This window comes from Euphorbia lathyris, chromosome 9 (assembly GCF_963576675.1).
Source record: "Euphorbia lathyris chromosome 9, ddEupLath1.1, whole genome shotgun sequence".
Classification (NCBI taxonomy): Eukaryota; Viridiplantae; Streptophyta; class Magnoliopsida; order Malpighiales; family Euphorbiaceae; genus Euphorbia; species Euphorbia lathyris.
The window spans coordinates 24,316,630-24,388,718 of NC_088918.1; the positions used below are offsets into that span (position 1 = coordinate 24,316,630).

General features: G+C 37.6%; 2 protein-coding genes and 1 pseudogene across 5 annotated transcripts; all 3 read right to left on the reverse strand.

Annotated features, from left to right (window-relative positions):
* Nucleotides 1-19,475: 19,475 nt before the first annotated feature.
* LOC136206398 (phytyl ester synthase 1, chloroplastic-like) lies at nucleotides 19,476-29,203 on the reverse strand. Of its 2 annotated transcripts, XM_065997429.1 has the most exons (14): nucleotides 28,716-29,203; nucleotides 27,615-28,159; nucleotides 27,364-27,415; nucleotides 26,752-26,807; nucleotides 25,922-26,080; nucleotides 25,722-25,826; nucleotides 25,443-25,549; nucleotides 24,717-24,832; nucleotides 23,715-23,823; nucleotides 23,361-23,494; nucleotides 21,398-21,767; nucleotides 20,858-20,971; nucleotides 20,215-20,300; nucleotides 19,476-19,842 (listed from the first exon to the last, which is right to left on the reverse strand). In XM_065997429.1, exons 2-14 carry the CDS (start codon nucleotides 28,066-28,068, stop codon nucleotides 19,536-19,538), a joined length of 2,169 nt encoding a protein of 722 aa, XP_065853501.1. In that variant the 5' UTR covers nucleotides 28,069-28,159; nucleotides 28,716-29,203; the 3' UTR covers nucleotides 19,476-19,535. The 2 variants fall into 2 exon arrangements, with proteins under 2 accessions (XP_065853501.1, XP_065853500.1); XM_065997428.1 differs by lacking the exon at nucleotides 28,716-29,203 and having other exon boundaries at nucleotides 27,615-28,692.
* A 4,616-nt stretch (nucleotides 29,204-33,819) lies between these two features.
* Nucleotides 33,820-42,310, reverse strand: LOC136206399 (phytyl ester synthase 1, chloroplastic-like; annotated as a pseudogene).
* Nucleotides 40,413-52,013, reverse strand: LOC136206400 (phytyl ester synthase 1, chloroplastic-like). Of its 3 annotated transcripts, none has more exons than XM_065997432.1 (13): nucleotides 51,184-52,013; nucleotides 50,351-50,402; nucleotides 49,697-49,752; nucleotides 48,322-48,480; nucleotides 48,116-48,220; nucleotides 47,467-47,573; nucleotides 46,874-46,971; nucleotides 46,053-46,161; nucleotides 45,744-45,877; nucleotides 44,754-45,123; nucleotides 43,229-43,342; nucleotides 42,449-42,534; nucleotides 40,413-42,341 (listed from the first exon to the last, which is right to left on the reverse strand). In XM_065997432.1, exons 1-13 carry the CDS (start codon nucleotides 51,629-51,631, stop codon nucleotides 42,041-42,043), a joined length of 2,139 nt encoding a protein of 712 aa, XP_065853504.1. In that variant the 5' UTR covers nucleotides 51,632-52,013; the 3' UTR covers nucleotides 40,413-42,040. The 3 variants fall into 3 exon arrangements, with proteins under 3 accessions (XP_065853504.1, XP_065853503.1, XP_065853505.1); XM_065997431.1 differs by having other exon boundaries at nucleotides 46,874-46,995; XM_065997433.1 differs by lacking the exon at nucleotides 51,184-52,013 and adding an exon at nucleotides 50,155-50,249 and having other exon boundaries at nucleotides 46,874-46,995.
* Nucleotides 52,014-72,089: the final 20,076 nt, after the last annotated feature.

Here is a 72,089-nt window from a genome sequence, read left to right on the forward strand (position 1 = left end):
TTTATCGGATCCCAAGTACCATTAACATCCAAAGCATTCATCTCTTTTATCATTGCATTACGTTAGCCAGGATGTGATAAGGCATCTGAGATGAATTTAAGAACAAAAGTAGAGTCAATGGAAGCAACAAGATAACATGAAGTCAGGGACAAGTTAGCATAAAGAAACAAAAGTAGTTGCATATTGCAATAGGAAGATCAGAGTCGTCTTGACTTGTTTCAGAAGGTGGATCTGCTGGCGAAACAAATATTAGTACTAGACCAGAAGTAATGGGATTTTGACGTCTTAAATACACCTAATAAATTGGCGGTTTAGGTGGTTGTATAGGCACAAACTGTGGAGTGTAGTGGACTTCATGCACTAACACAATATCATCGTCTAGAGTAATAGGTAAGTAAGATGTTGTGGGAAAGGAAGGAAGATGATGTGACATCATAAGATATTATATACTTATTAAGAGAGGGACAAGAACATTTAAACCCTTTCTGAAGATGAGAGTAGGCGAGAAAGACACATTTTAAGGCTTTGGATCGAGTTCAGTGACTTATGGTCGAACATCCCGAACATAGCAAGTACTCCTAAAATCCATGGTAAGATAGGAACCAATGGTTTGTTAGGAAAAAGAGTACCATAAGGAGTTTCACCTTGTAAAATCATGGAAGACATTAGATTAATAAGAAAATAGGCTGTCAAAACTGCATCATCCCAAAAGCGTTTAGGAACATATGTCTGAAGAAAAAAAGCTTTGGTTGTTTCAAGTAGATGACACCTTTTACGTTTAGCTGCACCATTATGAGATGGTGTATTGGTGAAGAATACCATTCTGGAGCATGAAAGCTTGGAATGGTCCAGAAAAGTATCCTTTAGCATTATCACTTCTTAATACGTTAAATTGAGTTTAATTTTAACACAAAAAGCAGTAAAATGAGTAAATAATTCTGAACTATTTTTCATTAAATATAACCAAGTAGTGCATAAAAAATCATCCACACATGTAACAAAATACTAAACTAAGTTTAGATACAACCGAACAATGTCCCTTACATCAAAATGAACTAATTCAAAAGGAAATTTTGACCACTTATTGACTCTTAGAAAGGAAGATAGATGATGGTGTTTAGCAAATCGACAAGACTCACAATCTAAACTAGATAAACTTTGAAACTGAAGAAAACTTCTTTAAAAAGGGAGTGTCCTATCCAACATTGCTCATCAAACGGAGTGGATACAGTGGAGCAAGCAACAAGTCTCCTAACACGAGTATCCAACACGTAGTGACCTCTAGATTCTCATCCTCTGCCAATAATCTGCATCGTCGGGAGTTCCTGAAATAAACAATGATCAGGGGAAAATAAGATAAAACAATTCAAGGAATGAGTAAGTTCACTTTCGGATATCAAGTTACAATAAAAAAACCAAGTACATTTAGGACAAATGAAAGAGAAAATGTAGGAGTGGAATAAATAGCGTCAGTGCCAATGACATAGAACCAATAACCCATTTTGAAAAGGATGAAAGGAGGCATTTATTTGTGTTACCTAACTCGACAATGGCAACGATAGACGAAGATGAATGATGTGAAGCTAATGTTTCCCGATACTTGACATACTCTTCTGCAGTAAGAGAGTATTTGAACCAAATGAGGAGGATGTAGCATCAGTAGTGGTACCATGAGCAAACTGATTCATTTGATTTTTATTTTGTAGTTTCTGACAGGTTCACGTAGTATAACTAGGCTCATGACACTAATAGCATACAACAGTCCAGCCTCCCCCTCTGAGCTTTTAACATCTTAAGTGATACCCTTAGTCAAACCCTTAGAGAAGCAGTCACATCCATTATTGTGACTAATAAAAGCACTAGAGGCGAGAGCAACATGAGGAGATGAGGTAACAAGCTGACTACGGAGAACATGAGTAGAAACCTAATAAGAGTCAGGAATGTCAGCATTAGAAAGAATTTGAGAAGTAACACCCTCATATTTTGAACCAAGTCCACATAAAAATTCGAGAACAAACATTTGTTCTAAGTTGAGTTTGTAGTACTTTGACATCAGCACTCAAGGGTGTTGGTCCCGTGTAATGTAATAGGATTAGTTCCAAGGGGGGGGGGGGGGTAGGAACTAATGAAACTTTTTCGCTTAATTATGCTGACTTAATTTGATTCTTTAAATAACTTCACTCATTTTTGGTCAGCAAGACTGAGCGTGATGTAAGACAGCTTTAGTCAAAGGCTGACTAGAACTGTTTCACTTGTGAGTTGGGAAATAACGCTTAAGGTCAGCTTCCAACTCAGCACTCTGATTACTCAGCGTCGGCTTATACAAATTATATACTGAGTAATTTAAGCAAGCAACACATACATATATATATCAAGAGAAGGGTTAGAGATTACTCAGCAGTCTTATCCTGGTTCCGCCTCACCGCCTACGTCCAGTCCCCAGAATCCTTCCGGGATTTTTCAATCCACTACTGAGCTCTTTAAAGGTAGAGCACAAACCGTTTACAAAGCAATTGAGTATGCAAGAGTACCGTCCTCTATTCGTCTACTCAACCCTACTGAGCGCTATGACCGAACACTCAGATTTTCTCTACCGCTGAGTACTAAAACCGAGTACTCAGCTTCACTCTCTCAACCTTTATAATTGATACAAATTTGTTCTTTCTAGATGAAGAACACTTTAGATGAATACAAATTCACTCTAGACTTTTACACAGAGATTGGATTTGGGTGTAAGAACTTGCTTTTTCTATTTAGACAGCTTCTATTTTGGATTTTCACTCTTGTGAAGATTTGCTTTTCTGTCTGTGCTTTCTTGTATTTCGGCAAAGGATCCAAGAGATGAACTTGTCCTTTTATAGTAAAATCTGAAGCTTCAATCATTTGAATTCGGACATATCCGTTGAATTCAAATGGTCTTCTTACGTCATTCATTGGTCAACATTCAGATTTGCAGGCCAATCCTGTCGTCTAAATTTAGCAGGCGCCAGGCTTGCCAGTTTCGTCTTCTTGCGCCAGGTTTCGTCTTCTAATGCCAGATTTGTCTTCTTGCAAAACGCCAGTTGATCCATGCGTCTCGAAAAGGTCTCTTGGCACAATTCCGAGGCTTCTGAATTGGTGCAGACCTTTGTTGGGCTTTGTCTTCTAGTCAACGGATCATTGGTGCTGTCCTGACGAACACTCAGCTTGATTTGATTGACGTTGCCTTCGATCTTTATCTTTGACAAAGCTGAGTTACGTTCTACTCAGCTTCTTCGTTCAGCTTCGGTTTCAAGCATTTGTTCTGGAGAAGACTTTTCTTCTATGATGCTGAGTTGTGTTCTACTCAGCTTCTTGTGGCTCATGCTGACTTCGTTCTGTCTTACTTTTTATTTCTGTTCTCATTTATTATTATACTCAACATTGAACAAACACATTAGTACAATTAAATCACAACACTTAAATTTAATTGTCTTAATCATGGGATTAACTTAAATAACTTTGTCAAATCAAAATCATGTGGAAAGGTGTTTCAACAAACTCCCCCATTTTGATGTTGGCAAAAGTATTTAATTTTGGAATTCAGCATTGAGGTTCCCCATGATTGATTTACCTTTTATTCTTCTGAAGTTACTCCCCCGTAAGGGTTGCATCTATTGACTTAAATTAACTCTAAACCTTCTAAGATTTAATCGAGTGAAATCAAGACATGCCTTTACTGACTTAGTTCAATTCTAGACCTTCCAAGATCTAATTCAGATGAGCCTAGATCAGCTTTCAGAAGTAGGTCAATGCTTGGAACATTTAGTTATTACTCAGTGTCGCATATAGGTATCAGAGTTGTGTGCTGAGTATATTTTACTTGTATATTCCTTATGTTCACAAGTTTAAATTTATTGTTCAATGATTAGTTAAGTATGAAAGATCAGCATATAGGCACAATAATTAAGCATCGCATATATAAAGTCAGTGTGGATAAAAGATGCTTATAATATTATATTACTCAGCTTAACAAGAACACGCCATAAAATATAAGTTACAAGCACTATAGACTATTGCTAGCACTATTTTCTAATATTGGCTTGAACTTGATTTGACTTGGGTTTGGTTTGGGCAGTTCGTTGTTGCTGAGTGTGGGTGCGCGGGTCAGCAGAAGTTGAACCAGGCTTCTATTGAGTTCCGGCAGCTGGCTTAGCTATCTCCCCCTTTTTCTGCTAAGTTCTTTCTTTCTCCCCCGTTTTGCCAGCATCATGAGATGGAGGAGAAGGAGCATAGAAGATTCCCTGTTGAACAGCACGAGTCAATTTGGATGAGTACAGTTGCAGTTGACTCGTACTCTCTCTGAGACCTTGGAAGACCTGCATACCCTCGTCCATACTTGAAGCGGGGATTTTAATGTTGGCACTGAGCATACTTAGCAGATACTCTTGAGATTTCCTGATCCAAGTTATCGATTCTGTCATCCGGGCATAGGATTGATGATACATCCTGAGCAGGGTAGTGTCGTATGCTTGACGTTGAGCATTTGTATGCCGGACTTGTGCAAGTGTGGACTGAGTGCACTGTAGAATCTCGTTGGTCTTCACTTGGTCAGTGTCCATTTCCTCTTTACTCAGGTTGAGTAGGCAAATGGCTTCACCAATCTGTTCGATGGAGCACTGAGAGGAGGAGGAGATAAGGTCATGAGCTCCAGTCAGCTCAGAGGTCAGCTGGGAAAAGTGTTGATTGACCTCAGCAGAGGTTGCATATGTTAAGTTCACAGCTGATAAGGCATTGAGTTGACCTTGGATGGAGTTCATATGGTTCACCATCATCAGCTGGAGTTCGGCCAGCTTCACGATTGACTCTTGCTTGGGCTGTTGAGAAACGAAAAATGTCATGACGCTCATCAGTTCTTTGAGACCCTTGATTTCGGTCAGAAGCTGAGTGACAGAGGAGATTTGTGTTGGCTCAACATGAACAGACCCAGCAGCATCGACGTGAGTTTGATGAATATCCTGAAGGAGAGCTTGAGCTGAGTCAATAATTTTCCTTCCAAACTCAGAGGCATTCAAGTAAGCGTAGGATTCATCAGTGTGGTGCTCAGGGACCGGAATCTTGTCAGCACCAGATAGAGGAGGTGTTTGGTGCTGGGAAGTGGAGGTGCTAGCTTGGTCAGCAGCTGCACTTTTATCTAGGTTAGCAGCAGGGGCTGACTGATTTTCATTCTGCTTTGTAGGAGTAGGAAGAGGTGGATCGGCAGAGTTATTAACCTGCTCAGTGTCAGTCTGAAGTTGAGTAGATTTTGGAGGTTGAGGCAACTCAGAACTGGCTTGAGCAGGAGTTTTATTTGCTAACCCATTGGGTTGAGTAGCATGGACTTTGAGCACTTGCTCAGTGGATGGTTGAGCAGCGGTGTCGGCAGAAGTTTGACCCATAGGAACATTGGGGTCGGCTTGTTCCTCAGCTCGAGAAACAGAGACTTGTTTTTCCTTGATTTGGTCCGGAGTAGGTTCAACGACGTTGGTGAAGAACTGGAACTGAAGTCCGGTCAGATCTGTGATTGGATCTCTGAGTGGGGAGTCATCCAACAAATCAATGAGGTTGGGCTTTTGAGCTTTGCGTTTGAAACGCTTGTCCGTACTGTCCTTAGGAGTTTTGGTTGGTGGAGAAGGATCAGCAGGAATAGACTCAAGAGACTCAGAGGAGGAGTTAAGGTCAGTATCAAGGCCTTCCACAACCTTGTCCTTCACTGGTGACTTAGCGAGGTGCTCAGCTTACTCAGCATCAACTGGTTGACTTTGCTCAACATGACCCATCACGTCAGCTTGAGGCTGATCCTCAGTGTAGCTTTGTTCTTCCTCCTGACCAGAAGGAACTTTTTCCAGATCAATCTCTTGACTCCGCACGAAGTGTGATTCCTTAGTAATCACAAAGTCAAGTGGGTCAGCTTCTATTGGCTTCAACCCGGAGGTTTTCTTCCTCTTCAGGGGCTGATCATGTGTCTTTTCACTTTCTTCCTCAGGCTCAACTTGCCTTTTCTGTTTCTCCGCTGACTTAGGTTCCCATTGAGCTTGCTCAGCAGCAGCTTTCTTCGCACTAGAGATTATCCGAAGCTTCCTCGGAGCAGTGTTAATATCTTTGGAGGAGGATTGGTCAGCTTTCCTCTTTTTATCCTGCCTAGTGCGGTCAGCGGGTTCTTTGTCACCCATCACTTTCTTCCCTTTCTTGGTCAGCGCATCCTGTGCAACTTCAACCATATTATCCCCTTCTTCATTTTCATCAGTGGGATCTTCTTCAACCATAGTCCCCTTTCCTTTCTTGGGCTTAATGGGTTGGTTGTAGGCTAAGCCAAATAGTACTGCGGCGGTGATTTCCGTACCCGAAATCTCAATCTCCTCTGCCATGCTGACCTTGTGATCCTGCAGTATCTTTGTGATGAGAGAACCCATCCTGAGTGTCCCGGTACTGTGTTGGAAGGCGCCGATGAGAAAAACGGGCATATTGAGCGGCTTGTAGGTCAGCATGTGCCAGATGAAGCACTGCTCAAAGTTCGAAGCTGAGGAGGAGGAGTTGACCTTTGGGAAGAGGAAGTTGGTCAGGATATAGTGAGCCATCTTTTGAGGCTGACCCATGCAGGTACTGGATATTTCTCCTTTGTGGTTCTTTGGTTTACAGAACTCAACTAGGTAATCAACGCGCAGATAATCATTCGTGGTCCTGAGTTCTGAACCTGCAGCCTTCACCTTTAATAGTTTAGCGAGATAGGACGGAGTGATGGTAATGTCCTTGTTTTTGACCTTGGTCACTAAGTGGTCAATATCATCTTCGGCAACCCTTAGATTTGTATAGAATTCTCTTACCAACTGCGGGTAAGTGGTACCGGGGAAAGAGAAGAGGTCGGTCCAGCCGTTTTTGGAGATCCATTCGCAGAATGGCTTCTCAGCTTCTACAAATCCCTTGGAAAACCAACGGGAACGGAAGACTTTAAAATTCTTTACGCTTTTATAGACTGGAAGGAAAACCCTTTCTTGGGGTTGCTTGTTCTTTTTCTCCTTCTTCTTTCATGACGGAGTTGCTTGGTCAGCTTTGGGGTTTTTGCTGGGAGTGTTGACCTTGGATTGGTCATGCTGACCTTGTTCTTGAGACTCAGTGGAAGTCTCTTGATAGGCCTGCTCAGCAGGAGATGAAGGGTTTAGGTCGGAGTGATTGTCGTCGTAATCCCGGCCGGAGTTGTTCTGGGAATCGTCAGACATGATGTTCTTGAGGATTCTTGAGAGAGTTTAGAGGATTTGGGATTTAAGAGAGAGAAATCGAATGCCAAAGATTTCAAGTGTAAAGAGAGTTTAGTGGGAAATCGTCCACTATTTATAGTCGTTTTGGGTTAATCTGATAGGTCGGAATGGCGGTTTCCCCTCAAGTTGATCAATCGACCGTTATCTCTGGCATTTATGACACATTCGGCGCATGTGTTTTCTATTTATTACACTTATGTCATCCTAGGTGACTACTTAATGCGCGTGCTAGCATTTATTATGCAAGTGGCTTTACTCAGTATCTAGAATACGAAACGTTTTGAGGTTCTGAGTGCACAGTTTTACATAGAAGAGATTTTAGCATGCTTAGTAACTCAGCTCATAGTAATCACCCAGTATGTATGTCTACTCAGCATAAGGTGATTTTATGTTTATTCATATTAGCTCAGCATACAATAGTTACTCATTAAGCACTAATCACTCAACATGTAATAATCACTCAAAATTCATTTAAGCGCAGAAATCTATTGAAGAGGATTAGACATACCGATAGCTTCCCTTAGTATGTTAAATTGCTCACGAGCCAAGGGCTTCGTAAAGATATCTGCAAGTTGTTCATCTGTTGGAACATAGGTCAGCTTGATCTCACCCTTGAGTATATGGTCTCTGATGAAATTATGCCTAATGCTGACATGCTTCATCCTGCTGTGTTGGATTGGATTTTTGGATAAGTCAATGGCACTCTTGTTGTTGCATTTGACTTCGATTGTTTCTGTTTGTACTCCGTAATCCTCCAGTTGTTGCTTAATCCATAGGACTTGTGCCACACAGCTTCCAGCAGCAATGTACTCAGCTTCAGTTGTTGACAGGGCCACTAACGATTGCTTCTTACTGAACCAAGACACTAGGCAGCTTCCAAGGAAGTGACATCCTCCTGAGGTGCTTTTACGCTCCAGCTTGTCTCGTCCATAGTCAGCGTCAGTGTATCCAATGAGTGTGAAGTCATTTGTGTTTGGATACCATAAACCTGCATTAACTGAGCTCTGCAAATATCTAAAAATTCTTTTGACAGCTATATAGTGAGATTCCCTGGGGTCAGCTTGATATCTCGCGCAATAACATACTGAGTACTGAATGTCAGGCCTACTAGCAGTTAGATAAAGTAGAGAGCCAGTCATACCTCGATATAACTTGTTGTCTACTGACTTACCTTTCTCGACAGCGCAAAGCACAGTGTCAGTACCCATTGGGGTAGATATGGGTTTACATTCTTCTATATCGAATTTCTTCAATATTTCTTTGGCATACTTAGACTGACTAATGAAGATGCCATTCTTCCCTTGCTTAATTTGAAGTCCAAGGAAGAAGTTGAGTTCGCCCATCATTGACATCTCGAACTCAGTTTGCATCTGTTTACTAAATTCCTTGCACATAAATTCATTAGTAGCACCAAAGATAATATCATCTACGTAAATTTGTGCCAGTAGGGTATCTTTACCCTTTTTCTTAATAAATAAGGTTGTGTCAGCTTTACCTCTGACATAGTTCCCGGTCAGCAGGAAGCTAGTCAACCTTTCGTACCAAGCATGTGGTGCTTGTTTCAGGCCGTACAGGGCCTTCTTGAGTTTATAAACGTGGTTTGGAAATTTTGGATCTTCAAACCCTGGAGGCTGACTAACATATACCTCTTCGTTTATAACTCCATTAAGAAATGCACTCTTGACATCCATTTTGAATAGTTTAAAGTTCATGAAGCTAGCATATGCACACAATATTCTTATAGCCTCTAACCTAGCTACGGGTGCAAAGGTCTCACCATAGTCAATGCCTTCTTGCTGACTATAGCCATGAGCAACCAGTCTGGCTTTGTTCCTGACTACATTACCTTGTTCATCTAGCTTATTTCGAAAGACCCATTTAGTTCATATGGTCTTTTGATTCCTAGGTTTTGGCACTAAATCCCATACCTCATTTCTCTTGAATTGATCAAGCTCTTCTTGCATCGCATTGATCCAGAATTCGTCGTGCTCAGCTTCAGTGAAGTTCTTTGGTTCATGAACTGAGACGAATGCAACATTACTGAGATATCTCCTAAGCTGATTTCTTGTCATCAGGTTGTTCTCAGCAGCATCAAGGATGGACTTCTCCGAGTGTCCTCTTGGAATTTTGATCTCTTTAGGCAGTGTTGAGTTTTCAGGTGCAGGTGTTTCAACAATCTCTGCAGTTTTAGATTGGTCAGCAAAGGTAATTTCAGGTTCGTTTTTACATTTGGTCAGCCCGTGTGGTAATGACTCAGTGGCTCCATTTTGGTCAGCGGAAGCTGAGCATGGGTCATCTTCGGCAGATTGACTTGACTTTCCTGCAGGGTCAGTTTCATCGAACTCAACATGTACAGACTCTTCTACGACCTGAGTTCGTTTATTGAACACCCTATATGCTTTACTGTTAGTTGAGTACCCTAGAAAGATCGCTTCGTCAGCCTTAGAGTCAAACTTGGCAAGATTGTCTTTCGTATTGAGTATAAAACATTTACAACCAAAGGCACGAAAATATCCAATGTTGGGTTTTCGTCCTTTCCAAAGTTCATAGGGGGTTTTCTTAAGTATAGGTCTAACTAAAGCCCTATTGAGTATATAGCACGCTGTGTTGACAGCTTCACCCCAGAAATACTTTGGAAGCCTATTCTCACTCAGCATTGTCCTGGCTATTTCGACTAACGTTCTGTTCTTCCTCTCAACTACCCCATTTTGTTGAGGAGTTCTAGGAGCAGAAAAATTGTGGTCAATGCCGCTGACTTCACAGAATTCATCAAACTGTTGGTTTTTGAATTCTTCGCCATTCACTTCGGATGTGAGCTAATTTTAAATCTTTGTCATTTTTAAGTTTTCTGATCAGTGTTGATAACATCTCAAAAGCTTCATCCTTGCTACTCAGCAAGATGACCCAAGTATATCGAGAGAAATCATCTACAATGACCAAGGAAAATCTCTTACCGCCCAAGCTGAGTGGCTGGACAGGTCCGAAAAGATCCAAGTGTAGTAATTCCAATGGACGCTTGGTTGAGACAATATTTTTACTTTGAAAAGACTTTTTGGTTTGTTTACCTTGCTGACAAGCATTGCATAATTGATCTTTCTCAAATCTAAGGTTGGGCAAACCCTCAACTAATTGCTTTCTTGCTAATTTGGCAAGGAGGTCCATGCTTACATGACCAAGTCTCCTATGCCATAGCCACGAATTATCTTCCTTCGACACTAAGTATATGTTTTTCGAAAACTTCTTTTCTAATCTCAACATGAAAACATTGTCAACACGAGGGGCGGTTAAAATTAAATCATTTGTTTTTCCCTCGAGTATCCGACACTCAGTGGCATCAAATACAACCTTTCTACCGCTGTCACACAGCTGAGCCATGCTCAATAGGTTATATTTGAGACCCCTGACTAAGGAGACTGACTCAATAGTGGGATTTCCTCCGATAGTACCTTATCCTACTATCTTACCCTTTTTATTGTCTCCAAAGCTTACATTTCCACCTCGTTTATGCACAAGTGTGATGAACTGAGTTTCATCACCAGTCATATGCCTCGAGCATGCGCTGTCAATGTACCATAGCTTTGACTTCTCCGCGCACCTCAGGCTCACCTGCAATTTAAACTATTCATATTTAGGTACCCAATTCTTTTTGGGTCCTCGTTGGTTAGCATAAACAGGTGAAGCATCATATTTTATTTTGTGACGACATACATTTATGGTGTGGCCATTTTTACCACAATAGTCACAAAAGATTACCCTTTGAGAGTATTTCCCTTTTTGGTCAGCACGATAGTGCTGAGCATACCAACACACATTAATAGTGTGTCCTCTTTTTCCACAACAGTCACACTGACTGTTCTGTTGAGTGTACTGTCTATGCTGACCAGTACCTTGATACCCAGCATTTGGATAGAACCTTTTCTTAGCCGATGTACTCAGCTGGTTCTGTATAGATGTGATGTCCTTTCTCAGCTTCTTAGAGTCTGATTGGACTTCCGAGACAAACCGATGCATGATTTTTAGATTTTCATCTTGCCTGGTGTTGTCTTGAAGCAGATGTCGGAGGTCACTCAGTTTGACCTCTTCAATCTCATCACATCGCCTGCTGAGTGCTCTTATGTCGTTCATTTCAAACAGCTCGTACAGTCTCATATGTTGATTCACCTTGGACTCCTTGACCTTGCTAGTACCTTCATAGGTCATCTCTAGCTTTTTCCATATTTCCTGTGCTGACTCACAACCTGAGATTTTGTTGTACTCTGCAGCATCTAAAGCACAATGAAGCATATTGATAGCCGAAGCATTATTCTGTAATTTCTTAAGGTCATCTTCTGACCACTCAGTTTCACTTTTAACAACTTTCTCGTTGTTTACAATTTTGTAAGGAACAAACATGCCTTGGACTATTGCAAGCCATGCACTCATGTTTGTTGCTTGAATAAAATTTTTCATCATGTTCTTCCAAAATGTATAATTAGACCCGAAGAACAATGGAGGCCGACTAATAGATAATCCCTCAGGGAGTATCTGTGTTGTTTGATTTCCTGGAAGGAAACGAGTGCTGTTCTCAGCCATTTACAGGGATCAGCTCAAGATAGTTTTATCTTTGAGTAGTGAGCTACTGTGCTCTGATACCACTTGTTGGTCCCGTGTAATGTAATAGGATTAGTTCCAAGGGAGGTGGGGGGGGGGGGGGGGGGGTTAGGAACTAATGAAACTTTTTTGCTTAATTATGCTGACTTAATTTGATTCTTTAAATAACTTCACTCAGTTTTAGTCAGCAAGACTGAGCGTGATGTAAGACAGCTTTAGTCAGAGGCTGACTAGAACTGTTTCACTTGTGAGTTGGGAAATAATGCTTAAGGTCAGCTTCCAACTCAGCACTCTGATTACTCAGCGTCGGCTTATACAAATTATATACTGAGTAATTTAAGCAAGCAACACATACATATATATATATATATATATATATATATATATATATATCAAGAGAAGGGTTAGAGATTACTCAGCAGTCTTATCCTGGTTCGGCCTCACCGCCTACGTCCAGTCCCCAGAATCCTTCCGGGCTTTTTCAATCCACTACTGAGCTCTTTAAAGGTAGAGCACAAACCGCTTACAAAGCAATTGAGTATGCAAGAGTACCGTCCTCTATTCGTCTACTCAACCCTACTGAGCGCTATGACCGAACACTCAGATTTTCTCTACCGCTGAGTACTAAAACCGAGTACTCAGCTTCACTCTCTCAACCTTTATAATTGATACAAATTTGTTCTTTCTAGATGAAGAACACTTTAGATGAATACAAATTCACTCTAGTCTTTTACACAGAGATTGGATTTGGGTGTAAGAACTTGCTTTTTCTATTTAGACAGCTTCTATTTTGGATTTTCACTCTTGTGAAGATTTGCCTTTCTGTCTGTGCTTTCTTGTATTTCGGCAAAGGATCCAAGAGATGAACTTGTCATTTTATAGTAAAATCTGAAGCTTCAATCATTTGAATTCGGACATATCCGTTGAATTCAAACGGTCTTCTTGCGTCATTCATTGGTCAACATTCAGATTTGCAGGCCAATCCTGTCGTCTAAATTTAGCAGGCGCCAGGCTTGCCAGTTTCGTCTTCTTGCGCCAGGTTTCGTCTTCTAGTGCCAGATTTGTCTTCTTGCAAAACGCCAGTTGATCCATGCGTCTCGAAAAGGTCTCTTGGCGCAATTCTGAGGCTTCTGAATTGGTGCAGACCTTTGTCAGGCTTTGTCTTCTAGTCAACGGATCATTGGTGCTGTCCTGACGAACACTCAGCTTGATTTGATTGACGTTGCCTTCGATCTTTATCTTTGACGAGGCTGAGTTACGTTCTACTCAGCTTCTTTGGTCAGCTTTGTCTTCAAGCATTTGTTCTGGAGAAGATTTTTCTTCTATGATGCTGAGTTGTGTTCTACTCAGCTTCTTGTGGCTCATGCTGACTTCGTTCTGTCTTACTTTTTATTTCTGTTCTCATTTATTGTTATACTCAACATTGAACAAATACATTAGTACAATTAAATCACATCACTTAAATTTAATTGTCTTAATCATGGGATTAACTTAAATAACTTTGTCAAATCAAAATCATGTGGAAAGGTGTTTCAACAAAGGGCACCAACTCTTTCAATTGTTCAAAAATTTGCATAAATTGCATATAATAGTTCTGAACAGATTGACCCTATCACTTAGTGGTGTAAAAAAACTTATAGATGTCATATATTCGCCAGACATTACCCTGACCAGAGTATACAAATTGCAAGAAATCCATAAGTTCTTTGACATACTCATAACGTTGAACCATACCGATAATACTCATATCAATGGAATTCTTAATATGAATGAATAAACAAGTATCATCCTCCATCCAATCTTCATCATCCGTTTTCGAAGCATCAAGACAAGTGACAACTTTTCCTAATACTACGACGATAAATCTTGACAGTTTTGAACCAATCCACAAGTCAGCCAATTTGTGTTAGTGATCTTCTAAGACACTAGAATATATTAGTAACCAAAACATTATTAGTTTCCACTTTCTTTCCATCATCCATATCGACTCAATAACAAATCGACAATTTAAGAATTCTAGAAATACAAGAGTTCAACCAACAGAATTCCTCCAAACTTTGCAAATTCAACCAAAAGAAATCACAATCCACAGACATAACCTACTGATCCAGAGACCAAATAAAATAAGAGCCGAACAGAATGACAGATTATAAAAATAAAGATAGTCAAAGCATAACACACACCTCAGAAAAGTGCGAAAACCAGAAAACTGACCGGGTATTCCAGATGTAGAGGAAGAGACGCCAAAAAATGAAATCTAACGATGAACAGTCGCCGGAAATGCCGACATGTGAGAGCCACACACTTCAGTTCTAGTGAACGGGTTTGAGCGAAAACGCTGATCAACAAGGGGGCTGTCTGCTGGAGTTGGCAATGAAGCAAGGTGAGACCCAAAAATTAAACAGAATTGCCCAATTGTCTATGCTCACTCACAGAACAGAAAGTATTGAGAGAAAAACAAAAAGGAAACCCCGAGAACCAGTGTTCACAACGACAACTCTGATACTATGTAAATAATAAATGAAAATGATGAAAGTCTTATTAACTTCATAGCTATAACAGATAACCTATACAACTATATGTACAATGAAAGAGTATGGACAGAGTATGGAGACCCATAACTCTCTCTACAGAATTATGTAAGAAACATAAATAATATTCAACAAAATTGAGATAGAAATAAGCGCCAAATTCTGTAAGCAATTGACAGCGTGGATTGACAGCACAATTGCTGTGTGATCTGTTTCAACACCCCCTCTTCACAACTGCAATTGTTCTGTAAAAAAAACTTCACTTTTTGACTTTATTTATCTGCTGTAATTGAACTATGCCCATATTCTCAATTGCTTGTAGCATCTGCTTGTAATTGAGTGACTTAGTTAACAAATCAGCAAGTTGATTCCCTGAGTCTACAAATGGAGTGCTCAACAGCCCACTTTGTATGTGTTCTCTTACTATATGACAGTCAATGTCTAGATGCTTAGTCCTTTCATGAAAGACTGGATTCTCAGCAATGTGTATTGCTGCTGTGTTGTCACAATACAAAGGTATTGGCTTTTCTACTGCTAGCTGTAATTCTTTCAGTAAGTGTGTGATCCATTTAACTTCACAAGAGGTTGTTGCCATTGCCATGTACTCTGCCTCTGGAAATGACTTACTTACAGTAGGTTGCTTCTTGGCCTTCCAAGAGATGAGAGAATCTCCCAAGAAAATACAATACCCACCCACTGATCTTCTAGTTTCCTTACATCTTGCCCAGTCAGCATCACTAAAGCCCTTCATCCTCAAATTTTCTCTTTGTATTTGATCATCATAATCATTCTTACAGAATGCCCTTAAAGCAATATTAGATTGCTTTGGATATAACAATCCCATAGCTGATGTACCTTTCAGGTAATTTAAAACGTGTAGTGCTGCATTGAAATGTACTTGTGTAGGTTTTTGTAAAAACTGACTCAATTGTTGTGTTGAATAGCTAATGTCTGGTCTAGTAAATCCCAAGTACAATAGCTTCCCTATTATTCTTCTGTATTGATCACTATTAGTGATTTGTGGACTGTCTTCCAGGAAATCCACCCCATTTGGCAAAGGACTTGCAACTGCTTCAGCATTGTGTTGTCCTGCCTCCTTGATCATATCAACTATGCATTTTTGTTGAGACAAAACAAAGCCTCTTTCTGATCTTGCTAACTCTACTCCCAAAAAGTATTTAGCAATTCCCAAATCCTTAATCGTGAATGCCTTATCCAGTGCCCTCTTCACTTCTTCAATCATTTTTGTTGAAGTTCCAGTCATAAGAACATCATCTACGTAGACAACCAGCACAATCAAGTCTTCACCAACCCTCTTAGTGAACATACAGTAGTCATGAATAGATCTATGAAAACCCATGTTCACAAGAGTATCTGTGAACATCTTGTTCCACTGTCTCCCAGCTTGTTTCAAGCCATAAATTGACTTTCTTAACCTGCAAACTTCTCATGGCTTGGCATTGTAACCTTCTGGTGGCTCCATGTAGAGTTCCTCCTCAATGTAACCATGCAAATAGCATTGTTTACATCAATCTGGTAAATTTCCCATTGAAAGTTTGCAGCTAAAGCAATAAGCATCCTTACTGTGACTACTTTTTCCACTGGTGCAAAACTGTCATGATAATCAATGCCTAACTTCTGATTGTACCCTTTTGCCACTAATCTTGCCTTGTACTTATCCAAGCTCCCATATGCTTTATACTTCACCTTTAGTACCCCACATGGAAGAAATTGCCATCTTGCCTGCTGGCAATTTGCACATACTCCATGTCTCATTCTTCTCTAATGCTTCTATCTCCATCTTCATAGCATGTACCCAGTTTGTATCTTTGCTAGCTTTAGCATATGAACTAGGTTCTGGTATCTTGGATACATTGAGCAAAAAAACAGCATGGTTGTCACTAAAATCTGGCATCTCCATCCTCTGTTTACTAGGACCAGCATTAGTAGTGATTTTGGCAACAAAATCTGATGTCCATGCTGGTGGTTTAGTGCTCCTACTGGATCTTTTCAACACTGGCTGCTGAATGTTTTCATGAACTTCCTGAGGAAGAATTACTTCATCTTTAGGTGTCTCTTCCATTGTTGGAGTTATGTTTTCTTCTTGAGGATGCACACCATTCTCCTCTCTGTATGCAAACTCCCCTGCTTCTGGTATGGGAATTAAAAATTCCTCAGCTCCAGCACTAGTATTAGTACTAGATTCATCTTTTTGTTCTTCTAAACCTGAAGACATAAAAGAAGGATTAGAAAATACAAAGTCAGTTTCAACAAAATGTACATCTCTGGATACACATAGTTTGTGTGTTTTGAGATTGTATAACTTCCACCCTTTTTGTCCTGGTGAATCTCCCAAATACACACATTTGACTGATCTGTCATCAAATTTCCCTCTTTTGGCATCTGTATCTACTGTATATGCAGTACAACCAAATACTCTCAGTTTGTTATAATCAAGCTCCTTTTGATACAACATCTCATAGGGAGTTTTCCAGTTCAAAACCTTGGTTGGATAAAGATTTATCAAACAAGTTGCATGTAGCATGGCTTCTCCCCAAAATTTCCGAGGTAACCTGCCTTGTTTCAATAGAGCTCTTGCTACTGTTGTGAGACTTCTATGTCTTCTTTCAACAACTCCATTCTGCTGTGGAGTATGAATGCAAGATTTTTGATGATTTGAACAACAACTGTGTACCTTGACAAGTGAACTTTGTCCCATTGTCACTTCTAACTGCCTTGATCCTTGTTTCAAACTGAGTTTCCACCAATTTTGTGAAATTCTCAATCAGCTTGGTAACCTGATCCTTAGACTTAAACAACACAATCCACAAAGCTCGAGAATAATCATCAACAATTGTTAACATATATCTATCACCAGTTAAAGAAACCTGCTTGTAAGGACCCCACACATCCATGTGTACTAAATCAAACAATTTTATTGATCTTGTTGGGCTGTTACAAAAAGGTTTCCTAACTGCTTTACTTCTTAAGCATATATCACAATGCTCAAAATCTAAAGCTTTATTCATATCACCATCTTGTATGAGCTTTACATGCTTCATACCACTACTAGACAAATGCCCCAATCTGTGATGCCAAACAGTTGCATCCAGTACAAAAGTAACAATCATGCTACAATTTATTTGTCTACTACATATACTATATGCCTTTATCACATCTTTATTGAAAGATTTCTTTGTGAGCACATAAAGTCCTTGTTCCATGAACCCCACAGCTAGTACTCTCTTACTTGCTTGGTCCTGCAAAATACAGAATTTAGCAAAAAAAACTAATGCTAATATTCTGATCTTGTAATAATCTTCCCACTGACAGTAAATGATAATTAAATTCAGGTATATAAAGCACATTCTTTAACATGAGATTAGCATCCAGTGCAATATCTCCTTTTTTAGACACTAGCTGTGATGCACCTGTAGGTAAAAATACCTTCCTGTGTTGTGTTGGTAGTTTTGAAACGTTACTCATCATGCTATCATTATAAGACATGCGAGTAGTAGCTCCTGAATCTATGATCGAGGTAACATCATTGTTCTTCATCACAGAACTAAGTTTAAGTGCAATACCTGCAGAACTCATTCCAGCAAAAGCAGAAAATTCATGATTCTTGCTATTCTTGCTGTCTGAGGTTCCTTTGTTCTTCAGTGCCTTCTGCACCTCTCTCTGCACCATCATTTGCATAGATTCTTCTTCTTCACTTTCAGAATCAGAATTTGTCAATGGAGTTGATGCTTCCTTGGACATATTTGCCTTTTGCTTGTAATCAGTGGTGATCTTCTTCCCCTTATACCACTCAGGATATCCAACAAGCTTGAAACAATCAGCTTTTTCATGTCCAGGCTTTCTGCAGTGTTTGCAAAACTTATCTTCTTTGTTACTGTCATTAGATTGTCCTCTATTCTGATACTTCTTTCCCCCATTCTTGTGGCTAGAATCACCAGACTTGTGAATCTGAGACTTTGATACTAAAACATTCACAAACTCCTCCTTTGCATCACTAGCAACACTCCTTTGCCTCTCAATTCTCATCAACATTAAGTAAGCTTTGTTAACTGTAGGTAAAGGCTCATGTAGCAAGATCTGTTCTCTCACATTGTCAAAATCAATGTGTAAACCTGAGAGAAATTGCATCAACTATTCTTCTTCTAGTTGATCCTGAGCTTGTTTCCTAGCTTCTCCACAAGTGCAACTCAGTAATGGCTTGATCTCAGCCAATTCATCCCATTTTCTCTTGATTTTGTTAAAATAATCCACAAGACTCAGATTTTCTTGAGATAAACTGCTAATCTCCTTCCTCAACTGATAGATCAGAGGTCCATTACTCTCACCGTACCTCTGTTCTATCTCTTTCCATAAGGAAAATGAGGATTTAGCAAACAAAAATACATCTGCTAACTCCTTAGTCAAAGAACTCCTAATCCATGAGAAAACCAGATCATCATCCCATTTCCATTTTGCATAATCATCTGATTTCTCATCTGCAGGTTTAGTGTCTTCTTGAACAAACTTTAATTTTCTCTTAGCACTTACGCCTAGCACCATAGATCTCTTCCAGGCTATGTAATTGTTGCCATTTAACAACGTACTAACTAAAATTAAACTAGGATTATCAATACTGGTTACCTGAACGGTTCCAGTTCCTGCCATTGTTGAATCCTCTGTTTGTTGATTTTCGCGATTTGAAGATCTACTGCGATCGCTTCTTGAATCCTCTATCAATTGTTGTTGATTTACGCGATTTGAAGATCTACTGCGATTGCGTCGAGTATATTGAAGTAACTCCGATCTCCGATCTACGTTTCTCTCACCACTGTCACCGGAATCCTCTGAATCAGAGTGCAACACTGAATCTCTCAATATTTCTGCATATGATCTTGATTTCGATTTCTCTGGACGCATTACTTCCAGAAATCGATCAATTGATCATCTCAGGTGATCAAACCTGCTCTGATACCATATTCAACAAAATTGAGATAGAAATAAGCGCCAAATTCTGTTAGCAATTGACAGTGTGGATTGACAGCACAATTGATGTATGATCTGTTTCAACAAATAAGAATAATAAAATAAATGACATAGGAAGTGAAAAAATAACATTAGCATAGAGTATCAATTTGCTCGAACTTTGAACATTAATGTCTCCTCAAGGATCAAATGTTGGAATATCACTCAAAATAGAATATAATACACGATATAAGGTTCTATCGAAGATATTCCTATAAGGATCTTCATCTCTCTTCTTCAATAAGTAATCTATATTGCGTCTAATTTCAGTTTGTACCTGCAAATACATCTCTTTTGCATACTCTCTATCTTTCATTAACTTTTCTTCTTTTCCCTTTGTTTCTATTGGTTTTCCGAACAGAGTATAAATACGCCCTGGTGGTACCTTTGGCGAAAGCGCTGGCAAATATATTTCTTCATTCGCAACCTCTCCTTTACTCTCGTCCCTATAATCAGAACATCACAATCTTGTCAAAATGTAGCCGTTATTGACGAAATTATCACTCGTGTTCCTTATTGGATAAAACTTCAATTTTCTTCATTGGGAACATGGAGTAGAGGTGACAATTTCTGACACGACACGACACGATTATCACTTTTCTAACATTTATATCATATATAAAGATATAGAACATATATAAAGCATAACACAAGTTTGACACGAAACTCGAAATTGCCATCCTGCTGGCATTTCCATCCACTAAGGGATGCACTTTAACATAGACTAAATCTCAAAAAAATCAAAGTTTAGGGGTCAGAATGAAATTTGGCCAAATACGGAGTCCAAAATATTGTCCAAAATATTGTTTTTATAATACCTGATGCTTCCAGCTTTGCCACTGAAATCTTTAATGAAGTCATTAACCAAAGGGATTTTCATTAAGTCATTGTAATCAAGATCCAACTGCATCAACCAGAGAAAAAGGTAACATGATGTGAAGTATAAGAAAGGTCAGAAAAAGCAACATCATAATCCTGTAAAGCTCCTTCTAGGACAGAACAGGAAATTGACATAAGAAGAGAACAAAGAGATAGATATGATATTTTTAACTCTGTTAAATTTGAAATTCAGTTGTTACACTTTCTTTTCGTGAGACAACATTGATTTTCTTCATTCTGGACTCGGAGTTCACTGTGTGTGACATTCAAGTAGTTTCGTCCATTGACGGATATATTTTTAACAAATACAAAGTTCAAGAGCTAAATCTCACCGAATCAAACGAAAAGCTAAAATTGGCTAAGTACACCGGCAAAAAAATTGTTTTACCCACAGATAGCAGAGTGTCAGGTTACAAATACGGTAGTATAGAATAACAACAAAATGAGCCATGTCAAATTCTAGCTCGACTAAGTTTTGAAAAAATTAAGGGGAAAAAGAGATGCATTCAAATTAATCAAAATACGCTACTATAGCATTGAAGTATGATATTTCCCGCAAAAATAACGAGGCAAAAGACTCACACTTATTATATCATCTTCTCCAACAGAGCCAAAGGGTACAATGGTTGCCCCAAACCTAGCAGCCATCCTCACGAATTCTGGTTCATCAGGCCATATTAATGTATATTCTTCACCCTGCAAATCACAGGTTTGTTTAGAACAGGAAGAATCAAAGTCTACAAATAACATAAAGCAATGAACAATTTATCTGGTCATAATAATAAAAAAATCAATCCAAGCAGGTGACAGCAATTTTTCCTGGGTTTCCAGCCCAAAAAGTTCATGAGAAAATAGAAAAGCAGTTTCACTTCTCGAACACAAAAGCCAAAAGAAGAAGCTACTTTTCTGACTGCTGAAGTTTTACTGTTTTCCACAGTGGTTAAAGAACCATGCTACACAACAACACCGTGGATACATAAAGTGGTCATAAATCTGTTTCTCTTCCATCTTTCTTTTAACATCTCAATCAATGTGATTTAAGAAAACAAAAGCATAGAAGTATCTATTACATTCACCTCCCTAGCATACACGCTGAAATGAAGAAAAAGAAGGTTTGCTTACCTTGTTATGCAAAGCCTCCCGTGCACCTCCAGGATAAAGAAGCACATGTTTTTTTGCAGAAAGTAAGCTGAAAAAATTGAATGGTGTGACAGGTACTGCACCCATTATTTGAAAACAATCACGTGGGGACAATTCATCTGATGAATCTGCGAACATCTCGCCAAGTAGTGCTGGATGTGCTATACCATGAATTATAATTTTCTTCTGTCTCAAAAATTCTTCAACGAGGGAATAGACTTCTGCTCCAATCAACATGTGGTTACCAACTAATATTACAGGACCTTCATCTGGAACCCCAGCAAGACCTCTCACTATCCTTCCATCAGCCATAGTTGAGAACATGGCAGAACTGCCAGCAATCCTTAAGAACCTGAGATTTATGTGATTTCATTAGACTCTGCCTAGGATAGACAAAACATGTAGTCAGATTCAACTTAAACAAGCTGGTCTTTATTTCATGAAGTAAAAGCCAAATGAAAGAAATAAGCTATTGATGAGAATATCTAATCATGAATATGCAAGCTAGCAACAGAAAATCAGCATGCAGAAAATTAAAGGTTCAACCTAAATGTGTAGGAACATTTAGGTAAAAAAAAAGCAACTTTTTTTATCCAACGTTAGAAGTTTTGCATTGGTAACATTAACGTTAAATAAAAGCTCAACGATAAATGAAAATGAAAATTCATGGAGAGAGGGTAACAAAGATCAACTTATTCCCATTAGAGTTCTTTTTTTTTTTTTTTTTTCTCTCAAAGCAATAAATCCACAAAACTCTGATAAAACCAAAATTTAAAGCCACCAAAAGCAGGAAGATGAAGGAATGGGGAGTGCATAGTGAAGGGGCTTTACTGAGGAATAAGATGAGATTCTAAGGCTCTGTTCTTTATCGCTGAAAAAAACTGAACTGAACTGAACTGAATTGAACTGAACTGAATTGAATTGAATTGAACTGAATACTGCTGAATACTGAACTGAATTTAACTGAATACTACTGAATACTGAACTTAACTGAACTTAACTGAATGCTACCGAACTTAACCGAACTTAACAATAATGATGATATTAGACTTTAAAATAATTTTCATGATAATATTGGACATTAATGAACTTATAATAATAATAATGGTTCTAATAAATTTAATAATATCAATAATAAATAAATATATTATTAAAGATAAAACTAAATTGAATATCAAATAAAAGCCCGGGATGATAAAATCTTGGCTCGATAAAAGCCTATGAAATTAAATAAAAATGAGTCTAATTTAAATTAAAAATACAAATTACATACAAACACAAATTTATATATAATTTAAAGCCTATGAAATTAAATACAAATCTTCATATGAATACAAACTCTTAACTTTTTATTTTAATTAAGGGTTAAAGTGCAAAAATAACGTTTTGGGTCAGAAGTAATTTTACCTCTAACGTCTAAAATGGTGGAATTTTATCTCTAACATTGATAAATTGGATAATTTGAGAAATAATTCATAATATGGATGCAATTCCTAATTTTTAAATATGGATGCATACTTTAGTTTTTTTTTTTTTTATTAAACCATATATACTTTAATAAACTATCATTTCTTGAATTTTATCTAATTTATAGATAATGATAAACTATAAATAATAATAATAATAATAAATAATGATAAATTATAGATAAATAATAATAATAATTATAATAAATTATATATAAATAATGATAATATAATAAATAATGATAAATTACTGAATACTGAAACTGAATGCTGAAACTGGATGCTGAAACTGGATGCTGAAACTGAATGCTGAAACTGAATGCTGAACTGAATTGAATTGAACTGAAGTGAACTGATTGTTACTGAAATTAAGTGATAAAGAACAGGGCCTAAAAGTGTTTGATCAACAGCAAGCTAAATCAAGTAATACCCCCAAACTATTCATTAAGAGATTACATATGATAAATCCATTGAATTACCTGACTACTGGGTGAGAGAAACATTTGAGCTCAGACATGCTAGGGGGCAGAAAGTCTGAGACAATATCATGCCTCCTTGAACGGCGGTATTGGCCAGAAACTTTAATACTTGTGAGCAAACTAAAGCCTTCTTCCTGTTCCATCAAACATTATATATAATGTTAAAGACCAAAGGAGGAAAACTGCTGCAAATATTGCACACTATTACAACTTCATGCAAGATTTAACGTGACAAGAAACTAAAAGTGATTGGGTCTGCTTAAAAGGAATGTGGAAAACTGCATTGCAACATAAAAAAAAAAAGGCACATGTAATCATGTACATACATATAGGTAGGACATGCTCCTCACCTACCAATAGAAGTGTGTGTCCATTGTCTTCGAAGTGACGAATTGTGCAATTTTGTAGCGAACTTTGAAGGCGCTCAGCTTCATCTCTACTTGGAAGAAGACAATCGTTGCCACTACAATGAATAAACTGCCATCAAACTTCCATATTCTATAAATCCAATTCATACAATGAATAAACTGCCATCAAACCTTCATATTCTATCAATCCAATTCTAACATCAGCTTTATAAAATATTGAACAAATCTCAAAAATCTGAAGAATCTTTAAGTATTATTTTGCAAGGTGTAAAATGCAATGATCCTCCTTTAATTAATCATGTGCTTTTCACTAAAATGCTATCAACACTGACGTGCTCCTAGAAATAATTATCACCAAGATAAGTACGATTTCATTTCAATTTTTTGGGAACTCATATGAAAGCTTGAAAGTTTAGAACATTTAAATAAAAAACATGAAACAGGCTAAAGAAATCTCATTTTTATTTTATGTAACCCAAGGCATGTTTATAAATGTCCAGGCCCCAGGAGAAAAATAGATGAATATATAGAACTCACTGGGTCAAGGCAAAGATGGTTTCTATTTAGCGTAGTTACTTCTGACCAGTTCACCTTTTAGTACTCATTGGATAAGGATAAATTCTAAAGATAGTTCTGACATTGGAAGTTTAGTTTAGTGGCTAAATCTTTAAAAGTATATTTCTGCAGCACATAATTTATTCTGAAAACTACTGCTAGAAGGGAATTTCTGAATATTTGCTAAACCTAATAAAGAATGCCAGACTGTGTTTATGTGGCCTAAAAAACTAAAAGACTCCAACTCATAACCTCTTAAGACTTAATAATTATCAAAACAATAAATTTTTATAGTCTCACGCATTTCCTTCTGCAACAAAAATCAGGGGAAATACATTTTCGAAAATCACTAAATATAGACAACTGAAAGAGATTCAGTAACATGACGAAGATAGAATTGAGAAACAACACAGAATCAAGGGAGAATACAGACCTAGCAATCACTAGAACTTCAGCTTTCACATCATGAAGATGGGAATTGGCAGAAGCAGCTGCTGAATTGAGCAATTTCAACTTCCAAAGTAAAGTTTCTTTGATATTGATTGCATCCTACAAACATATAGTAATATTTGTGGATAGCCGTAAGAATAATATTTAAACAAATAAAAGAATGGCAACAATCAGAACGCCAATTGAGAATCAATTCACTAAACAGACCAGTATTGATAATAGTCTTTGATTTGCCAATGTCCACATTTGTAGTTTATATTTCCACTAATTTGAATGTGTGTAAAGCTAGAAGCTACTGATGTACTAAAGCTGATGGCATGAGGTCCAGTATTCTAAGTCAGGTAAAACGTAAGAGGACTAATAGCTCGCATTCAAGAACCACCCTTGCATATAGTCTAATCTTGCAATGCAAAGCTAAAAATTATTAGACCAAAATCACCATAAGGAATGCAACAAAGTAAAATTAAAATGCCACATAGTTTGAACTGTGAACTTAGCCCAAAAGTTCTATAAGTAGGGAAACATTCATTACATTCAGATTTCTTCACAAATAACCATATCTTCCTTCCCATAATAAATAAGATAGCTGAAATATTTATATGTTCTAAGTTAGAAAATGAGTAAAGAAAAATGTATAAAGAGACCCACAAAAACAAGGAAAAAATAAAACAGAACAGAATAAGAGATTCAAAGGCTTGCTATGCCTTACAGGAATATATGTCTGAAACTCAATTAGATTGGCTAACAACCGTTCAAATTTAAATTTGGGAGGAAGCCTTAGTTTGATATCAGCCATTGCCATCTTCAATGGATTACCTGGTACATGAATAGAAAATTTAGCAAAAGCAGAGCAATATGCTCTCTTAATGCAAAAGAAGGTAGTGGCATTCTATAACCATGGGTTAATATAGGCTTTTCATGTCTTTATGTTAAAACTGAAAAATAGTAGATCAGATCTTAGCAGAAAATAGGGAACTGCATCACACACCCATATTACTGCTAAGAAGATAGGGAACCGCATCACACAATCCTTCAGGCAAAATCTCCAAGACAGGAATCATGGCCTGTAACAGCGACCTGTCAAATGATGTACCTAAAATAAAAGGCTATAAATGTCAGACTAACAGTATCAATATGAAGTCTTCAAAAATATATGACGAAAAAATTACTGCATATCAGGGAACAGACCTGGATTTACTAATATCACTACGAAGTCAATTTTTGGATAACGGGCAGCAACAGTGAGTGCTAGACATCCTCCCAAGGATTCCCCCACTAGATATATTGGCTTGTTAGGGGATGAGAGATGCTGAAATCTCACAGCTTCTTCAACTAATTTCACCAAACCTTCCAAGTTATAGAATCCCATTTAGTTATATAGAAATATTCTCTCTACAGAAGGAGATATATACACTTTATCACTGGAATAAATAGGGAAGATCACACAGCACATATATTATGAAAAAGTAGATCCCACCGTCCAAAACAAAAATTAAGGAATTCAAGCATAATAATTTCAATGAATAAAGAGATAGGAATAACGTGGTTTTTGACTTAATAATAGAACTTGTTATAGGGAAAAGCAGCAGGCTCAATTTATTATTGTGACATATGTACACTTGTTCACAATCACACAAGACTGTATATCTAACCAGTCAAGCTTTTATGCTCAACCTCATTCTTCACAATCAATTATTAAAAAAACCAGCTTTTTATTAAAACTTTCAGGTTTCAGCTATATAATTATTTTGCTTGGAATTAACTTTTGGACAATAGCACCACTCAATGTTTTAATTTTAGAGCTTTTTATATTATTAAAATAGTTTTTACATATAACAAATTTTTTTGGCAAAAGCAGGACAAAACTGAAGAAAAATGTTAAAAATGAATTATTGACATGAGAAATAGCAAACTAGACATGCAAATATGTAGCTGCCAACTCCAAATACTATCATGTCAAATTTAGTTAGTAATTCAAGAAAGTATAATTAAGTATGTAGGATTTTAAAATGTAAGACCTTCAAATGGTGTTCGGTCAGAAATTGGAATATGAAGGCAGTGAACTTCAAACACCCTGCATTTGCCAAAAAAAATTTACAAATTAATATCAGCGATCAATGGCAGTAGTATTAAATTGAAAAAGTGGAGAATCTTAAGCAGTTCACTTAACTAGGAAAGCAAATGTCCATATCTCCATAATGACTTGAAAGCACATAACCATATCAGTACATCCTTAAGACTAACAATATTAATGACAATAAAAAGTGAAACTAGATGTGCATGATGATACTATTTAAGCAAGCACACAATCATGACTTCTCTCCAAGGGATGAATCAATTAGATCTGATGCAGCTCAAAATGCTTTTATTTTGTTCCAAAAAAAAAGAAAGAAAGAAAATACAGGCATGCAGTGTTATTACAATGTGACTTCTCAACTGACAAAAACATTCTGATAGCCAATCAATTAATATTTGCATCAGTTATTTCAGACCAGATGCAAGACTTTCTAAGACTGCCATCATTTCAACAATCTTTTTCTGCCACCATTTAAATAAACAAGTCAGGAGTTGAATATCCAAAAATACGCAAACGTCTTCAGTTATACTGAGATTGAGACAAAAGAACTTACTTTCCAAGAGACTTATGGTGCAAAGTAAGACCCAAGCCAACACCATCAAGCCCTGTATATCAATCTCAAAGAAAAATAAAATAAGTTTTCTTAAATATCAAATATACAAAAGCTAAATTTGAATACATCATAGATAAAAAAAAAATCATGCAGATCACTTGCTATAGGAAGTCCATTCTATTGCTTCATTTCTCTAATTATAGCAGTGCCAATTTGTGATTTGTGATTTATCACAACCAGACTAGGATTACCCGGTAAAAACAGAAGAACTGGAGAGTTGTCCAAAGGTTGGCCGCACTCCACAGGGCAAAACCATCGAGGAGGCCCACCATCAGGCATACTTATCTCCCTCGCTCCTTCAAGATAATCCTTCACTGTCTTGGTCCCATAACCATCATCCCACAACACTTCCAAATCTTTTGAAATAGCATCTTTTAACCGCTTCCTCTCTACTCCTGATTTTACTCTCCTATTTCCTCCATCAATCAAAAGTTTGTTCTCATTTTGCTTCGAAGTTGCCCTATTGATAAGAATTCTATTCTTCTCTTGTAGCCCAATGAAAGAAGTTCCATATTTTGTAATTGAATTGGATGACAGCATGACATACCTACCACCTGAACTCTGAACTCTCACTTGAAACTGCAGCTTAGTTTTTGAATATGTGAACGTATAAGGAGATACCATGAAAGGAACAGCTGATGCCATGGGTCATATAGACGTAGGCAAAAGCCTGCACCTTCTATAATTACCTAAAGATTAACTTCCAACTGTTTTCAAGAGGCAGAAACTTTTCAGCCTTCAGACATTGAAAGAGATTGAAATTAGCAAAATGGGAAGAATATTACAGAAACCACATAAGTTATAACCAAATTCCATGAGTCATCATTGAACCACTTGGTACTTGCTTCAATCACTGAGACACATGAAGGATCCTATAAGCTAAAAATCTCTAACTTGAACCATTATAACACCATTATCTCTTTAATTCAGACTCTGTCTAGTTTCATTAGTTGAACCGATTAGAACTCCTTTGGAATACCAAGAGATAGACAAAAATTCCAAAATAGAACAACTTCAAATAGCCAAGACGTCTAGAATTTACCTACAAACTACTCCAACTGGAATACATACACTCCACATGCCTTTCTTGCTTGTAATAATAAACAAATAACAACCAAAAACACAAAAAATTGAAGCAAATCAAAACACGTATTTGTAGAGTCATTATGCGCGCCAACAAAAGGCCAGAAAGAATTTCGTATTTACTAATGAACCAACAAATGCAGGAATACCTAGGAATCTAAATGGCGCAAGGAACTTGGCTTTCAGTATTAGCTTAATTAGCTTATTACCTCTTCAACGGAACTTCTGATAATCCTTGTCGGCACTTGTATAGAGTCCATTTTCACTATCTTTCTGTATGGCCAGTCGCGAATGCTAAATTGCCTCCTCTTCTTTGGATTATAGATGGTCCGAAGTTGATGTTTTGATCTTATTGCAGAATCGCCACTTGTTACTGTTTTTCTTCATGATTAGGGAGTGAAGAAGTCGGATCTCTACCCAAAACCTCACTCAATTGATATAATGGAGCTTTTCCTTAATGTACTGAAGATCAATTTTCAGGATTAGAGCGACGCCTGAAGTTATATATGGAGATGGTGCTTTTGAAGCACGCTGCTTCGGATGATAACTAAATGAAAAGTTGAAAACTCCCTGTGAATCGTGCTCCATTCCAGGGAAAATCCAAATTTCTTTTTCAGAATCAATTCACATTCGCTTCATTGCTGCGGAAGAAAATCTATAACTATCTGAGTTCGTTAAAATTTGTTATCAAACAAGCATTTAATTTATTAATTTTAAATGATTTTTAAGTTATCAAAGAGTACTTTTTAACAAATATTTATTCAATTGAAAAATATGTTATCTACTGTATATAGTGTGCACATTGATCAGGATACATATAAACACCAGATGTTACTGTAAAGGCCGTCATGGGTAGGCGGGTTGATTGCCCGGAGCTCAAGGGGGAGGGAGAGGACAGCTACATTAACAATTTTACTCCGGCTTAAAGCACGTTTTTGGCCCCTGACCTATCCAAAATTTGTGCATTTGGCCATTGACCTATTATTTGGTCATATTTGGCCCCTAACCTATCAAATTAGATAAAATCCAACCCATATTGAATGAAAAATTAACTGTGTTAGAATATTAACGGCAGTAACCAATACAAAAATGACACATGACAAATAAATAAAATTAATTTTCACTCTATCGGAACACTAGAAAAGTTTTTAGGATTTTTTTTATTGTGTAAAATAGTTACTATTGCCATCTCTAGTTGAAAATTAATTTTATTTATGTGTCATGTGTCGTTTTTATATTGGTGACTGCTGTTAATTTTCTAACAAAGTTAATTTTCCATTCAATATGGGTTGAATTTTATCTAATTTGATAGGTGGGTCAGAGGCCAAATGTGACCAAATAATAGATCAGTGGCCAAATGCATAAATTTTGGATAGGTCAGGAGCCAAAAAGTGTTTTAAACCATTTTACTCCTAACATTGGTAACCCAAGAACAATTTTATCCGGACGTTGTTAAGTTGGACCAATTTTATAAATAATTAACCAAACAGTCTTCTCAGTTAGAAATCATGTCATATGTTTTATTATCATAAATATATGATTAGATGCGAAAAAAAATAAAAAATATACTATCTATTTTATGAGTTGCATAAAAAATTCAAAATATTTCATCGAATTAATAAATATTAACCTTCAATTCTATTATTAAATCACAGAAAATGATTTTTTTTTAAAAACGAACTGATATGCAATTGTTGCAGAATAAAAAACAAAAATATATGTGTTTTACAATAATGTCTGAAATTGACCCAACTTGACAACGTTAGGAATAAAATTGTATCATTTTAAACGTTAGAGATAAAATTGTTTATGACTATATACATTAGGGGCACTTTTACACCTTATCCCAAAATTAAATCTAAAAAAAAAATGTAACCATTACAAAAATAAGCCTATGTCTAAACAAACCACGAAACTTATCTAAGAGAATAAGCATGGTACGGATCCAAAAATAACATTTTTATAAAAAAAAACAGAAAATTTAAAATTTCAAAAAACACAACCATAATAATTAAAATTCCTAAATCTAAATAATCCCAACACACAATTTTATAACTCCAAATATTTCAATTGATTTTCAAATAATCATAATTGTGTCAATGACCGTCATATCTGCTGAAAGAATTCTTTTTAAAGTTAAAATTATTAAAAAACTACTGAGATCATCAATGCACAAGAAACATTGAATGATTTAACCATTTATGTATTGAGAGGAATATGTTAGAGTATGTTGACATATATTCTATTATTAGTGATTTTGCATCTAAAATTGCTCGTTAAAAATATTTTGTATGAACAATTGGATCCTTAAAGCGAAATAAAATACATTTGTTACTTCGTCCGTAGGCCTCCAAAATCTCAAGGTCGGCTCTAGTTACGGTATATAATAGAGAAAAGTGTAAAAATAAACCTTGCGGTTTGATCAATTTGCAAAAACAGTCCATATGATTTAAATGTTTGCAAATATTGGTTTAATGTTTTCTGCAGTTTACAAACTCAGTCATTCTGTCAAAAATATTGTCGTGGCTATTTATCCAAAAGAGAGCAATTTTGAACCATTAAAAAACTGATTTTGAAAATTAATCAAAATACAAGGACTAACTTTGAAAATTAACTAAACAACAAGTATTTTTTGATTGAAAAATTGACTCACATATTCTTTAATTGCAAATTTTCACAAAGCACAAAATATATGTTTACAAACTTTTAAACCACGAGAACTGTAAACCAGTCAAATTACGACGTTTATTTTTTTATATTTTCCTATATAAAATGAGTAACTAATAAAATATTTAATGTTTAAGAAAAACTAAAAAACAAATGTGGCATACTCAAGGTTGTAAGACCCACCTGGTAGGTAAACCGAACCAGAAGTACCTAAAATAAAAAGTTACTAAACCCATTTAAAACCCGTTGAACAGGTCAGTTGAACTGTTAAATCATTAAATCGGTCACGGGTTAGCGGATTCACGAATCAAAATTTAGTCCTAGGAAATCTAAATCTAAGTTTGATTTTACTATTATTTTTCAATATTTCATTTATGAATTAATTACTAGATAAGTTTTGTGGGAAATTGGGAATTTATGCATTATAAAACTTCATTACTTTAGTCCTTAGTGTCACGCTGCGTAGAAAGTCACCAAAGACTGCCCGTGACAAGTGCACCAATTGGGCGAGAAATGCACCCAAGGACATTTTCGTCATTTTTACTATTCACAGTGTCATTGGCCATCCCGGAATGGATATCGGGTAGATAACCACCGAGCCCAAAGCAGCCGGCCAACGGGCCCGTGCCTGTTGGGCATGATTTTGGCATAGAGATGCATTCCCTTATAGTGTGCCTTACACCAAGTCTCGGCATAAATCCAGTGGACATTCATATGTTCTGTTGAACACTACATATCTAAAGGTATGTCTAGAGGTTCCCAAATGTCCCCATATTTTATGAAGGACTTATATGGACCTAATTGGACCTATGGTTTTTGGGAAGTGCGGGGAAATATGTTCAAAATGGGAGAATTGGTGTGGAGAAAGTCCACAGCTCATGTAGAAGCCCGAGGGCGCGCAAGCTAGACAGGCTAGGAGTCAGGCCAGTAAACCTCGGTTTAGGCAAGCTGAACCTCTGATAGGCGAGAAACCCAACAGAACGTGTCAATGCCTTCTAGAATCTTCAAGGATCTGCGAGAAGTGTGGGCAAATAACCTTGGATCAATGAGAAATTAGCCCTTCGCCTGCCAGACTTTGCGAGTCAGCCCTAGAATCGCCTAGAACCTTCCGAAAGCTGTCCCAAATGGCTTGACAGCCTGGCTACTAGATTTTTCTAGGCATTTTCACTTGTAATTATTCTAGAACCTTAATAGATTGGTGCTAAGGCCTATAAATCGAAGCCAATGGCATTTATTTGGGCAATCTGGAGAATGCTATTTGCTAGTTAATAGTGTGATAACTTGTGAAAAATCTTCAATCAGAGCTCTTTCTTGTGAGGCATCGTTGGGTTTGACCGGAGACATTTCGATGCTTAAGTCAGTAATAATTTAGAAAATAAACTATAACCAAAAGTAGAGAATCAGTAAGTGTACCTTGAATACCTCAGAGTGAGGGTATTTATATGTGATTCCATAACCATCGAAATGGTAAATGGACAATCATTCATTTAATGTCCTTTAATGCATTAATGATACATTCTTTATGTCCGGCCGTTAGAGCCTTTAATGAACCATTTAATGCTATTGATTGTAGTGGGTTTTCTGGGAAACGGCTCAATGACACCAAGGGCGAATCTATCTCGGAAGGCGTGTCTGTTCTAGCCTGGCAGACATAAGTCTTTTATGGCATATGGCCTCTACGAGGCGTATGCACGTGGCAAGATCTTTCAGGGCATATGGCTTCTGACGTACGCCATTACCTTGACTTGGTGGGTCTTATCCTGTGGTGACGCTTCGTACCATTTATTTTACTGGGGTAGGGATTACTTGAGAATCAGCCATCAGTTTTAAGGGGAAAATAGCCATTGGGAGAAATATTATTTGAAAACTAAGATAAACATAGTTGTGTGCTACTCCATACTTATCACACCAAATAATGGAGAAGTGAGATTTCTAATTGTTGTTCCATGGTCGAGCTCTATAAACTCGTTCTGCATGGCCTGAATCATTGACAACAAGGAGAACATCACAGAACTTATCGGAATGTCCTATCCTGCCACATAAAAAGCAGAAAGCATTCCTACTTGAACACAACCAATGAGACTTCACCTTCGACCATGTTGATTTTCATCTTTTGTTTCAAAGGCAGAAAGATATTTATTAAAACACGAATAGCTTCGCCCTACACCAGTAAAATTGTAAAATTGTTGGAGCCAAACCTCCCAATGAAACTGCCAATATTCTTTACAACTTTATCAGAGGTAAATCCATATGGTAACTCATGAAAGCTAAATCCAAAATTTTGGACAATCAAGAGACATTCCTTTCGGATTTTGACCATCCTACAATTTATTTGTTATTAGAAGATGTTGTTCAAAGGTCCAAAGGACTCCTTTTATAACACGATCTCTTTCCATCAGGTGAAAGAAATCGAATTGAAACAAATTCAACCCCACTCCTGTGATGCACAACCCTCTTGACTGCCTCCATAAATCTGCCAATGTGTTTAAAAAGGACTTGGTTGATTGATCGCTTCATCTCCTAGAAGGATAAAGCCAGTTGAACCCCCCTCTTCCAATGTAACACGAGCACATAAATCGTTAATAAAATCCATAGTAAACATAATCACAAAAACCACAAAACAGAAAGAACAAAAGGACAACTGTTTGTCAAAAGCAAGACATTCTTACTCTCTAACTATTCGCTTTATTGTCTTTTAAGATCAAAAACATTAATGTTTGATAGTCTATCAAGGATCAAACGCAGGAATATCACTCAAAGGAGAATACAATGCACGATATAATGTTCTATCAAAGATATTCCTACAAGGATCTTCATCTCTTTTCTTCAATAAGTAATCTATATTGTGTCTAATCTCAGTTTGTACCTGCAAGTACATCTCTTGTGCATACTCTTTATCTTTCATTAACTTTTCTTCTTTTCCCTTTGTTTCTATTGGTTTTCCAAACAGAGTATAAATACGACCAGGTGGTGTCTTTGGCGAAAGCCCTGGCAAAAATAGTTCTTCATTCGCAACATCTCCTTTACTCTCGTCCCTGTAATCAAACACTAAACGTTGTCAACATAAACTATACCACAATAACTACAATCTTGAGCTGATAAACTAGTAGTGATACCTGACTCTTCCAGCTTTGCCACTGAAATCTCTAATAAAGTCATTAACCAAAGGGATTTTCATTAAGTCATTGTAATCAAGTTCCAACTGCATCAACCAGAGAACAAGAAAAACGTTATTACATTAAGGATAAGAATATTGCAAACTCAAGTTCACAAAAAGCAAGATGAAATTCTGTAAAAACCGTTGAAGTTGATTCCTGTAATTTAATTTTTGCACCTTTGGCCCCTACTTTAACTTTTCGTAAAATCTGATCCTTGACAGACAATTCTGTTAGCAGTATATCACACGTGTCCGCATGTAGTAAATTACTTTTGTCCGATTATGTAACGGTGGGTGTAAACATAACAAATAAAAATATCTATCAAGAGCCACGTTTCTATCCCAGGAGCTAGCTAGATATGTCAAATTGAAGTACAGGCGTCAAATTGACAAATTGTGCCAATTATCCGCATTCTCGGTTCTATATACTGCATATTGTGCAGTGACTGAAACAAGAATATACCACCAGAGTTGTTGAAAATGCAGAGCGGCCAAAATTTGGAAGAAAGGAAAAATGATGCACCCAATCCAAATTAATCAAAACCGGACCATCAAGGATAGGATAGCACTGAAGTATGATATTTCTCGCAAAAATTGACGAATAAAAAGGCTCACATTTATTATATCATCTTCTCCAACAGAGCCGAAGGGTACAATGGTGGCACCAAACCTCGCAGCCATCCTCACAAATTCTGGCTCATCTGGCCATATTAATTTATATTCTTCACCCTGAAAATAACAGGATTGTTTAGACTAGGAGGCATCAAGGTCCATAAACAACATAAAGCAACAAATAACTTATTTTGAGGGAATGAGGGCTGAAGGGAAGGGAGGGTAATACAAAAGTGGCTTTACTCAAGTACATAACTCGGGAACATTGTGCATTTATTCTTTTATTGGCCAATTACTTCAGTTTAATTTGAGTTGTACATATGCAAAAGGTAAAGCTTAATAATTCATAAATAATGTACACCAAAAAAAAATAATTCATAAATAATTCTGTTTTTATATCTCGTGTAAGCAATTAACAATCAATCGATATATTGTATAGCACATCTTTGAGCATGAAACCAATAGACTTCAGGCTAGCAAAAGATCCATATCTTTGCAGTCATGCAATGTGCAAATTCAACTGTTTGACATCCCAATTCCCATAACGGAACACTATGAACACATAAGGTGGCCGCGAATCTGTTTTTCTTCCGTCTGTGTTTAACATCTCATTTAATGTAAATTTGGGAAAATAACAGAGTAGAAGTATCTAATACTTTTGCATCTGTAGCAAGCATGCGGAAATGAACTAAAGAAGGTTTGTATACCTTGTTATGCAAAGCCTCCCTTGCAACTCCAGGATAAAGAAGCACATGTTTTTTTGCAGCAAGTAATTTGAAAAGATTGACTGGTGTGGCAGGTACTGCACCTATTACTCTATACCAATCACCGATGGACAATCCATTTGATAAATTTGCAAGCATCTCACTGAATAGGATTGGATGTGCTAACCCATAAATTACAACATTCTTCTGCCCCAATAACTCTTCAAGAAGGGAATAAAGTTCCACTCCCATCAACATGTGGTTACCAACTAATATTACAGGACCTTCATCTGGAACCCCGGCAAGACCTCTCACTATCCTTCCGTCAGCCATAGTTGAGAACATAGCAGAACTCCCAGCCAACCTTAAGAGCCTGAAATTTATGTGTTTTCAACAAAATAAGTAAGATGCAACTTAAACAAGCTGGTCTCATGAAGACAAAGCCTGAAGGGAAAAAATAAGCTTTTGGAGTGAACAACAATTATCAACGAGAATACCTAATCATGAATATGAGAGCTAGCAACGGAACACCAGCTTGCATAAAAGTAAAAGGAAATTTCAACCATAATGTGTAAGAACATTAAGGAAAAAGCAATTTTATCCAACGTTAAGAGTTTTGCGCTGGAAAACATTAATGTTAAATGAAACATAAGGATCAGCGGAAAGTTGGGAGGAAAAGAAAAAAAGAAGAAAAAAAGATCAATCAATTCCCATTTAGAATTCTAATGGATTTTGTTTCTCAAAACAAAAAAAAATCTGCAAAATTCTAAAAACAAAAATTTAAAACCATCAAAAGCAGGAAGATGAAGGGATGAGTGAAGAGTGAAAGGGCTTTATTGAGGAATAAGATGGATTCTAAAAACAGTAGATCAAAAGCAAGTTAAATGAAGTATAAATCTGCTGAATTACCCTGTTACTTGATCAAAGAAACAATTGCACTCCGACATGCTAGGGGGAACAAAGTCAGAGACAAAATCATGCCTCCTTGAGTGACGGTACATGCCAGTAGCTTTAATAATTGTGAGCAAACTAATGCTTTTTTCCTGACTCATCAAACAGAATATTTTATCAGACTAAAAAAGGAAAGCCGCCAATTTTTGCACTATTACAAATTCGTGCAAGATTTAACATGACCAGAAACTGAGGTGATTAGAAGTTCTTAAAAGGAATCTAGAAACCTGCACTGCAACATAGAAGCACATGCATAAAAATTCAGGTAAAACATGCTCCTGACCTACCAATAGAAGTGTGTATCCATTGTCTTTGAAGTAACGAACAGTGCAATTTTGCAGTGAACTTTGAAGACGGTTCAGCTTCATCTCTACTTGGAAGAATACAATTGTTGCCACTACAATGAATAGACAGCCATCAAACTGTCACATTCTATAAACGTTTAGCAATTCTAACATGAGCTTTATACAATACCGAGCAAATCTCAAGAATCTGAAGAATTTCTTAATCATTATTTTCTGTCATGGAACCAATTGAACTAAAAGCTTAAGCTGATAGTCAAGGCCCAATTAATATTAATATCTGAAATTTTCCAACGCGAATTTCTATAAAAATATTTGTTAGATTATGCTCAAGTGGCCGAACCTTCCGTTTTAGAAACACTACGAGACTACAAGTCATAATCTCTCAGGACTATAATTACCAAAATGATACATTTTTACAATCCAGCACATTTTCTTATGCAACAAAATCAGACCAATTTAATCAGATCATAATAACTAGAAATGAAATATGACGACGGATTAAATCATGACATAGAAAGAATAATCTGCTGATGTTCACTGTCTTTTTGAAAATCACTAAATAAAAAACTGAAAGAGATTCAGTAATATCAAGATAGAATTGAGAAACAACACAGAATCAAGGGAGAATACAGACCTAGCAATCACTAGCACTTCAGCTTTCACAGCATGAAGATGGGAATTGGCAAAAGCAGCTGCTGCATTGAGCAGTTTCAACTTCCAAAGAAAAGTTTCCTTTGGAATGATTTTGATTACATCCTACAAAAACATAGTAATTCCGTCCTAAAATAAATCAGCTATCTGAAACATTTTTCTGTCCATAAGTTATCAATGCTATGTAAAAAATATGTAGAAAGACCCAAAACAACAAGAACAAAACATAATAAAATAAAATAAGAGATGCAAATCCTTGATATGCCTTACAGGAATATAATTCTGAAACTCAATTAGATTGGCTAACAATTGTCCAATTTTAAATCCGGGAGGAAGTCTAAATTCGATGTCAGCCATTGCTATCTTCAAAGGATCACCTGGTATACGAATAGAAAATTTAGCAACAGCAGAGCAATTTGTCCTCTCAACGCAACAGAAGGTAGTGACATCTATAACAAGGGGTCAAAAAAGGCTTTTCATGTCTTTACGTTCAGAATCAAAAGTAGTAAAATTAAATCAATCAGATCTTAAGAGAAAAGTATGAACGAGAGTAACGCCACAAAATAACAGATCACCCACCAATAAGGCTTCCAAGAAGATACGGAACTGCATTATACAATCCTTCAGGCAAACCCTCCAAGACAGGAATCAAGAGCTGCAGCTGTGACCAGCCAAATGATGTACCTAAATAAAAGCTATAAATGTCAGACTAACTTGGACAGTTTCAACAAGAAAATCATCAAGTATATATGACGAACAAATTACTGAGATTGTGGAACAGACCTGGGTTTACTAGTATCACTACAAGGTCAACATTTGGATTACGGGCGGCAATAGTAAGTGCTAGACAACCTCCCAAGGATTCCCCCACTAGATAAATTGGCCTATTTGGGGATGAGGCATGCTCAACTCTCACAGTTTCTTCAACTAATTTCACCAAACCTTCAAGTTACAGAATCACATTAAGTTATGGTTAGATAGAAATATTCTCTTCTCCCTATAGAAGGAGATACATGCACTTAATCACTGGAATAAGTAGGGAGCATCATACAAGCACATATTTATGACCAAGCAGATCCCACCATCAAAAAGAAATCAAGAAATTCAGGCTGGCATAATAATGCAATGAATAAAGATAATTAGAACTTAAGGGGAAAACCCAGCAAACTCAATTTATTATTGAGAAATCTGCATATTTGTTCACAATTACACAAAATTATATATCCAATTAGTCAACCATCTACATCATCATTCTCCGCAATCAATTATTAAAGAGACAAACTTTATATTTCTATTTTCAGCTATACAGTGATTTTGCTTGACAATATATTTTACACATTAGTCACAACTCAATGTTTTAATATTTAGAGCCTTTTATCTTATTTAGATCATTTTCACATTAACAAAATTTGAAAAACAAATAGGAGTTCATTTACTAATTCAAAAATGTATAAATACTTATGTAGAGTGGCAAAATATAAGACCTTCAAATGGTGTTCGGTCATAAATAGGAATATGAAGGCACTGAACTTCAAACACCCTGCATTTGCCAAATATTACAACAATGAATATCAGTGCTCAATCTGTGGCAGCAGCATGAAATTGAAAGAATGGAGGTTCTTAAGCAGGTCTTATAACTAGGAAAGAAAATGCACATATCTCCATGATAACTTGCAATTCACATAACCATGTTCATACATCCCTTATAACTAGGAAAGAAAATGCGCATATCTCCATGTTATTTATGTAAGCATACATTCATGAATTTTTCTATCGAGAATCAATCAATAGGGCTGATGAAGCTCAGTTTCTCAAAGAGCTCCTTATTTTGTTCTATAAAGAAAAAAGAAGTTTAGAGATGCAGTATTGTTACAATGTGACTTAACCAATAGAAAGATTCTCATAACCAAAGAGCAGTATTTCTGCATCAGTTATCTCGGACAGATGCAAGACTTCTAGGACTGCAAACACCATGATTTAGAAAATATTTTGCTGCCACCTTTTGAAATGAACAAGTCAGGAGTTGATTATCCAAAAATATACACAAAAGTCTTTCACTTATGCTCAAATTGAAACAAAAGAACTTACTTTCCGAGAGACTTATGATGCAAAGTAAGTCCCAAGCCCACACCATCAAACCCTGTATGTCAATAAAAAAAAAAAAAAATTCAGTTCTCTAAAATCTCATAAATATGCAAAATTCACTTTGCAAAACAACTTAGTCGTTGAATACATCATAACTATCAAACAAACATGCAAATCACTTCCCCCAGGAAGCCAATACCTAAAACATCCCCTTCTATTACTTCATTTCTCTGAACAACTTATAGCAGAGTCAAGTTGGGAGTTGTGATTTATGACAATCTGACAAGGATTACCCGGTAAAAACAGTAGAACTGGAGAGTTCTTTAAAGGTTTGTTGCACTCCACAGGGCAAAACCACCGAGGTGGCCCACTATCAGGCGTAATTATCTCTCTGGCTGCTTCAAGATAATCCTTTACTGTTTTGGTTCCATAACCATCATCCCACAACACTTCCAAATCTTTTGAAACAGAATCTTCTATGCACTTCCTCTGTGCTCCTGATTTTAATCTCCTATTTTCTCCATCCATCACATCTTGACTCTTCCCTTGCTCTGCTTTGCCCTTATTAATAAGAATTGCCTTCTTCTCTTTTAGTCCAATGAAAGAAGTTCGACATACTCTAGTGGATGGCAAGATCGACTTCCTATCACCTAATCTCTGAACTCTCACTTGAAACAGCAGCTTAATTTTTGAATATGTGAAAGTATAAGGAGATACCATGAAAGGAACAACTGCTGCCATGGTTCATGTAGACAATGGCAGAAACCTGCACCTTTGATGATTAGCTAAAAGAACAACTTAGAATGGCTTTCAATAATTGAAAACTTTCAGCCATCAAAAATTGGAAAGAGATTGAAATTAGAAAATTGGCGAACCAGGAAGCTATGTAAGTTATAACCAAATTCTATGAGTCATCACTGAATCACTTGGTACTTGTTTCAAGCATTCAGCAGCTCTTAGGACCCTATGGCCTGAAGACTCTAACTTGAATAATTATAACACCGTTTTTTCTGCAACTTTAGATACTTTGTCTAGATTCATCAATTGAACAGATTAAAAAACTTTTGGAATATCAAGAAATATAACTCCTCCAAATTGCAAAATATATGCCAAAGACACATAATGTACCCTAAAACCACTCCAACTGAAATTCACACACTCTTCATGTTTGCAATATAAAACAAATAATAACCAAAAAAACATAAATCTTGAAGGAAACGCTATAACCATTTATTAGAGTCATGATGCACCACAAGAAAATACCAGAAAGAAATTCTAATTAGTTAATCAACCAACCAGAATTTCTCTTCAAATCAATTAAAAAAGCAAGACCTACAAGTACAGGAATATGTAGGGAATCTAAATGGTGCAAGCAAGGAACTTGGTTTTCAGTACTGGCTAGCTAAAAAGGTTAAATTTTTTCCTTTTATACAAAATTTTTTTACTTCTTTTTGGCACTTCTATACAGGCCCTTTTCACATTCTCTTGTTATGGTGGGTCACGAAAGTAAAAATGCTTCCATCTTTCTTCGGTTATGGATAGCCCACAGTTGATATGCCCATCTTATTGCAGAATTAGCACTTGTTGGAGTTTATGCTACTTTTCTTTTGATTAAGGGTTGAGGTCAGACTTCTGCCCAAAACCCCAGTCAATTGGTAGTGTTCATACTGCTTTTTTTAGAGTGTTTAATGTATTGAATATTTAATTTTTCTTTTTCTTATAACAGTTAAAGTCCCATTATCTACATCTACCTCGAAGTCACAACGGGTCGTAGAGATAACGAATAAGGTGCACCAACATCACCATTGGAAAAGACTGGTGTGAAGCCTGAAATTTATATTCGAGAAAGTATATTCTTCAAAAGGCTGCTTGCTTCTGATAATAGCATGTAGACAAATAAATTTAATTTCTTTTTTGTAACTAAATCAGGCCTCCCCTTTGTGTTTGGACTAACTTATTCAACTGCGAGTTGACTTGCCTATGTGATATTATAAAATAACGAGTGAACCTGCAAATTAGACTGAACTGGCCAAAAGTTAAAGATAGAGAACTTCTACCGATAATTTTTAGACTTTTTACAAGAGTTGAGAATTGTCTTTAAAATGACCCGGACTATGAATATATAGGGCGAAATGCCCTTAGTTCCAGATGAAGCTAGATGGGCATGTGAAGAACTTATTCAACAACGAAAGTTTAACATAGAATTAGTTGTTTGTACATGTCAAATTAGAGTTTTTTAAATTTTTATCTTTTAACTCTTATCTTAACAGTAAAATAATGCTAGAAATTAGAAGCTGAAAAAGCACCACAACTGTCATTAACATACTATCAATTTGTACACAATTGGGTTGGATAATTGCTCGAAACTTTTACAGTCAACAAATTTAATGTCTAATAATTATTCAAGGATCAAATGCAGGAATATCACTCAAAGGAGAATATAATGCACGATATAATGTTCTATCAAAGATATTCCTATACGGATCTTCATCTCTCTTCTTCAGTAAATATTCTATATTGCGTCTAACTTCAGATTTTACCTTTAAGTACATCTCATTTACATACTCTTTATCTTTCATCAACTCTTCTTTTCCCTTTGTTGCTATGGGTTTCCCAAACAGAGAATAAATGCGGCCAGGTATCTTTGGCCAAAGCCCTGGAAAAAATAGTTCTTCATTGGCAACCTCTCCTTTACTCTCATCCCTATAATCAAAGTTCACAGTCTTGTCAACTCAAACGATATAAAACTCACTTAACTGCAAACTTGAGCTGATATGGTTTTCCTTGTGTTCAAAGCAAGTAATTGTCACCTGACACTTCTAGTGTTGCGACTGGCATCTCTAATGTAGTCATTCAGCACAGGAATTTTCATAAGATCATCATAATCAAGAACCAACTGCCATAACCAGACAATAGAACAAATTATTACAAATATAAGAAGCATAGCAACTCAATAAGAAAAAAATAAAGTTCCCTGTCCTTCAACCAAGAAATCGAAAGCTAGGACGGAATTTAAGACTTAGCCAATTGGCTTGTAGAAATGTTTCACTAAGGTCATAAAGAATAAACAGTTATTTTTATTACTTATTAGGATGTCAATAAGTTAACAAAGCCCTTTTTCCAGCAATAATAAGCTGGAATATTGATATGGCCTTCATTTCATCTCCCAATAATGAATGAAAGGCGGTGATTTCAACAGTGTATAAGGAAAAATTCATCTAGGAAGGTAGAAAAACCTCAATCTGGGTACTCTGTTGTGCATAATTTACATTCAACAGAATAAGAAAGTTGTAACAGAGTTAACAAATTGTATCCAGTCCTACTCATATATATTATTCTGATCTAGGCACTGCTTCGGATACCAGCAAAGTGACCCTATCAGCCATTAAGGACTTCTAAGTAACAAATATGGTAGATACGGGATTATGACAATAATAAAAGTCTAGCTGATTATAATTGAAAGAATAAAAGAAAAGAATGGCCTTGAATTGGATGATATAGTATATCCGAATCAAACAAAAACATGCAGATGTAGTATTGAAATAAGATACTTATGGCAGAATTTAGAAAAAGGAGACAAAGAGACTCACATCTAGCAAATCGTCTTCTCCAACTGACCCAAATGGTACAATGGTAGCTCCAAATCTAACAGCTATGCTCACAAATTCTGGTTGCTCCGGCCACATTAATTTGTACTCCTCACCCTGGTCACAATAAAGCAACAAACAACTAGAAGGAACCAACGTCTAGAAAAGCATAAAGCAGTAAACAATTCATCTCAGAAAAAAGGGGGGGAAAAGAACATAATTTGACAGTTGCTGTAATTGCATTTTCTTTTTGTTTTATGTTATTTTTGTTTATCTCTAACTATTTTTCCTGGAATATCATATTGGTTCAAATTTATTCACATTAAGCATAAGATAAAGCATGCATGCATGGCACTTTGAATGTTCACCATTGTTACACAATGGCACTGTGAAGTGTGAATACTTGAGTGATACCAATTCCCAAGACTTTCTTACCTCCATCCTCTGTTCACAATCTTATTTAATTTGATTAGGAAATGTTAGTGTCTACATATCTGTGTATGAGATAATTACAGGAGCAATTGTATGGATTAACATTTAATCCATTTCCTATTTTAGATCCTCATTCTTGTATAAACGTTTGAACTATTCTTGAAATCTAGATACAAAATATTCCTCCATTCTTTCCGAGTTACATTACATGGTATCAAAGCGACCCTATTGAGCAGTATCTTCCTTTTTCAAAAATATTTCCTGTTTTCTGCTATTTCAAGTCTTCCCTAGAGAGCAGCTCTTTGGATTCTGCTTTCTGGACATCTTTTATCTTCTCACTGCCAACCAAGGAGGTAAGCCCACCAGCTGCCCAAAGCTCTTGTTCTATTCTTCACGCACAGGCAAGTGGGGGTTCGTGAATTGTCTTTTTTAGCTTAGTTAAGTTTATCCGGCAATGCCCTTCATTTCTAATATCTAAGTTACTCAGGTGTAACAAGGAAAGTTCTTCTTAGCCTTTGATCTTGTCAACTTACCCAAAAATCGGATTAATTATATTTGTACCAAGTTGGGCACTATAAATATCTATGCACTAGAGGGGGAGGGGAGTGTTACAGTCGTATAGCTGATTTGTATAGCTGTGAATAGAGTAATCTTAGGAGCAATTACAGGTTCTTAGAGTTATTATTTTCCTTGGTTAGAATTTCAAATTTGTATAAATGTATAGCTTCACTTTGATGAAATATGCAAGTAATCTCCTAGTTCTCTGTCCACCACTTCTCTGTTTACATTGGGCATGATCAATATTTACACTCCAGCTTGAGGGGGAGGGGAGTGTTACACTGCATCCATGGCTGTACAGGAGATAATTACAGGAGCAATCATTGGGATTAACATTTAATCCATTTCCTATTTTAGATTCTCATTCTTGTATAAATATATGTACTATTCTCGAATATATATATGTATATATATATATATATATATATATTCTCCATTCTTTCTGATTTATAGAAAAAATAACATCCTAAAAGTAGCATCTCGAGTAACTGCGTACCTTTCAGTCTCATAATGCAACAATAAAAGAAGGTTGGCATACCTTGAAATGCAAAGCCTCCCGTGCACCTCCTGGATAAAGAAGCACATGTTTTTTGTTTGAAAGCAATTTGAAAAGAGTGCTTGCTGTGGCAGGTACTGCACCCCCTACACGCAACCAATCAGGCATTGAGAATTTACTAAATGAATTCTCAAGCCTCCTATTAAATATTGCTGGATGTGCTATCCCACGAAGTACAACATTCTTCTGTCTCAAAAATTCTTCAAGAAGGGAATAAACTTCAAGTCCCAACAACATGTGGTAACCTACGAATAGTACCGGACCGTTGTCTGGAACTCCGGCAAGACCTCTCACTATCCTTCCATCTGCCAGAGTTGAGAACATAGCATAACTGCTGGAAGTCCTAAGGGGCCTGAAATGCAAGTGATTCTCATTATTAAGCTGGGTCTGGAAAATACAAGTTTGAAAATCCAACTTAAGAAAGTTGGTCTGCATGTAATGAAGGCGGAGATCAAATGAAGATACCGACTATAGTTTAGAGAAAAGGTATGATAGAGTCAGCCGCAATCATTAATCAAGAATATTTAATCATGAAATGAATGCTAGTAGCTTGAGCTTTTCCTTGTTTGCTTTCTTAAGGAAAAAGGAAAATATAGCTGTAAAATAGGCAGAAAACTAATGGAGATCATAACATTAATGTCGATGAAAAAGCAGCAACATGTTATCCACTTTATGCAGTTTTGTGGTGAGAAACACTAATCTTAATTAAAAATTTAATGATCGTGAGAAAGATGGAGGAAAGGAAATAAATCAATCAATCAATATCCATTTGAAATTTGAAATGACTATCTACTTCAATGAAATGCAATTTTTGAAATCTCTTAACAAACCAGAAGATAAACCATTAAAAGAAAAGGATGAAGGAATGGAGAGCAGGGTAAAGGGGCTTCAATGAGGAAAAAAGATGTGCAAGCTGGGTCAAGTAGTATCCCCAGACTGTCCATTAAGAGAGAAAGAAATCTGTTGAATTACCCGATTACTTGACCACAAAAACATTTGAACTCTGACTTGCTAGGGGGCACAAAGTCTGAGATGAAATCATGTCTCCTTGAACGACGGTATATCCCAGTACCTTTAATAATAGTGAGCAAATTAATGCCTTCTTCCTGTATCATCAAAAGGAGTACTGTATTAATACTGTATTAAAGAGGATACAACCAGCAAACTGTCTCGAATGCTTAAAAATGGAATCCAGAAAACTGCACTGAGACAAAAAAAGAAAAGAAAAAAGCCACACATATAGGCATAGAGGCAGGTGGTAACATGCACATTTTGACCTACCATTAGAAGTAGGTGGCCATTGTCTTCGAAGTGACGAACTATGCAATTTTGCAATAACCTATGGAGACGCACAGCTTCATCTCTACTAGGAAGAAAATAATCATCGCCACTACAATGAAATACACCACCAAGCTTTCACATTCCATAAATCTTCAACAAAATTAAAGTGAGCGTTATACAGTGTGAAAAGAAAATCAAGAATGTGAAGAAATTTTTGAGCATTATTATCCTGCCAGGTATATATATGCAACTGTCATTTAAATAATCACATGCTTCAGTGAAATGATATCAACACCCGATGTGCTCATAGTAATGATTACCATCAGCACGTTATATTCCAATTCATGAAGCTAATTCTCGGAATGTATATGTATAGATGATACTGACTATCAGACATGTACCAAAATCTAAAGCTCATAAATGAGTCTGAGAAATATAGCTTTCAGGGTATTCCTGTATAATATTTTCTGAAACCTTATAACGAATGCTAGAATGGGTTTAAATAGCCTAATCCTGCATTTAGAAAACGAAATTGTTGGTCCTAACCTCTTTCGACTATATAAACAGAATTCAATAGAAGTCTTTAAATAACAACAAATCCAATGTGCTTCTGCAACAAATCAGAACAAGGAAATCCCTTTATAATAACAAGAAATGCAATATGATTGGTTAAATCTTGACATAGAAAAAACAACCTACCAAGTCCAAAAACCTTTTAGAAAATCAGGAAATGGCCAAATAAAAGAGACAATAGTAAGATCATGCAGAAAGACTAGTGGAAAAAAAAAGGAAAAAGGATAGAACAAAGGAAGGATTCAGACCTAGCAAGTAGTAACACCTCCGCTTTGACAGCATGAAGACGGGAATTTGCATAAGCAGCAGCTGATTTTGCCAGTTTCAACTTCCAAAGCAAAGTATCCTTCGAATAGATATTAATATAATCCTAAAATAAACACATTAATATCTACGAACAGGCATAACTAAATAAGAATAGATTCGAATGGATAATATCTACGCAATCAATACATTTGAATGAATAATATCTAGAATAGGTTAACCTGGCAAGTAGTTACAATGCACAGTAAGAATCAATTCATTTCAAACAGGTCAGAATAGGTGTAAGTCTTGGCACAAGGGGAGGGAAATTTAACTGTATAGAGTCCATTTCTAGTTGTGTCAGTGTTCATTAATATAGCATTTCAGGGAAATGAAATTAGGTACCTAACTGACTGCACCAAACTATTCTAAGTTTATAAATTATAAACCACGGAAGGACTAATAACTTCTGTTCAATTAAAAACTGTTTGCATGTAAAACGGAATGTATAAAATAAACAAAGACACCCAGCCAAAAAAAAAAAAAAAGAACCAAATAACAAATGCAACAGCCAGTTGTTGCACTATTGATTCCTTACAGAAAGGTGCGGAAGATATCCAGTAAGATTGGCTGAAAATTGTTCTATTTTTGATTTAAGAGGAAGTGTAAATTCGATATCAGCCATTCCTAGCTTCAATGGATTACCTGGTTAATAAAAAGAAAATTAGTGACAGCAGAGTAAAACATCCTCTTCATAGGAATAATGAAGCTCTTCTTTCTGTACTGGAAAGCAACTTCATATGACAACAGCAAACGTTGCACAAAAGCTGAAGCTGTTTATGATATCCTACTGGGAATTTTCCAAATGTTTGTAAAGGTTTCTGGTTGCCAAATATGTTTCTGATGCACCTCGTGATTTCAACCATGATGCAAGTTGATAGAACATGCAAATGCACATTTTCAAGAGATAAACTTACGAACTACAAGTAATCCAGGTTGAGGATCCTAACATGCAAACAAGAATGGTTCAAAGGAAACAAACGAATCTTTTTTTATTTTATTTTTTTAATAATTGCTCACGCAACAGTCATGATGCAAAAGAAGGTAATGGTATCTATCACCAAGGTTAAAGATAGGCCTTTACAACTATATATTAAAAAGGAAAAACTTGTAAAACCGAATCAGGTGTTGGGCAAAAAGAATAAGAATATGAATGAGTAGTACCCAAAATGTAATAGATCACATACCGATGACACTGCTAAGAAGATAGGGGATGACAGAATGTAATCCTTCAGGCAAACCCTCCATGACACGAATCAAGGGTAGTAGCTGCGACCTGTCAAATGATGTGCCTAAAATAAAAGGCTACAAATGTCAGACTAACTTGGGAGCATCAATCAGGAAGTCATCAAGTATATATAACAAAAAAAAAATTGCTTATTGGGGGACAGACCAGGATTTGTCAGTATAACTACAAAGTCAACGTCAGGGTTACGGGCAGCAATGGCAAGTGCTAGACATCCTCCAAATGAATCGCCCACTAGATAAATTGGCTTATCTGGGGACGAGGCATGCTCAAATGTCACCATTTCTTCAACAAATGTCACCAAACCTTTCAAGACATAGAACCCCATTAAGTTTATTTTAAATAGAAAAATTATAAATAGAGAGAGAGAGAACATACACTAAATCAGTGACATACATGAAGAGGAGCACATCAACACAACTTTTATGGACCAGTACGAACAAAATAAAAAAAAAAATCAAGAAATTCTATCATAGTTTCAATGAATAAGATACCTGCCAACTTTTATTACAACTTTTACAGGCATTATGTTGTGGATTTCACTTCACAAGCAGATATATTAGAAACTTGTTATGGAAAGATACCTGCCAACTCAAATGCTTATCTTGAAATCTTCAGAACTCAAAAGAAAAAATATTTGATTAGTTAGCCATCTCATGTTGAACCTCATTCTCCACTTCAGAATCAATGACTAATAGGAAAGTTTCAGAAGAAAAGATAAATTATATTTTTCTAACTTCAGCTACATAATCGTTTTGCTTGGCAATAACATGTGCACAATAGTCATCACTCATCAATGTTTTCATTTTTGCAGCTTTTATCAATTGAATAATGTTTATATGTGTGCATTTTGAAGCAAAAATAGCACAAAATAATGTTGAAATCAGAAGTACCATAGAATGACTTATAGAAAATGAGCATTAGCAAATTAGTAGAACGTGCAACATAGATAGCTAGGGATGTAAAAGAGGCGGGGCGGGGAATACAATCCCCATCCCTGTTTCTGAAACCGGGAAAATTTTCTCCCTGTCCTGCAAGGATCCCCATTCCCTGGTTCCTTCCTCCATTTTTGTTTTTTTTTTATAACCTCAACTTCGTTCTTTAAATTAAAAAAATAAATAAATCTACTATCAATTACATAAACTTCATGCAACATTTCAAATTTCAAATTTCAAAAGAAATATAAAGAAGTTAAAAACAGCAGTCCCTAACACTTAACATATAAAAATAATAATAGAAAAAGAGGTAAATGGGAATTTTTCCAGGGAATCCGTGGGGATCCCAGTGGGGGCATATTGGGGACAGGGACGAGGATAAAAAAACCCCATCCCTGCCCGGAGATTCTTATTGGGGATTCCCCATCCCCGACAGGGTCCCCACCCTGTTTGCAACCCAAGATAGCCGCCCTTATCATGCAAAATTCTCAGCTCAATAATATCATCCGCTGAAATATCCGAAGGAATGAATTTTCTAAGCAATTCATGAAGCTACAAATAAGTTGAAGGTTTTCAAGATGGTAGACCTTCAAATGGTGTTCTGTCATAAACTGGAACGTGAAGGCACTGAACTTCAAACACCCTACGAGTATTGAATTACAACGATGAGTATCGGATATGAAGCAACAAGTGGCAGCAGCATGAATTCAAAAGAGCGGAGATATTTAAGCAGTTCTTTTGACAGAAAGCAAATGAGAATATTATCTAGATGATGTCTTGAAATCACATAATCATATTAAAACATTGAAATAAAAACGACACATTCATTTTGGCACATTGGTAGATCATTTTCCATGCCAAATTATCAGCATATGATCATATCATTCATCCAAGTATAAGTTGACAACTCCCCATAAAGCATCAATCAATAAGAGCTAAAGCAGCTCAAACAGTTACTTTTTCCAAAAACAAGTTTGGTCAGGCAGAGTTTATTAAGAAGGGAATTTTCATCTGGCAAACGAATCTGTAGAAAATCAGCAATTACTTTTGCAGCAGTAACCTCAGACGAGATGCAAGAGTTTCTAGGATTGCAGACACCAGTTTCACTGCCCCAGACAACATGATTTGGACACACATTTTCTGTCACCAGTTGAAATGAAAACACCAGGGTTTCCTTCACCCACAAATTCACATAAAGAACTTTCAATTTGACTTTGACTGAATCAAGCAGAAGAACTTACTTTCCAAGGGCTTTATGGTGCAATATAAGTCCCAATCCAACCCCATCAAATCCTGCATGTCAATCATAAAACAAAAGGTTCAGCACTCTAAAATCTCATTAACATATAAAAAGTAAGCATACAAAGCACTTTGAAATAATCCAAAATCCCAAAAATTAGAATTGTACTCTCAATAATTTAGAATTCCCTCGAACTTTGATGTTTATACACATTGAGGAACTGAACTTACACATCGAATCCCTAAAATGCCTAATTGAGCCCGAGTATAAATATGTCCATTTATGAATGAGCAAGCACTCATTAATTTGAGATAGGGATAAAGGTTGGGATAAGGATAGGATAAATGGTTGGGATAGGGATAAAAATATGATAGTCGAGAATTATTATTCAATGTTTGGTACGTTGGTTGGGATAGGTATAGGGATAAAATAATACATTTTACTATTTTAACCTTATTTAAACTACATAACATTAATTTGAGGGATAAGATGGACTTTTCCATCCTATTAAAATCGCAGGAGCTTATCCCACCTCTTTATACCACTCCCTCCCGGATATAGGATTTGAGGGATAAGAAGTTTATCCCTCGTCCGTCTCACTCTTCTATCTCTCAAACAAACACGGAAACACGGGATAACTTATCTCGTATTTTTTATCCCTATCCCACCTCCTATATCCCTTCTAACAAACACCCCGATGTATAAACATAAAAAATTACAGGCTCAATGTCTATAAAAACTACAAATTTTAGGGGTTTCAAGATGCTTTAATCCACAATTTATGGCAGACATAAAATTGCTACTCATAAATTATCACAATGAGAGAAAAGTTACCGGGTAAATACAAAAGAACTGGGGAGTTTTTTAAAGGCTGCCCACACTCAACAGGGCAAAACCAACGAGGTGGACCGCCATCAGACTTGGTTATCTCCTTTGCCCCTTTAAAATAATCCTGAACTGTCTTCATCCCATAACCATCATCCCACCACACTTCCAAATCTTCTGAAACTTCATCTTTCACCCATTTCCCCTCTACTCTTGACTTTAATTTCTCATTTCCTCCATCAATCAGAACATCACTCTCCTCTTCCTTTGTAGGGCTGCCATCAACTAGAGCTCCAGTCTTCTCTTTCTGTCCAATTGAAGAAGTTCCACTTGCCCTGATTGAATTAGATGACAGCACTGAATCACTGCCCCGAAAACCCTCAACTCTCACTCGATACTGTAGCTTAATTTCTGAATTTGTTAAAGGAGATACCACAAATGGAAACACTGACGCCATGTCTGTATAGACAATGCTTCGAAACCTTTTATGTATAAGCTTTAATCACATTCCAGGAGTCGGCATTGAAACGCATTGAGGAGCCTTTAGTTGAAATTGACATATTGAAGCGTTGGCAATTAGAATTCCTTCCAAGAAGGGGGAAAAGCAAACCCAGTTAGAATGTCCCCGAAATCACTCCAACCGAAATACTCACACTCTTTGCCTTCCTTGCATACGCTATTATTACTGACAATTATCAGAAACGAATTGAAGCTTTGATTTTTGGAGGAAACCATGACGCAAAATGAGACGCACATCTTCTACAACACTTTTTTAGGATGGAGAAAATGAATTGAGAACTTCAGTAAGGAGAAAATGATATGGAGTCACAACATCATACTGCAAAGCAATTTGTTAGTAATATTTTTAGGAAAAAAAAACATATTTAAGCTCGGAATTTACATGTTTTAAGAATCAAAACCTCATCAATTATTTGTCCATGTTGAGGTTTTGATCATTGATTTTGTTATGGATTTAGCCCTTATTTAACTTTTCCGTCGAGTTTAGTTGATGATAAGACAGATTTAGCGATTCTGATGTTGAAAATCACAAAATAGAGAGGAGAAAATCAAGTATAATTTCGTTTTAGTTTTTAAATTTTATTTCTCCTAATCAAGAAATTATTATTTTTATTTGTCCATATTAACAAGTCGAATCGCCATAACGATGCATATAGTCCAAACTCGATGAAAAAAGTTAAATAAGAGCATAACCAATAATAGAATCACTGATCAAGGACTCCATGTGGAAAAATAAATGGACTACGTTCAGGATAAGATCGATCCAATTTGCTATTCTCCGAGATCTTCTTTCTCGGAATCGCCTATCTATTGAATTGAGGAAAAACCGCGCTTCTTTTTTGGCCCCGCCGTACTTCCTTTGCTTTGAAAGCTGTTCCCACTGAAGACCCTTGCTGAGCAATCGAGGTTCAGAACTGCCTAATCTAGTTCTAAATCTATCATTTTAGATGAAAAAAGTTGCTAAAAGCCGGGTTTTTTCGATGAAAATCTATGATTTTAGAAAAGATGCTATCTTATGATATTTGCAATCGAATGCGGAATTGACTCTTACGGGAAACGCCGATTTCTCAATAGGGCCCAACGATCAAATCCTCAACGACAAAAATCGATATCATAAATATCTATTTTTTTTTATGGAATTTCTATTTAATTTGAATTTTAGTAATTTATTAAGTTTTAGTATTTTATTGAATTTCTTTTTATTGAAATTTCATTTCAATTAATTCTTTTGTTTTCTTCAGTGTATCTTTATTTCTCAACTCAATATATTCACATTCATATTGACAAGAGTGTATCAAATAACTAGAATGTAGTTAGGCGCTAAGCCTGTTGACTTCAATCCTTCTCTTTTAAAAGGCCGTCACCAGGGAAAAACCTTATATTAGGCTTAGGCGGGGAAAGAATATGTTGTTAATTCCCTTTGTTGCTGAACCTCATCCGTACACTTACGTACTCAACTAAACAAGGGCAGAGTCTGATCGATGAGAGTTCACTAGAGGGCACCATTTCAGAGAGGAGAGAATCCATTTCAAAGGGAAGGACTGATTGAGTATGAAGTAGAAAGAAGAGACTAGCTGATGTGCTTATAAGCCTTTGATCCTTTCTATCTATATATATATATAGACTATGGATATGGATTTTGATTCAATTCCAAAGATGTACGAAGTCTTCCCCAGCGTCGAAGTTCAGTTCTCAGCGTCCTCCTTTCTAGCTGCCTATTCTAGTGTCAAACCTGCAAACAGAAACTTGCTTTTACTCAAAAGTCTGGAAACTGCCTTGACTGGTCGAAAGAAGACTAGATCATAAACTTAATCCTTAAAACAACCAAAATTCAAACATCATGCTTTTTTGCCTATTTGTTATTTTTTTTTGGTAAAAGCAATTGTGTTAATATTTTTAAACTAAATAATTTATTAACCTCTGGGTAAGGTTGATTTCCATTTCTATACTCATTTCAACTCATACTACCAAAGTATATACATACTAGACATGTTTTCCAAAAATACCTTTAAATACTTTTATTCAAGATTCATCACTTTTAAAAATCAATTCAAGCTCTCGTTGATTTCCAACCCACATAAATTTTTATTGATTTTAAATACATAATAATCAATTGCAAGTAGTTTGAAATTAATTCTAAGTTAGTTATACAGCTTCGCTTTCACAATCCTAGTACTTTTTTCATCGGTCGTCGTTTTCCACTCTCCATACTCCTCCTTCGGCCTTTAATCAATTGGATTAACCGGTCCTAATGCAGTATGAACCTGAATCGTTAGCCTCGTTTCTTTATCCATTTTCTTTGTTGTTGTTTTTTGGTTTCGTAGCATCATAAAAAGAGTAAGGAGACTTCAATTGTCACGTTCGTGTCTAAATTTCTAGAATTTATATCTAGATATTAATATATATTATAATTATTGGGTATGTGATTTTTATTTGGTGTTATAGAAAAAATTTGGAGTTAATTCGATGGGTTTAGGTGTAAATTAAAAGTTTAGGGTAATTATTAAAAGATTATATAAAGATAGAGGACCAAAAGGGATATTTGACAAATTTGGGATATAAATCCCAAATGTTCCAGACTCTCTCGATCATCATCTTCTTTTCCTTCTTTTTCTTTTCTCTTTCTTTTGCCTCTTCGACCGTTTCTCCACCGTTTCTTTGATTTACGGAGATTCGACCGTCCAAATCACTCGAAATTTAAACTATAGCACCCTTATACATAGATCTAAGTCCTAACCGAAGAGTTTTTGAGTTTTGAAAGTGTTTAGAGGGGAAACGTCTTAGACAGAGTTTAGAGGAGAATTGAACGGGTGTATTTTCTTCAATTAGCAGCCAATGTAAGTAACTATCAACTATATTTTGAGTTTTATATATATATATATATATCAAAGAATTTTCAGAAATTGACATCTTAGGGTTTATACAGGTATTTTGTAAATTGGGGTTTTTCTCGATTTTGCTTTTTATTGTGAAATTATGGTTCAAATGAAGCTATTGATTATACTTCTATATAAATTTCAGATTTTACTTGATTATATTGATGTAAGGCTTAATTTGGCTGAGTAACGTTGGAATTTTTATTGATTGATAGTATTAAGGATTGATATTTTGGAGAATTGAAAAATTGTGAGCTTGATTATGATCAAGTGAAGTATATACAAATATACCTATATGTTTTGGGTTCAATTTATATATATATTGAATAAAATGTTTGGTATCCATTAAGAGTAGTCTGGTTCGGTGGCTTTTGATTCTAAAGACCATATTTAGTGAGAAATATGGCATGTGTACATAGTCTGAAGACCTATTGGGTATGGCAGAGAAGTGTTGGGTAAGACCATATGAGATAGGCAATGTTAAAGAGACGTCTCGTATATATGTTGTGATTTGTGATTGAATTATAAGGGGATGAACTCAAGAATGGATACAATATTTTTATGTTTTTATGTTTTTGGTTTAATACTTTGATTATATTATGAACTTAAGTTTTGAGTATATTTTATAAGGTTTTGATTACATCCTTTATAAATGTATATATGTAGCTATGTTAAGTAAAGTTGGTTTTTATAGCTGATAGTTTCTTATTGAGATTTTTGTCTCATTTTTTCCAAATGTTTTTAATGTTTTGTTTTAGGCGAAGAAGTGCAAGGTACCGAGAGGGGTACTCGATCCTAGGGCGAGGTTCGGTTACAGCTACGAGCTTCAAGTCGTCTCTAGGGTATTGCATCCATTTTGTTCATGTACATATATGCAGTATATGTTTAAGGACACTTGTATAACTTGTTTTTGGTAGTGTCCTTTGGTTTGGTATGTATTATCTACATGTATATATATATAATTAGTTGAAGTTGAGAACTTGTGGAATTGTGTGATATGGGTTATGAGTAAGTCATAACTTTGAGCTAGAGATATAGAGAATTGTCTATATAGGTGCTGCTGGAAAATCAGATTCATATCTGAATTTTGTGATGCATTTTTTGACCAGATATAAGTCGAATCTGTCCTAGAGTCCTAAATGAAAGTTCTTTATTTTTGTCTTACGTTTCCAGGGGTTTTTGAATCGCTTTAATCAGACTCCATATGAAGAAGTTAGGCTAGAAACGGAATATGTAGGTCATTTTAGCTTTAAACCAGAATTTGGTTTTTGTTTTGATTTTTCTCCTTATTTGAGAGACACTGCTACTGATTTATATAATAAGTCGGTGGTAATGTCTCACTGTCTTATCTGATCTTATTTTGGACCGGGTTTGACATTTTGGTATCAGAGAATAGGTTTAATCCATAAGTATATATATAGGTAATATAATGTGATTACTTGTATTTCTTGTGTTGCACACATGACATTCATACATATCATATATCTACATATAATTATAATGGTGTCTTTATCATATAAATGCATCCGAGACAACCGCGTGGCCGACCGCCTCTAAATAGAGGTAGGGGTAGAGGTATAGATGAGGAAAGAAGAGAGTTAGGATGGGGTCGTGAGGGCGTAGGGGATAGTGAAGCCTCTGATGCAAGAGTTCCACCCATTAACCAACCTCAAAGACAACAACGACCATCACCTCCACGTCGACCTGTTAATCTTCAAGCTGAACAACCTGCACCATATATGGCTCTACAAGCTGCAATGCCACAAGTAGTACAACTTGAACCCCGAGCTTTAGTTGAAGCTTTTGTTACTATGATGGAAACACGGGAAGCACATAAAAGGCCCAGTGAACTGATTGAGGATGCCAAAAATTGTGGGGCATTTGATTTCAAAGGTACAATTGACTCTGAGGAAGCTGATAATTGGTTAAAGGCTACAGAAAAAGCCTTTAGTACTATGCAGTTACGGGATAAGGATAAAGTCAGGGTTGTGTTTGGTTTATTCCATGGACCAGCAGACGCATGGTTAACTCGAATCAGGGGTTTGTATCCTGAAGGTTTGAATTGGGGAGTTTTCAAATGTGAGTTTATGAGAGAATATCTGACTGAATCATTCCAGAAGGCGAAGAGAAATGAGTTCTTTAATTTGAAACAGGGGACTATGGATGTGAAAGAGCATGTGGACAAGTTTGATGATTTATACCATTATGCTAGTCAGTGGTTTCCTACTGAGGAAGTGAAATGTGAGAGATTTAAGGATGGATTGAGTGCATTTTATCAAAATGAGTTGAGTTTATACGAGGGTGTACATTATCGTGGCTGGGTAGAGAAAGCATTACAGAAAGAAAAGTTAAAGGGCAAGTTAGAATCTGAGACTAGTCAGAAGCAGTCAGGGGAGTTTGGGAGATCAAAGTTTGCTAGAGGAGGATCATCTCAGTTTCGGGGTAGTCAGATACAAAGTCAGAGTCCAAGAGGAGCATTTGTGAGTCGTAGTACGTTTCGAGCACCTGATACTTTTAGCCAAGCTTCACACAGTCCTTCAATTGCTAGTAGTGGTAATGTTTCAAAATGTAGTCAGTGTGGGCAATTTCATTCAGGTGAATGTAGGAAAAGAGCGTTACAGTGTTTTCAGTGTGGCGGAAGTGGTCACTTAAGGAGGGATTGTCCTTCAGGGAGGACAACTGAACCGTAAAGACGAATTGTTTGTTATGAGTGTGGTGAGGAAGGACATGTAGGTACTAGTTGTCCTAAACTGAATAGAACTGGTAAGGGTAGAGGATTACAGACTGACAGAGGAAGTAGAGGTAATTTGTTTGGGAGAGGAAGTTATCGGGGTAATGGTAGAGGTACTATTACAGGAAGAGGAGCTGGTAATACTTCTCAAGGAGCTAGAAATCAGCGTAATCAGTCAGACAGAGCTGCAACTCAACCTCGAGCTTTTGCTATGACTCCACAAGAAGTTGTTGCATCTGCAGAAGTTATCACTAGTACGATTTCTTTATTTGGAAAAGATGCTTATCTGCTTATTGATCCTGGTGCTACACATTCTTTTGTGTCGCCATTATTTATGTCTGATATAATTTGGGAGTCAAAACTTATGCCAGAACGTTTAACTATCAGCATGCCTATGGGAGAATCTTTAGTATGTACACATGTGTATCCTAATTGTGAGGTGAAGTTAGGAGAGTCTTTTATACATGTGAATTTGATACTTTTGATGGTGCAAACATTTGATGTTATCTTAGGCATGGATTCATTATCTAAATATCAAGCAATGGTAGATTGTTCTAAAAAGAAAGTTAATCTAGTATTAGCTAGTGGAGAGGGATATGTGTTTCATGGTGAGAGAGGTGTACGTAGAAGTATAGTCATAGTTATGACAGCTATGAAAATGCTAAGGAAGGGATGCAAAGCTTTCTTGGCATATGTGGTAGATAGTAATAAAGAATCTCCCAAATTAGAAGATGTGCCAATTGTGAATGAGTATCTAGATGTCTTTCCGGATGAAATACCAGGACTACCACCAGTAAGGGAAGTAGAGTTTGCAATTGATTTGCAGCCTGGTACCGCTCCTATATCACTTGCACCATATAGAATGGCACCGGCAGAAATGAAAGAATTGAAAATGCAGTTGCAAGAGTTATTGGATAAGGGCTATATTCGACCTAGTGTATCACCATGGGGAGCTCCAGTTTTATTTGTAAAAAAGAAGGATGGAACAATGCGGTTATGCATTGATTATCGTCAACTAAACAAGGTTACTATTCGTAACAAGTATCCATTACCTAGAATTGACGATTTGTTTGATCAAATGCAAGGAGCAACCATATTTTCAAAAATTGACTTGAGAACTGGGTATCATAATTGAAGGCCAGGGAAGAGGATGTTCAGAAAACAGCTTTTAGAACTCGATACGGGCATTATGAATTTTTGGTTATGCCATTCGGATTAACTAATGCACCTGCTGCTTTTATGGACCTTATGAATAGGATTTTTAAACCTTACTTAGATACATTTGTGATTGTGTTTATTGACGATATTCTTGTGTATTCTAAGGATAAGGAAAATCACAGTAAGCATTTGAGAACAGTTTTGCAGATTCTAAGGGAAAAGCAATTGTATGCAAAATTTAGCAAATGTGAGTTTTGGCTTGATGAAATTTTGTTCTTAGGTCATGTGGTATCAGCTAGGGGAATTTTAGTTGATCCTAAGAAAGTTGAAGCTGTAGCTAATTGGGAAGCACCGTCGAATGTACATGAAGTACGTAATTTTCTAGGTTTAGCGGGTTATTACAGAAGATTTGTGAAAGGATTCTCACTTATAGCTTGTCCGATGACACGATTACTGCGGAAGGGTGTTAAATTTGAGTGGACACCTGAATGTCAAGAAAGTTTTGATATATTAAAGACAAGACTTATCAGTGCTCCTGTGTTAGCACTACCTATAGTGGGTGAAGGGTATACAGTGTACAGTGATGCATCAAGGCAAGGTCTCAGGATTGTATTGATGCATAATGATAAAGTTATTGCTTATGTGTCACGACAATTAAGGCCACACGAATTGAATTACTCGACACATGATCTTGAATTAGCTGCCGTGGTGTTTGCTTTAAAGATTTGGAGACATTATCTTTATGGTGAAAAGTGTCTAATATTCACTGATCATAAAAGTCTGAAATATATAATGACACAGAAAGAATTGAATTTGAGGCAAAGGAGATGGATTGAGTTATTGAAAGACTATGACCTGACTATTGAATATCATCCTGGTAAAGCTAATGTTGTAGCTGATGCTTTGAGTCGCAAAAACATTGGAAGTTTGAGCTATATAAGATCAGTGAGAATGCCTTTATTGATTGATATGAGGGCTTTAAATGTTTGATAACATTGTGATAATATCCCAAGGACCAAAAGGGATATTCACCTAGAGCGCCACGTGTTGATCATCTGATACCGGAGTATCATGGCGTATTGAGCAAAGAGATCCGGCAGGCGGATCACCAACACCTCACCACTAGAGATCCGCTGGCGAACCTGTGAGGCGAATCGTCATAACCATTCAACCCGCCATTGAAACAGCTGAGCCGGTCCCGCAATAAAGACCATTAATAAGTAATCAATTTCCTAACGGGCATGCTTAAAGGAAACCCGAAACCGCCATTAATGGAGCATTAATGGAGACTTTCTAGTTACTAAAGGTTACAACTTCATGACTATATATAGCTAGTATCTCGAGCTATCAAGGGACACATTCGCTCACCCTTTGTCAATTCAGTTTGCTCTCTTGTTCTTCTATACTGACTTTGGCAATGGAGCTTCCCCCCGTCGAACCCAACGACGCCCCCACAGAGACGGAAGTCAATCAGAAATTCTCCACTAGTCATCAATTGGTGCGGTGATCGTGGAACCTTAATCAAATAAAGGGTTTTCATTCACATTAAAAAGATATGACGAATGGAGAACAGAACCCCTCCTCGGGGGTTGAAACACCATCGGTGACACCATCAAGTCAACCTGAAAAAAGCGCTGGTCGCGTTGATATGAGCACTCCTGCGGCGTAGGATGGAAGGGGTATGTCACCGGATACATTCATTGAAACATATGCAGGATCCATAGGAAGAGCGTTTGGCCCTGAGATGGAAAGACGCCTAAGGTCGTTCATGATAGTACCAGAGCTTCGACGCACAAATCAACGTCGTCTCTATGGCAACAGGCCGCTATAGGATCAAACGCTCATGATTCTTCATTCTTCCAAATTCAACCCACAGATTCCATGGTGACTACCACCGTAACAGGCAATAACCTGCCACTCAATCGGCAATTATTTTCTAACGGAGCAGGAGGAAGTCGTGGGAATACCCAAACTCCCCCTGGGGGATCCGCAGGTCAAGGGATAAATCTGGGCGGATCAGGTAACCCAAGCCGCCCGCGGTCGAATCTCCCCGAAGGCGGATCAGAAGGTCGAAGGCACAAAAAGCGGAGAAAGGGGAAAAGCAGACGGTCGAAATCCCCTTCGCCCCCGAGACAGAGATCTTCCCGTCGGGGTAGATCACCCCCATCTACTGAGCATAGACACAGCAAGAGGCCAGTAGAGACGCCACGTTCGGATAGGCCACCGCCACCACCAAACCAAAGAGAGGATAGACACGTTCCTTCGGGAGACCATGGAAGGGATAATGGCCAAGCTCCTCATGGAGGACAGGGTGGTGGAGGTGGGCATTCGCCATCAGATCCATCGTATGGGTCTAGCTCCTCATCTTCCCCAAGTAGATCTCCCCCTAGAAGACCGCCGAGGGCGGGTCCAGAGAATTTTGATGATCGTGTTAGAGCTGCGGTACTCCGCATTAATGAAGAGAATGCCCGGCATAATCCATTCGCTAATCGTGATTCACCCTTTACAGCATGGATTGAAGCAGAAGAAATGGAGAGGCATTTTAAAATACCTAATATACCCGTTTACATGGGTGCGGACAACCTGGAGGCCCATGCAAGAAAGTACCGAATGTTGCTCAGCCTTAACCGTGCAAGTGAGGCGGTCTTATGCCGGATGTTTATCACCACCTTAGGAGGCCCCGCCTATGATTGGTTCCAATCTTTACCTCCAGGATCAATCGAAAGTTGGGATCAATTGAGTAGAGAGTTTTGTGCTAAATTCGCCGGATGTATTCCTCCAGTGGTCAAATCACGGAAACTTTTTGAATTAAAGCAGAAGGCGAAGGAGCCCCTTCGAGAGTATGTAGACAATTTCAACAAATTGTGTATACGAATTGTCGATGTGGATGTCTCCATGGCAGCGGAGGCTCTAGCGAAAAACACCACGTGTAAAAGCTTGCAGGAAGATTTAATTCGAAAAAAGCCCAAAAGCATGGCGGAATTAATTGAAAGATGCAAGGACTTCATGGAGGTAGATGACATTCGCAGGGAGTCATTGTCTCCGCCCAAGAAGGACAGAGGCGAATCTCGCCATCAAGATAAGGAGAAAGACAAGCACCAGGACTCATCCTCTAGAGGTCGACGAAGAGGCTCTAAGAACAAATCGGCATTTGTGTCGTCATTTACGCCGCTCAATGCCTCTAAAAGCGAAGTGCTCATGTGGATTGAGAACAGTCAGCACAAGCGGAGCATTTCATACCCCGAACCAAAAGGGGGGAGTACACCAACACTGGGAAAAATCCCAAAAAATATTGCAAATACCACAGGAAGAATGGCCATGACACTGACGCATGCTGGGAATTAGCCAGAGAGATAGAAAGGCTTATCGAAAGAGGAAAGTTGGACTGGTTCGTCCAAAATGATGGCAAGAAAGGAGATGGTGATAGATCCAGAGATGATCAGAAGAAGAAGGCAAAGGGGACCATCAATGTCATAGCAGGCGGACCTGGGTACCAACCTGTGTTGAAAAAGGCAAAAACCACTGCTCTAGATAGGGCATCACTTAATCGCTCTTTTGCGGATACCGGTCCGGAGATCTCTCCACATGCAGATGCTCTAGTTATTACTATGATGGTGGAAGGTTGGGAGATGAAAAGAGTGATGATTGATACTGGGAGTTCATGCAATGTCATCACAAGAGGAGCATTTGCCAAACTCATGGTCGACCTAATCCAGGTGGAAACCACCATAGTGGACATCCTGGGAGTAACAGGGCACACCATCCAAACAAAGGGCCAGGTAACATTAGATTGTGAGTTAGCAGATGAAGATCAAATCTGGAAAGGCGATATGGAATTCTCCATCCTGGATGGCCAGTTAGCTTACAATATCATCCTTGGGCGACCCTTTATCTCCGAAGCAGCAGCTCCTATCTCCATACGTCACTTAACTCTTTACATCCCCACGGCCAAGGGAGGTGTAATGATCAGAGGAAGCCAAAAAGTGGCTCAGGAGACATATTCGGCATCATTGATGATTCGCCCGCAGTCTAAAGATGAGGACGAGGAGGAACTTGTCACAATGGCCTTGGGCGAAACGGAAATGTACCTCATGGCGGATGAAAAACAGGTACGGATGGCTAAAGGACTCAAGAGAGAAATTAAGGAAGCTATCACCAAGGTTCTCCATGAATCGAAAGATGTCTTTGCATGGAAGGATGAGATTCTCCCTGGGATTAGTCCAGATGTGATCACTCACAAACTCAACATCGACAAAGACGCGGTACCAGTGGCCCAAAAGCGAAGAACCCATGGCCCTGAGAGGCAGAAGGTGATAGAAGAAGAGATCACCAAGCTCATACGGGCAGATGCCATCGAAGAGGTACTTTATACACAATGGCTGGCGAATGTGGTTCTAGTCAAGAAAGCGGGTGGATCATACCGCATGTGTATTGACTTTACAGATCTCAACAAAGCTTGTCCCAAAGACAACTACCCCTTGCCATGTATTGATATCCTAGTAGATGGAACCGCGGGACACGCCATGTACTCTTTCACTGACGTGAAATTGAGTTATCACCAGATCCCAATGGAGCCTTCGGATAGGATCAAAACTTCGTTCATGACTCACCAAGCCACCTATTGCTTCAAAGTCATGCCCTTTGGGCTTAAGAATGCGGGTGTAACCTATCAACGGATGATGAACAAAATATTCACAGAAAGCAAGGGTGAAAACTTTTCTGTCTATGTGGACGATATGATCATCAAAAGTACCATTGTGGAGAAACATGCGGATGACATAAAGGAGGTACTAGGCGTACTCCGACATCACAACATTAAGTTGAACCCGGAGAAATGTACCTTTGGGGCGACATATGGAAAGTTCTTGGGGTTCATGATTAGCCAGAAGGGAGTGAGCCCAAACCCTGACAAAATCAAAGCAGTTTTGGAGATGAAAGCGCCACATAATATTAGGGAAGTACAACGTCTTAATGGGTGTATCGTAGCCTTGGGCAGGTTTATCTCATGTTCAGCCCGATGATGCCATCCCTTTTATAAAGTAATCAAGAAGCAAAAGGCGTTTGAATGGAGCGAGGACTGCGAGAAAGCTTTCCAGGGGATCAAATGGTTTCTCACGGAACCACCCCTTATGAGTCGTCCCTTGAAAGGTGAGAATCTCTACATGTATGTTTCAGTTACAGATAAGGCTGTTTGCACGGTCATGATAAGGGAAGAAGAGGGCCAGCAATATCCTATCTACTACGTGAGCAAAGTATTAAAAGATGCTGAAACCCGATATTCCAAGCTGGACAAAATGGCACTGGCCGTCGTCACCACCTCCATATGCCTCAGACCTTACTTTCAAGCACATACTGTCATAGTTCGTACAAGTGTACCCATGAGGAAGGTATTGCAAAAACCAGAAACTTCGGGGAGATTGATGGAGTGGGCAATCCGTCTTGGAGAATTTGATGTACGATATGAGAGAAGATCAGCCTTGAAGAGTCAAGTCTTGGTAGACTTTGTGAATGAATTCACTGAAGAGGGATGAATCTCCCCAAATCTAAAGTCGAGGAATGGACGATGTATACGGATGGATCCTCCTCAGCAGAAGGTGCAGGTATAGGCATCGTAATCAAACGTCCCCAATATATAAAGCTACGGTATGCAGCAAAATTGGATTTCCTTGCAACCAACAATGCGGCGGAATATGAGGCCTTAATATTGGGGCTGCGCCTGCTAAAAGAAATCACTCCCGAGCGGATTGTGATCTATAGTGATTCCAAGTTAATGGTCAACCAGGTGATCAAAAATTACGAGGTAAAAGACGATGTTTTGGCCAAATACGTTGCTGAGGTCAAAAAATTGCTGGATCACCTTGAAGCCAAAGAAACTAAGTGGGAACTGATTCATGTACCTCGAGGATCAAACACAGAAGCGGATCACCTAGCTAAAATGGCTTCCAGCAAGGAGAACTGGGCGGATTCACAATGCCCATTTGAAGTAAAAGCAGCTCCCGCATTCGCCTTCGAGGAGGTATACATACTCACAACAGTAGAAAATGATTGGAGATCTACAATCCGCCAGTATCTGATAGATGGAGCTCTACCTATGGACAAGGAAGAAGCTCGACGGATAGTCAGGAAGGCGGCCTATTTTTCCATGATAAATGGTTGCCTCTACAGAAAGTCTTTTAGCCACACTTGGTTAAAATGCATTTTGCCAGAAGAGGGACAACAAGTGCTCAAAGAGCTGCACGAAGGAACATGTGGAGCCCATGAGGCATCCGCCTCCATCTTAAAGAAATCCAGGTTAGCAGGATTTTATTGGCCCACGGCGGAACTTGATGCACAAAAATTGGTGGAATCTTGCCACAATTGTCAGATTCATGCAAATGAATCACATACCGCTAAACACCTTCAAAGGCCCATCATCGAAGGTCGACCCTTTGCGGCCTGGGGTATTGACATAGTTGGACCATTTCCTCCCACCAGAAGACAAAGGAAATATGTTGTAGTGGCTGTGGATCATTTCACCAAATGGGTAGAGGCTGAGGTTGTCTCCTCTATCAATGCTGAACGAATGGTGGAGTTCGTCAAAGATAACATCGTAGGAAGGTATGGAGTTCCTCATACGATTATCACTGACAATGGAACGCAATTCAACTGTGTAGAGTGAAGAATTGGGCATTCTGAACAGATTCGCCTCAGTTTATTATCCTCAGTCAAACGGTATGACCGAAGTTACGAACCGGATGATCATTAAAGGAATAAAGAAAAGATTGGGAGAGCATGACAAGAAATGGGCGGATCAGTTAACAAGCGTCCTATGGGCGTATCGTACTACTCCTAGAACAACCACAGGCGAGACGCTGTTCGCCCTTTGTCATGGTGTCGAAGCTGTAATTCCAGTCGAAATACAGGTCCCTAGTGACAGAGTTGCATTCTATTGCGAGAATGAAAACGGCCAAAAGTTGAAAGAAAGTCTTGATCAAGTGGAAGAAAGGCGAGAAAAGGCATACATACGCATGGCGGCTTACAAGCAGCGGATCGCAGCTTATCATAACAAGAATGCCAAACTTGTAAACTTGAATGTGGGAGACCTCGTACTCCGTAAAGCAGACAAAATCCAATCCAAGGAAGGAAAAGGAAAGCTGGGACTCACCTGGACAGGTCCGTACAGAATAATCGACAAGATTGGGTTCGCCACATTTAAGATTCAAGACATGAAGGGAAACACGTTGCCACGTACATGGAATCTCCAAAATCTCCGCAAATATTTTGCCCGAAAATAGAATGTAAACAAGGTCTTGAGTACTCTTTTCCTTTAGTAAGCTTTTTTCCCATGAGGTTTTTCTTATTAAAGGTTTTAATGAGGCTCACATATAAGACCCGCTTGCTGTAATAAAGCGTATCTCCAATCAATAAAAAGCAATTATTCTATTGTCAATATTCTTTTTAAGTATTTTCTTGCAGCAATATAAATATTCCAGCCTAAAAAAGAAGGGAGGCACCCAACGCTTCCCACAACAAAAAGTACTGCTATCACATAGCTACTTTTTCTCCTCAAAGATAGGAGATCAAATCTCATGGGCGAACCAATCCTTAATTGATCACGATTAGAGATGGAGTTAAAACATTTCTCCGACGCGAGATCTTTACACTCTCTTACGTCCTTCCCAAGGAAGGGTTCACAAGTCCTAAAGGCGGATCGATTCACCTCAAAGATAGGTAGCAAGACGATCCCTAAGGCAGCTTAACTTCCTCTAAAGGAATAAAACAGCTTCAAACCTTCACAAAGGTTCACACAATGGAGTATGGCTGGCCACCTACTTCAAAACCAATCCTAAAAACTTATAAATTTACTTACGCAAATGCAAAAGTAAAATAAATAATAGTAAGGATTACACAACTGTACTTAAGTTTTACAAACAAAACTAAACATTAATAGGGGCATCATCCTTAACATCTTTCTCGCCTGATGCGCCCTCCTGTGGGGCTTCCTTCTCAACAGCTCCAGATACGCCCGATAAAGGGACTTCCTTTTCCACAGAAGTAGTGCCATAAGTTATCGGCTCCTCACCCGCCTTTGGAGGCACTTCTTCAAGGTCCACCAGCTTGATGCTGACGGGAGGTTTGCTTTCTTCGGCGGATCCCTTCATCCATTTCCGAACCTGGTCACGGATGTAATCCTTGACGTCCGGGATTTTGCGATATTTGTGGACAACATCCGGGTCAGGAACGGCGAACTCCGGATCATCAAAATCAATCTCGGGATACGCCAGTTGGACATACGCCATGATCCATTCGCCGTAAAAGAAAGCTTGCTCCCCTGCCATGAATTCAGCGTCTGCTAAAGCATCCTCATGCTCCTTAGCATCTGCTTCGATCTTTTCCTTCAGCGTCTGGATCTCGGCATCCTTGAGGGCAATGGCGGACGCGACATTCGCGTTAGCATCAGCAACTTCTTTCTCCAACTTTTCTATAGTGGCCTTATCCGCCACACCTTGAAGGAGCTCCGCCTCCATGGCACGCAAACGAGTATACATCTGTCAATGCAAACAATCCATTCAAACGAAAGAACAATAATAAAACTCTCCTCAAAAGATATCACTTATAACAAAAGGACAGAAGGAACTTACCATTAGAAGCTTCGTCTTTCCCATTCGAACATGGGTTGATCCTGGGATCTGGTTTTGGTTCTTTTGCACCTCGTCCAATTGACCAAGAGCCTCGTCCAGGTCATTGATGACAGACTCATTCTCCAAGGATCCCTTGATACCATGTTTGGCGGACCAGTAACCGCCCAAGTCAGGCTTCGCCATCTGCACAAAAGATGAGAAAATCAGAACTTAGATTCAAAATATGGCAAAGGGAAAAGGTAAAAACAACTTACTTGTTCCTTCTCCACTAAAGGAATTGCGGATTTCATGGCATCCGCCATAAACTTTTGACCACCGGAAGCTGCAGGCTTCCTCTTTTTCAGAGGCGGGTCGGCCAGTATATCCGCAGGACGTTTTCCAGCACTCTTTTGGGGATCCGTTGCCTGCCCCTTATTTTTTGCCTCATCCTCCTTTAGTTTCTTACGCATCTCTACAAGAGCGTGATTGGCCTTAGATAAACCCCTGACAAAAAGAACGATAAACTAATCAAGGTTCAAATAAAAAACAAAGTTACCTTGATCAGATTCTGCAAACTTTGAGTAAATGAACTTGTCCCCTTCTCGGCGAATCAAAGGAATGTCATTCATCATGAAGTCCAAGGCATCAGCGTATGTCCAAGCATCCGCCTTGACACTCTTCATGAGCTCCGCCACTACCTCATCACTATCTGTCAATATGCGCATGTCTCCCGCCATATGCAGAGGTTTGGCATTCCAGTATGATGGAAAGCCTAAAGATTCGCCCTCTTGAATCTTTATATAGAAGAATTTTTCGTCCCAAAGATGGATGTTAGACATCTTGCCGCTAAACGGCGAATATACTCCAAACTTTGCAAAAGTGAGGAAAGACTCAGACTTTCGCTTTGACGGTTTATGAAACGATCGAAAGACACGAGGGGTGCACACTACCCCTAAGTTTGAAGCTAGGTAACAATCTAAAGCTAGATCTAACCAGCCATTTGGATGTAATTGGCTGGCAGTAATGTCAAAGTAAGCAAGGATGTCCGCCATCATCTTTAGAAGAGGAAGTCGGAACCCTCTTTCTACATGGCTACTATACACAGACAGATATCCGCTTGGCGGACAGGCGGGTCGTTGATGGGCAGCCGCCAATTGGGTCTTATAGTTATTTATCCACGGAAAGCGACTCGCCAGATGCGCTAGATCCGTGGCGCTCATGCGAGATGAAGTAGACTCCGCACGAGGCGCCTTTTTCCTAGACGGGGCAGAAGAAGAAGCCACCATCCCAGAAAATCGCCTAAAATTTATTGTCGGAGCAGTACCGATAATGGGGGTGGAAAGGTTTTGAATTCTACTTGAACGAGTTCGACCACTATTACGCGCCGAGTTACACAACTCAGCTAAATTAGAGCTAACTGTATCTTCAGAGGAATAAGAATTTTCCGATGAAGAAGTAGTCCAACTAACTACGATTTCAGAGGAAGAGGTCAAATCAAAAAGTTCGATGGTCGATTCGGAGGATGAAGAAGAGCTCCTAAACATTCAGAGAAAATAGAATGAAAGAGATGAACTTACATGAAAGTAAAAGCTTGGAGGACTCTGAAACTCTGGGAAAAACTCTGGGCAGAGAAAACGCAAAGAAAATTGGAGAAGAAGAGCAAATGAGGAAGAAAGAGAAAGAGAGAAAGGAAGAAGGCATTTTCCCTTTTCTCGAGCGGCACGCCACGACACGTGTCACCCATCGATTGGCATCGAACAGAGTGACCATTAATGCAAGTAATCATGACGGCGCGTGAAGAAGCTCAAAAGCCCTAAAGGACTTTAAAGGAACTTTAGGGGGGCTTCTGATAACATTGTGATAATATCCCAAGGACCAAAAGGGATATTCGCCTAGAGCGCCACGTGTTGATCATCTGATACCGGAGTATCATGGCGTATTGAGCAAAGAGATCCGGCAGGCGGATCACCAACACCTCACCACCAGAGATCCGCTGGCGAACCTGTGAGGCGAATCGTCATAACCATTCAACCCGCCATTGAAACAGCTGAGCCGGTCCCGCAATAAAGACCATTAATAAGTAATCAATTTCCTAACGGGCATGCTTAAAGGAAACCCGAAACTGCCATTAATGGAGCATTAATGGAGACTTTCTAGTTACTAAAGGTTACAACTTCATGACTATATATAGCTAGTATCTCGAGCTATCAAGGTACATATTCGCTCACCCTTTGTCAATTCAGTTTGCTCTCTTGTTCTTCTATACTGACTTTGGCATCGGAGCTTCCCCCCGTCGAACCCAACGACGCCCCCACAGAGACGGAAGTCAATCGGAAATTCTCCACTAGTCATCAATGTTGAACTGGTTTGTGGAGATGAGGCAGTATTATGTGCAATGCTGAAGGTAAGACCGATTCTTCGAGACAGAATTAAAGAAGCTCAAAATCAAGATGAATTTTTGGAACAAATTAGAAAAGATGTTATAGAGGGAAAGAAGATTGAATATAAAGTAACAGAAGATGGCATGTTAATGTTTGGAGACAGAATGTGTGTTCCAAATGTTAATGATATCAAGAAGGAGATATTAGAAGAAGCTCATGATTCGTCATATGCAATGCACCCTGGGATTACTAAAATGTACAGAAATCTTCGAGAGCATTTCTGGTGGAAAGGAATGAAAAGGGAGATAGCTGAATATGTGGGTAGATGTTTAAGTTGCCAACAAGTCAAAGCAGAACATCAACGACCTGCTAGTACTTTACAACCACTTCCTATTCCTGAATGGAAGTGGGAACATATTACAATGGATTTTGTCAGTGGATTACCTCGTACACAACATGGTAATGATTCTATATGGGTAATTGTGGATAGATTAACAAAATCATCCCACTTTCTTCTGGTGAAAGTGACTTTTTCTCTAGAGAAGCTGGCACAGTTGTATATCAAGGAGATTGTTAGACTTCATGGTATACCGGTTTCTATTGTTTCTGACAAGGATCCTCGCTTTACATCAAGGTTTTGGCCTAGTTTCCAAGATGCATTAGGCACAAGATTGAATTTCAGTACAGCTTTCCATCCACAGACTGACGGTCAAAGTGAACGTACCATTCAAACTTTGGAAGACATGCTGAGAGCTAGCATTTTGAATTTTCAAAGTAGTTGGGATGTGCACTTGCCTTTAATGGAGTTTGCATATAATAACAGTTATCAATCTAGTATTGATATGGCACCTTATGAAGCCTTATATGGAATAAGATGTAGAACTCCATTATGTTGGTCTGAAGTAGGTGAGAGACAGTTATTGGGGCCTGAGATAGTGCAGTTGACAACAGAAAAGGTGCAAATTATACAACAGAAGTTAAAAGAAGCACAAGACAGACAAAAGAGTTATGCAGATCTGAAACGGAGACTAATTGAATATGATGTGGGGGATAGAGTATTTCTGAAAGTATCACCGTGGAAGGGTTTGCTTCGGTTTGGTAAGAAAGGGAAGTTGAGTCCTAGATTCATTGGTCCATATGAAGTTGTGGAAAGAGTTGGACCAGTTGCATATCGATTACAATTGCCTCAGAATCTCTTTAATATACATGATGTATTCCATGTTTCAATGCTATGGAGGTATAGGAGTGATCTGAATCACATCATTCAAGAGCAGCCAATTGAATTGTCTGAAGACTTGTCCTATAAAGAGGAACATGTAGCTATTCTAGCTAGAGAACAGAAAGTCCTCAGGAACAAAACCATACCACTTGTTAAAGTCATGTGGAACAGACACTCTCGTAAGGAAGCAACCTGGGAAAGAGAGGAGGATATGAGGCAACAATATCCCCATTTATTCACCTAGACGGGTAAGTATAATTTTGTGGACGAAATTTCTTAAGGTGGGGAGAATTGTCACGTCCGTATCTAAATTTCTAGAATTTATATCTAGATATTAATATATATTATAATTATTGGGTATGTGATTTTTATTTGGTGTTATAGGAAAAATTTGGAGTTAATTCGATGGGTTTAGGTGTAAATTAAAAGTTTAGGGTAATTATTAAAAGATTATATAAAGATAGAGGACCAAAAGGGATATTTGACAAATTTGGGATATAAATCCCAAATGTTCCAGACTCTCTCGATCATCATCTTCTTTTCCTTCTTTTTCTTTTCTGTTTCTTTTGCCTCTTCGTCGTTCTTCGACTGTTTCTCCACCGTTTCTTTGATTTACGGAGATTCGACCGTCCAAATCACTCGAAATTTAAACTATAGCACCCTTATACATAGATCTAAGTCCTAACCGAAGAGTTTTTGAGTTTTGGAAGTGTTTGGAGGGGAAACGTCTTAGACAAAGTTTAGAGGAGAATTGAACGAGTGTATTTTCTTCAATTAGCAGCCAAGGTAAGTAACTATCAACTATATTTTGAGTTTTATGTATATATATATATATATATATATATATATATATATATATATATATATATATATATATATATATATCAAAGAATTTTCAAAAATTGACATCTTAGGGTTTATACAGGTATTTTGTAAATTGGGGTTTTTCTCGATTTTGCTTTTTATTGTGAAATTATGGTTCAAATGAAGCTATTGACTATACTTCTATATAAATTTCAGATTTTACTTGATTATATTGATTTAAGGCTTAATTTGGCTGGAAACGGAATATGTAGGTCATTTTAGCTTTAAACCAGAATTTGGTTTTTGTTTTGATTTTTCTCCTTGTTTGAGAGACACTGCTACTGATTTATATAATAAGTCGGTGGTAATGTCTCACCGTCTTATCTACTCTTATTTTGGGCCGGGTTTGACATCAATAACCGTCCTCGTTTCTTTATTCGATGTTGTTGTTCTTGTGTAACAACCTCGATGATAGACATGTCAGAGCTAGATGATAGAGTAAATTACACCAATGGTACCTGAACTTTACCCTAATTCACACTTTGGTACCTAGATTACATTTTGTCTCAAAAATATACCCGAAGTAACGATTACCGGACAATTAAGTATATTTTACCGGTTAATGGC

Bases quoted from the DNA above. Each gene is read 5' to 3' on its own strand.
- LOC136206400 (XM_065997431.1), bottom strand. From the start codon at position 51,631: ATGGCGTCAGTGTTTCCATTTGTGGTATCTCCTTTAACAAATTCAGAA. The intron at 50,403-51,183 runs GTAACTTTTCTC...ATTGACATGCAG, and splicing joins AGTTCTTTTGTATTTACCCG to GATTTGATGGGGTTGGATTG. The intron at 45,878-46,052 runs GTAGGTCAAAAT...TTGATGATACAG, and splicing joins ATGGCCACCTACTTCTAATG to GAAGAAGGCATTAATTTGCT.
- LOC136206398 (XM_065997429.1), bottom strand. From the start codon at position 28,068: ATGGCATCAGCTGTTCCTTTCATGGTATCTCCTTATACGTTCACATAT. The intron at 23,824-24,716 runs GTCTGTATTCTC...TATTCATTGTAG, and splicing joins GAAGTTCTAGTGATTGCTAG to TGGCAACGATTGTCTTCTTC. The intron at 21,768-23,360 runs GTAATTCAATGG...CATAAATCTCAG, and splicing joins TTCTCTCACCCAGTAGTCAG to GTTCTTAAGGATTGCTGGCA.